We start from the raw sequence: 71,688 nt of genomic DNA on the forward strand, positions 1-71,688 counted from the left end.
TGTTGGTAGTTCTCTTCCTCTCTTATAAGATTCAGATTATAGGGATATCAGAATCAGGATAGATATCTAGTAAATTAGAGAGTAACCTGACGTTAGTTAAACATCTAGATCGCAGTCACTTTGCAATTTATCATAGAAAACTAATCCAAATTCTTAAGAAAAAAGTTGATCTATCATTAAAAATCTAGAAAAGAGATGTAACTTTTTTCTTTTTTCATATTAATGGTTAAAAGGTGTCGAAGCATTTAGAATCAAACTCATGGATGGACTAAAGGACTCAAGCAATGATCAATTCCTATCATGCATGTGTGTGAGTGTCATAATATGTGTGCACATCACCTGTCCATCAAGGTTGGCTATTGCTTCACTCATCTCAGCTTCACTTGACATCGTCACAAAACCAAAGCCTCGTGACCGTCCAGACTCTCTGTCATAAACCACCCGGGCACTTACTACTTTACCATGTTCACTGAAGACTTGCTCAAGGCGTGCATCATCAATGTCCCATGGGATGTTGCCAACATAGATTCTGTAAGTAGGCTGAAATGTTCGAGGTGGACGTTCTGGCTGTGATCCTCTTCGAGCAGCTTTGTTGACTGTCAAGAGCCTTCCATTGAGATCCTAGCCAAATAAAATAGAAAATTAGGAAGAGTTTCAGTAACATGCCAACGTATCCATGTGTCACACATCATAACTATGAAATATCTGAATCATGTGACAGGTCTTTTCTAAAGGGACAGCTCAAGGGAATAGCACATGGAAAACATCAGATTCTATTATTAACATTCACTCTGAAGTGACCAGCACATTCAGTCAAACACACACACTAAATAGTAAGTTGGTAAAAGGACAAACCAGCCCTTCCCTCTCTACTTCCTCTCTTGCTCATGCTCATCCATGGAGGGGCGACAACAGTGCAGAAGCCACTCCTATTCTCTTGCTTCAGAGCTACTATGGAAGCCCTTTACCTTCTCCCTAGTTTCCAGAGGGAACAGCCTCTTGATTGGGACAAGTTATTAATCAATCAACTATGCCTTCAGTAGTTGATAGATTGCTAATCAAGTGTGAATATTCTCTACACATGCTATCAACACAAGAAGCAAACCAAGAAAGTGGAAGGAAGCATTTCAGCCAACAAGCTCAGCTTCCTTCCTTCAGTAGTGAGCTCAGAATGCTTTTACTTCTGGTCATGTATTAGGTAACTATCATAAAAAAAATATTTTACTTGTGGAGATAATGTCATAAAATCATTCACAACAATTCTTCACAACCTTAATGGATGGATATCAAAATCATCCTTCCTTTCAAAAAACTCACCTTTAACTGCAAATACTTGTTTCATGAACCTTTACTCTAGATATTTAAGTTCCATTGAAATTTTATAAGCAAGTGGATAAAGAAAATTTCCTCACATTGTACATGATATTAGAGAATCAAAACAACTTAGAGGCAAAAGGACTCTTGAGCCTCGATTGAATCTACAAATATAGAGTTAACGTACATTGTTTCTTAGTAGCCAAAAATGGGGAGGGGTTCTTATTTGCAGCAACAAAAAGAATAAATGTCTTATATCTAATAGAAAGCATCTTCAAGTCCAACTTTTGATAGCAAAATCCAACAATTCAACATAACTGTTACAAACATCAAAGAAAAAGAACCATTGTAACTCACATAACGGTTGTACAGTACTACAGCTTTTTCAGCTTCTTCCACAGTGCTCATTGTCACAAACCCGAATCCACGACTCCTATCAGTCTCCCTATTGTAAATGACCTGCAAAACCAAAATTCAGTACAACCTGATACCTGAATCTCTAATTTTTCACTATTTTGAAAAAAAAGGTTCAAACTTGACAATGAAATTGGGGCATTGTTACCTCAGCAATCTCAACAACACCAGCCTGTTGAAAAAGTTGAGCCAACCCCTCACTATCTATATCATAGGGTAAATTCCCAACAAACAATTTCGCATCTTCCGGAGGTTCTTCGTACTCCTCCGCCTCGGCCTCAGCCTCATCACTCTCCCCTGCATCACCAACACTTGCAAAATCAAAGCTAAGCGATTCCCCACCTTGTTCTTTATCTTCAAGGCCAACACTGCTGTCATCATCTTGCTGAGCAGCCACTACAGAAACAATAGATGGGAATTGGGTAGTTGTCTTTTTAAGAGATAAAAAAGAAGATGAAGAGGAGAATGAGGAAGAAAGGGAGATGGGTTTTAATGGGGTTGAGATAAAAGACATGGATTTGGTGGTGGTGAAGAAGGAAGGAAGAGAGATAAGGCAAGAATTGGTCGCCATGGATAAATTCTTGATTAAGGGTTTGGTAAGAGAAGACATTGGTGGTATTATCTCTAGGGTAGAGTGAAGGAAGAAAAGGGGTTTATGAGGAGGAAAGAAGATAAGGTGGAGTAGAGAGAGCAGAGGTTTTGAAGCCGGCGGATGGTCCTAGTTACTTTGAGATTTTCTCCCTCAGGCCCCAAATATGTAGGCAGCACTTCTTTCTTCAATACATGAACTACTCCATTATCTTAGGATTTTAAATTTCACAATTTTTTTTTAAAAAAAAATAATAAAATTCAACATTGCCATTGTCTTGTAATATTTGAAAATTTCAAATTATGTTTATTTTTCCAAGATTGGTCGAAAGTGATTAGTGAACGTTATTTCATCGAGTATTTTTTCTCTCTCCCAATAATGACTAATGTGAACTATATTTGAAAAGGTAAAAGTTGAAACCAAAACAAGATTAGGGCACTCAAAAGATGTTCCAACATCAAAAATAGATATTTCATGCTATTAGTCAATTTTAGCAAATTAAAAGAGTTTATAATTGAAGATTATAATAATTAGTTTTATATGAAAATTCAGACGCGCTCAACTGTCTACTAATCTTATATCCTAATTCTCGATCTTCGTGTGCTTTCCCATGGAATCATGATCTCAGTAAAAAGAAGAGGTGTCATGTTATGTCTAATTACTTTTTTCTAATACTTTTTGGCCTATATTTTCTCTCCTTATCGCCATCATAGCCAACTCTCACACCTCGATATTGGGGCATATGCATTGCCTTCTCACATGCTCAAACCATCTCAGCCTCAATTCCATCATCTTATCCATAATGAAGGTCGCATCTCCTTGTAACAGATGTCTTTGTTTCTAACTTTATCCCGCCCCCACATTCATATCAACATTATCAACTTCTTTACCTCTGCGTCATACAATATATATAGTTGGTTGAGGAACAACTTTATAGAACTTACCGTTAAGTCTAAGTGACACATTCTTTTCACAAGAGACACTAGATGCGAGTCTCCATTTCATCCACCTCGCTCCAATGCAATGTGTAATATCAATTCATCAACCACTCCTCCCTTCCTTCTTTCTTCGGTGCTTTCCTTCTTCATTCCTCCTCCTTTCTTCTTCTTTCATGTTAAACCGTTAAAGCTGTTTCAAAGTTCAATTTTAAAATTCGATAAACGTGAACCATTTCAAGTGAATAATATATCAAAAGACTTGAAATATAGGAGTTCATATCTAAAATTTTGAGTTGATAAAGATTAATAGCTCAATTCGCTATTAAAGTTTCTTCAAAGCTCATTTAAAATTCGACATGCCACAAACGTGAATCGTTTTGCGTGAATAATATATGAAAAGACTTGAAACATCGAGAGAAACTCATATCTAATATTTAGGATTGCTTAGAAGAGATTTGAGTTGGTCGTGACTGAAAAAAATGTATAAACAACGTATATGGATGTATATACATCTCTGATACATACTTATACATCATATACACGATTATACACTATTTATATAATATTGATTCATTTTATATACATACGGCTGATTTTGTTTAATTGTTTTTTTTATTGCCTGTACAGCAAGTGATTAGTCCTTTTTCATAGTCATATATATCAAGTTTTGAGTCCGGCTCTAGTTCATGTACTAGATTATCGAGTAGTAATCTTTATCGAGTAGAAACTAGAGGTGTTAGATGGACGTAACTGCACAAAAGTCTAAGTTTATTTCCTTCGAAAAATAAAATAAAAAGCGAAGGTACAATAAAGAGAATAAATAATCTGATGTCCACTTCAAAGAGGCTTAATAGACAACATCAATTTCCCTAGCATCACAATCACCTTCAAGATGAATAATTAGCAGTCCATCTTCAGTGTTGTAGTTGAATTTTGTTTCCTCACCCTTCACTGTACAGTAGCTTGGTTTAGAGCTAGAATAGGCTCCAAATCGGCCACAGCCTCGTGTTTTAATTTGTATCTTGCATCCTGATGGAAGCTGGCTGCAAAGAAGACCCTCTATAGCTCCACCAGAGTTGTACATGTCAATCAATCCAATAGGAGCAAAATGATGACTGTTATAAACCTGTACACATGACATTTCATTTGATATTAAAGAGCTCCCCTTAGCAGAGAATGTTCCAAAACCTCAAATATATTGCAGACAGTTGACATACCTTCACTGGAGAGATGGTAAATACTTCACATTCAAGTGTACTTAACGAGACTTGGATTTTCCCTTCTTTTGGCAATCTAGAAAGAGAGCCTAACAACAACTCAACGAGATAAGCTAAATGGTCAGTTACAGGATTTTCGCTTTGCAAAACAGATTAAATTTTGTAGGGACGCAAAAGCTGTTATACTTTAAGTTATCATAAGACTACCTGAGTTAAATGCATAGATGGCACAATCCCCAGTCCAATCATCACCAGCAATATCCCCAATATAGTCAATGTCAAGAGGGCTGATATGGCCAGTGATGGTTAGAGGCTTCGAAGTCGAGGCAAGGATGTTCTCAGATCCTTCCTTCAGTGGCCAATTTCCAGCTCCTTGACAATTAAAAGCACCAATTACACCGGATAACTTATTTAAATTCCAAATTTTCAAGAAGCTGCAACAGGTCAAGGTTAATAGTGTCATTAAACATTGCAGTTTCAATATTTCAGCTGTAGGAGCTCCCTCTCTCCGAAGCCACTAAGAAGTCCCTGTGACCTTCTAGTGTGTGCGGGAAACATCCCTTAGAAATTACTGATAAAAGTACGGAAATGCATCTTACTTTTTCCCATCCATGACGGGGTCTATAAATAAGCAGTCTCGCGTTGGCCGCCCAGAACATCTAGCTCTTAGGATTGAGCCATCAGGCAAAACTAGCTTCTTAAGTAGTTCAAAATCGTGGTGACCTGGCTCATCACTGAAGAGATTGTCACAACATATCAAATTGCAATAAGATCTCATTTAAATAGTAATGCTGAAGTTCTGGTCATAGAAAAGAATGTTGTACTGCATAGTGTAATAGGACCTCTCACCTAACATACACTGTAGACCCACTTAATGCTCTTGCAGCACCGTGGAATTTAGCTGTGAAGTGCTTGCTCTACATAAACAGAACAGTTAGTTCTTCTAAGCTCAAGCCTTTTGTTTTGTGATCAAATGAGTACGTTTTCTAAGCTAAAGTTTTTTTCTATGATCAAACACGGAAGCAATAAGATCTGATCAAAGCAACCTAGTCATCAGCAATGCTTAAGCATAAATTGTTTCCACATTTTATAGACAAAGTTTAAGTCATTTAGCAGCATGACTGTACTCAACCAAAGATAGTATACGCCAAACCATCGTCACTTTTCACTCACATTATACTGATGATACCATACCTGGAACATGTCCCAATCTGGAACCACAATCTCCCCCATAAGAAGACTGTTAAATGCAACAGAAGCAATATGTAGTGTTTGACAAGTAGGATCCCTGGGCATGAAATCCTCCGACGCTCTTGCAACTGCACTCCTCTTTGAGCTGACAGTTCACTTCTCAATCAGAAACTATTATCAATACAATAACTTCATCCATACCTTGCATAGCAATTTCAACCGAAGATTACTCACCTGTAGAAGGAGTCAGAGTTGTGATTCATACAGCAAATTAGGTTGTCTGCTCCAAAGTTTCTCGCAATAGATTCCTCAAGAGCTTCTTGGTAACGCCCAGTAAGTGCAACACGACCCCCATGTCCAAACCCTAAGGTTTCTAAAAGAGTCTGCACATCTACTTTTACTCCATCTACACCACAGCTTGCAAGATAACTATGAAGATCATTGTAAAAATCAAAAATCCTCTGGGGATCGATTACACCAACTCCAAATTTTTCCAAGCTGTCCATAGCTATATCTCGAAGATTTCCTGTGTTACCAGGTGATTGAATTGGATACTCAATCTTTGGGTTGTATTTCCTCATAGTTTCAGATGACGGATGCAGCCCTCCCCAGTAACCAAGCAAAGCATGCCAGACATATACAAATCTACATAAAGGAAAGTGCTTCAAAATTGCAAACTGTATGAATTTACAGAGTTTCCCCAGTTTCCATCAAGAGAACAATAAACACTTGTTGGACCCTAGACTCACTTTAATCCATAACTTTCTTTTATGAAATTTGTGAACTCCTGGAGGTCATAGCATGGAATGTCCTGTTTCAATCCCCTAAATTTACCATTCTCCTTGATGTCAGTTAATCTAGATGCAAACCTGTGACCACATTGACAAAAAGGGAACTTAAAAATTGAATAAATAGCAACCATATTACGACCAAAAAAAACTATCTGATATATAGGAGAACACACTGTGATCCTTCAACAAATGGTTCTCCTTCCTTTTGGAAATCGTTATATGTCTCTTGCCAGCCATCATCAATAATCAAAAATCTCGGTGGACAGCCTCCTTCCATAAACCTGAGTGGAGAAGAGAATGATGGCATGTAAAAGAAGGGGCAGGCACAGAAAACATCATCTGATTCATTCACAAATTTGACTTCAATATTGTACCTTTCAAGACCTTCTTTAATCCCCTGTGGATTGACATCCGTGTAGAAAGCATCCCACGTACACCATCCAAACCAATCTAAATGTCCTGGCACCTGAGAAGAATAGCACGTCAACCCTGCAAAAGAGCTACTGGCCTATTGCAACTATCACAGCAAATGCTCATCTATAACTCCAGTACCTTTTTGTTGTCAATATGCTTAAATGTTCCCATATGATTCTCAAGTATCCTGCAAAATAATATAAAATAGAAGATATTCTACTTTAAGCTTCAAGCTACTATTGACTTGTAAGAGGCAATCATCAGTCTTTCTGAATATGACCTACTTGATAGAATCCTTTATCAGCTTAAATGGGTTGTCTCCTGAATTCATGAAAACTACCTCAGACACATTGGTGGTTTGCACATTTGCATCGCCTAAAACAAAAATAGTTATTTGATCAATAATTCATATTATATCATGAGGACATATGAAAAAGGTTGGCTCAGTTTACCACTTTCAACGCATATCTGAAGCTCATTTGAACGTGCCCCTTGCAATGTAGCTCTAAATGATCCTTCTAAGACAGGCAATAGCAAAACATAGAAGGTTTTCTCATTAGATAAAGGCAAAGAATCTCGGTCGCAGAGTGCACTCTTTTCCTTCACTTCCAAGAGAAGCATTTGCGTTTCCATTGGGATTTCACAGGCTAATTTCCCTACACGTGGTATCATCCACCAAATTTTATGTCTGAAGAGACACAAGAACTGGAATTTCCTGCAATTTCCACAAAGGAAAATATCAGGACCCTACTGACCTATGAGACTAGCCAAACATGAACTTAACCAATGAGATAGCACTCTCAAAAGTCAATAGTGAGATATTTATTAAGCACCATCCTTATTTTAATTGGAGTTTTTCAATCAAGTAGAAACATATTCTAGATCCAAGACAGAGTGAACTTTGCACCTGGAATCAACCATAATTCAAAACCTGCCTCGGCTTAAATTTTCTTCCACTAGAAAATAGGAAGGGAATTGGCGTAAAAAAAGCAGAGGACTTACTGAAGCACCCCAAGAGAAAAGACGTGTCTAGAGCTGGGTATGGATGAAGTTGCACCAAAGAAGAAAGCAGCCGAAGATTCCACCGGAGAAACTTTGACGTTAAAGGGGACTCCGGTCAACAGAGTCTTACCGTTTACCAAAAGCGAACCATCCTGGATGCATGTACTCGCTGCTGCCATCATTTTAGTGTGATCCCTCCAGTGCTCCTCTATGTTAATGGATTGAAGTTTCGAGAATTTTGGCAAAAAATTAGGACCTAACCTTTTGATATTCCGACGTCAATATTGCGAAAATCGAGGCTGGGTTTATAAGTCATTACCGACGAAATTTTTTATTATGCATAAGGCATATATATGACATGGCAGACAAAACTTGTATGAGGCTCCACTTATATTTTGACAAGTGGATAATTGAATCCCATTTCAGAAAATGACCCAAACTATCCTTTCTCTCTCTTTCCTTATAAAGTTTTTTTTCCCTCTCTCTTACTTTTTACTTTTTTTTTTCTTTGTTTCTTTTCCAACCATTGTTCTAAATTTTGCACTTCTATTCTTTAATAACTTTTCATTCTGCTTCTAACATGGTGATATTATTTTTCCATTTTGATATTAATAATTTAAACTGCTAAAAATAGTAATATAAAATTATTTGTTAATTTACGAATTAAGATATAATTAATTATAATTTTTAATTTTATTATAATAATTAATTCCTTTTGGAAGTGTAAATAAAATTTATAAAGTTAAAAAAATAAAGGTGCAAATTAGTAAAATTAATATTTTATTTATAATTTCTTAAGAATTTTGTAAAAAAAATGTAGACTATTAATATAAAAAAAGAGGTATAAAACTAATTTGTTCTTTTATTCTTCTCTCAACAATTTCATGTTTCCAAAAACACTTAAATCCATCAAATACTCTTCAGAAAATATAACGAAAAGAGGATCAATGATCTTGACAAACAATTACATAAGTTTTGATACTATTTTCTTGAAATTCAAAAATAAAAAGCATTCATAAACACCTACATAAATACATATTCTTTCCGTCAATTTATATGATATTTTTTATTCTTAAAATTCAAGCTAGGTGAAATTTAATAAATATTTTGTTTGTCTACTTTCCTGACACGTTTCTTAAGAAATCATAAATAAAAACTAGGGAAAAGAGTCTGAAATATATTCGAATTTTGACCGAAATTGCAGTAATGATACCAAACTTTGGAAATAACCTTTTACCCTCCTACACTATTTAATAGTGTATTTTAAAGGTATATATATGTGCACGTGGACATTATAAATATTGCATAATTATAAATACACTATTAAATAATGCAAGGGTATTAAAGGTCTTCCATAAAGTTTGATATCGTAACAACGATTTTGGTCAAAGTTGGAGTATTTTTCAGACTCTTTTCCCTAAAAACTATAGTTTTGACTACAAATTTTATATATACTTTTTTAAAAAATTAATTATTAGGATTAAAAAAATTACTTATATCTTAATTGAGGAAATACATAATTATCCCATGGAACTTGTACCCTTTTTTTTAAGTAGACATCTTAAGTTTGCGGGGGTCCTATTACCCCACGAAACCATCCAAAAGCACAATAAATACATCATTTTGACCCGTTTCAAACCCATCAGTGTTGTCACGCAGGTTGGGCGCGTCAAGGAATAAAAAAAAACATCCAACCAATGTTAAAATGCCATGTGGCATTCCCAATTTGAATTAGCTTCTTCATTAAATAGACCACCTTCCCAAAAATCTCCATTGTTAGCCATTGGAGATCTGCAATTTCTCATTTTAATTACTTTTTTTTTTTGTTTAAAATCTGTGAAATCAATTTCCTGTGATTAGGTTTTGAGGGAGAGATGTCAAATGCAAGACAAACGAAATACGCATCAAACAATGTAAAATAAACTAACGACTAATCACTACAAAATTCACTTACAATGTAAAATAAACTTTTTCTCAAAGATTTTTCAAATAACTAACCTATGAGCCTTCACTTCTTCGTTCCGACACCACTATTCAACAAATTTCAACCAGCAATGTTACCAACTAGCTTCGCCTCATGAAGTTTCTTAGGGTTTTGATCGGTCAAAGAGAGAGATGAGGGTAGGTGAAAGTGAAATGGGTTGGAAATTTCTTAGGGTTTGGGTTATGGGTTAAAAAATGAATGGGTTAGGATAAAACCCGGCCTTTGTTAAATGGGTTGGAGGTGTGGCACACGCTCTTGGATTGAGAGCACTAATGGTGAAAAAGTGATGTATTTGTTGTGCTTTTGGATGGTTTCGTGGGATAATAGGACCCCCATAAAGTTAATGTGTCTACTTAAAAAAAGGTATAAGTTCCATGGGGTAATTATGTATTTCCTCATCTTAATTTTATAGACCTTCCTACTTTATCATGCATGAGGTACGCCAAGTCATACTTGTATGAGACATCATTTGATTGACAAGTGGACATGGCTAGGACCCATCCGCTAGCTATCTTTAAGACCCCTCACCTTTTTTAATTTTTTTATTTTTATGTCTGCCACGTCATATATATGCCTCATACATAATAAAAATTTTCCACATCAAAAGCTATTACTAAAACTTTATTTTTAATATCTCTTTTCAATAAATATATGTACTTTAATTATTTATTTTTCTTATTTATTTTCTTTCTTCTCCATAACAATATAAATCAAATCTCTCCATTATTCACCACCTCTAAATCGGTGCTACCACCGCCATTTTTACCGAATTCATTATTGTTGATTCCAAACAAATTTTCGAACTCATATAGTACTCTTGCAAAATCAATCAACCCCAATAAACTGTAGATAAATTTACATATATTTATATCATTCTCAAAGATTTTGGATTAAATTTGAGAAAAAATGATTTGACTTTATTTCAAGCGTCAAGGGTACTCATTCACTATTTCCACTTAACCTGGGTTTATTTCAAGAGTCAAGGGTACTCTTTCACTATTTCCATCCCTAACCTACCGCTGCCATTATCATCGAATTTTCTCCAACAAATTAAAGAAATCATCAAATAGGACTATCAAAACAAAAGTGTTCAAATTAAGCATGCTTTTCAAGTGTTTATATTATTTAATTCTGATCTGCTATGATTGATTTATCAAGTAAATCGAAAGTGAAAAAATTGGAAGAAAAATCATTGAAGGAACAAAATCTGCAACAAGTTGTGAAGTTAGGGAGAAAAGATTTGAATCCCCTATTGATAGATTAGCTAGGTAATGAGTTTACAAAAAACCCCAGATAAAGATCTTAAATAGAAAGAATTAGAGGAGGAAAAAAAATTATGAGAATGGTGGAGATGATGAAACTAATGGGATTGGAAATCTTGAACAACTGAGAGATATTATAAATGAAGATGATAAAGATATGTTAGGGTGTTGAATTATTGCTGTTAAATTAGGGAGGTGATAAAGATGGAGGTGGAGGTGGTGACGACGATTTCTCAGACGACAATGGTGAAAAAGATGGAGGCCCAACGAATTAAGTTTGTGAGGAAGATAAAAAAAAAATAGAAGAAGATCCTCAATGTATTCCCTAATATTTTTCCCAAATCAAGCTTTCACACACAAAAAAAATTAGGGCTGCAAAAAGATTGAAGAAGAAGGAGAGAAAACTTTAAAAAAAAAGATTAATTGGTGAAACACACGTGCCAAGTGCATGTGTTTCACCACAAGGCAGATGGCCAATTATCACGTTTTAAGAGGTTATTTATTCCATTTTAAAGTAGTTTGGGGGTAATGTCTAAGTATGTAGTTGAAAAATCTAAATATAGATGGGGGGGGGGGGGGGGGGCGGGTATTTGACCACCATTTTTCTCTGAATCACTTTCAAAGTCACATAATCTATAACAATCAAGTATTCACAATCACTCTCCGGAAACAACAACACCCACATCAGTTTCTTTGAAGAAATGAGTCAATCAACTCAAAATCCAATTTCAAAAATAGGGTTTCAATCCGAAAATCAACACTTGAAAATGTTACTTAAGGCTTTAGGACCTCATTCGTGAGAACCAGTTTGAAAAAGGATTTAAAATCACTTCAAAATCCCCATTTTAGATTAAAACTCAAGTTCTTGCGAAATCTTGTCATTTTCCAAATAAAAGTCCCAAACTATGATGTTAGAATCCATAAATAATCAAAGGGAAATGAGATTTTAGGGTTACAAGAGCTTACCCAATGATTTAGCACAAAAAAAAACTCTTCAAAAATTGCCTCCAAGGATTTCCCAAGCTCAAAAATGAAAAATGAAGCTTAAACCTCAAAATTGTAGGTCAAAACCCCCTCTCTGATGTCGCAAAAGCGAAGTCCCCTTAGCTTTCGCGACGTTCGCTTAAGCGAAGAGGCTCTCACTTCTGCGAAGGTCGCTAAAGAGATTGACCTTCGCAAAAGCGAGGCCTGCAGACACCACCAAACATATCCAAGTCTAAAAACATTGACAAGACCCTTGGGATTCGTTGGAACCCCCGTAAACACAAACCATATATGCATATCAATTATACTCGACATTCCGGACTCAATGGAACCTTCAAAACACGACAAGAAACAACACAACGCCTAAAATCATCCTCCAAATCCAACAAAACCTCCGGAATTCCGATCCAAGCATCCGAACCTTGAATGACATCAAAAACCACTTTTTAAGCAACTTAGCCTTTCACACTCAAAACTAGCCAAAATATAAACTTTTTACTCAAGGCTTGAAACCAACTTTCAAAACTCAATCAAGAATAACTCTGGGTTAAAAGTCGGGAGGGACAAAACGGTAAATTTCATGAAAATTCTAAAAATGACCTAATGGGTCATTACATTTTGAGTATCCAAGTTGACCAAATTTATGAACTCCGGGAGGTCAAAGCATGGAGTGTCTTGTTTCAAGCTCCTAAATTTGCCGTCCTCAATTAATCTAGATACAAATCTGTGACCATGTTGACAAAAAGAGTGGTTAAAAATTGACAAAACAGCAACGATATTACGATAAACAACTATCTGATATACAGGAGAATATACTGTGATCCTTCAACAAACAGTGTGTTAATGAATATAATGAACTGGGAAATGTTGTGGGCAAGAAATTAGGAACAAGAATACTAGAAAATCAGCCATTTCAGAAGTAGAATACCAAAAAATATTTGTACCTTTCAAGACCTTCTTTATTCCCCTGTGGATTGACATTCTTGTAGAATGCATCCCATGTACACCATCCAAACCAATCTAAATGTGCTGCCACCTGAGAAGAATAGCACATCAGCCTTGCAAAAGAGGAGAGCTGTTGGCCTATTGCAACTGTATCACAGAAAATGCTCATATATAACTCCAGTAGGTTGGCACTGGCACAGTTTAGTGTGTTCTCTCCACTGCATTAGCGTATGTAAATGGATTTAATGAAGTTATTAAGTGAGTTTCGACAATGGAATTTTGGGAATTGTTGTAGGCAAGACATTAGGAACAGAGGAAGATGCCATTTCAGAAGAAGAAGAACAGAAAACAAAAACTTTTTGATATTCCGACGGAAAATACGACGGAAAGATTGCGAAAATCTAGGCTATATTTATAAGTCATTACCGACGCAGTCCGACGTAAAGTCGTCGAAAAACTTAAATATATATTGGGAGCAAACCTTCATTTATCAACTCTCTCTTCCTCGCCTCACTCTTTTTCTCTACTCATTCCTTGCCGATTCACCTCTTACGACAGCAAAAGTAAGCCGTCCAGTCGCGCCACCGTTCACGGCGGCACCACCGTGCAGTTGAGATAAGTGTATTTTTTCCTTGTTCTACGGTTTTTCTTTCACTTTTAAGGTTTACTATTTGTATGAGATTTTGAATAGATCTGGACAGATATCACCATTTTCTTCAAAGGTCCGCGTAGAATTTAGCTTTGATTTAGTTTTCTTCTTCTTTCTGCGTTTTGCTCATATGAAAATATTAATTTGAATCCTTAGAGTCTCTGCTTTGACTAATAACTTTGTTTATTGAAGTTAGTAATGATTTTGAAACTTTGTTAATTTCATCCAAACAAAAGATAGAACCATCTGTGTATACTTTTCGGTGATTGAGCAGAAGATGTTTGGAAGGGTAGCTGAGTGCATGTTCAAAATTCCCGGCTAATTTCTAATATAAAATGTATCTATGAAGAACTTATCCTCTAAATCAACAAGATTATGAGGAAGATACATCCATGCCACACAAGAATGGAGATTCAATCGATGAACTCAAAACAAGCGAGAAATAATTACTTGATGAAAATGAAACTAGCAATGTAAAAAATTTAATGATCAAATAAAAGCAAGGGATAAATTAATATGTTAGTTTTTTAATGTTCTTTAGTCATCATATAATAGATTGTAGAAGTAACAACTTTATTAATATTCTTAAATTATTATTATTTTACCATGCCTGTATTATACAGATGGCATCCCAGGAAAATGATCGTCCACAAAGTACTAATGCAGTGAAAGATAAATCTAAGGGAAAGAAAAAAGTTTCCGAGACTATAGGTTACACTACCTCTCCACTTGCAGGTCACGCTACACTCTACTTATATGCCTCTTAAATGTATTTGGAAGTCTTTTCGAAATACAATCATTTGAAATGGCTAAAATCATGCATGAACACAATCTTTAAATCAACACCTTTCTACCAATGAAAATGTTTTATTCATGCATGTCATATGAGAAATCATAAATCATAAATTACAACACAAAAAAGAAAAACTATTGTTTATGGAACTTCTGTAACGCTTAGTGAAATAGTCAACCAAGACAGGCTCTAGTACTCAAAAGAATGAAGTAAATGTCTCTCTCTAATTATTAGTGTGGAGTCACACTAAAAGTATTGAGGAGATGTGGAGTTGTCCTATTCGTGAGGCTCATGCTGCTCGAGCTTTGCCCTCAAAGATCCTGATATTTCTTTCTATCCACAAGCTTTTCCCTCAGAGCTTTTGCTATTTTGGTCTTCCCTTTGTGTGTTGCATAATCCAGAGTCTGCCATGGAATTACAAATTCGAAACCACTTTGTGAATTTTGTGTTGGATCTTGCATAATTCTGAAACATTAATCCTCTCCAATTCATTCTTGGGTTATCTGGCTAGTTACAAGTAAATCTGGTGGATTAGTTATGGGCTATGAATTATGAACTTGTCCCTTAGGCACATTGAACTATCCCAAGGTTTTCTAGTCCTTGGGTGGATGGACCCTTACATACTTTGAGGTGGGAATAAATTATACTCTTAAGCTCATAATTTTTCCCAAATTAATTATCAAAATTTATGGATCTTTACAGGTACACAGAGTCGAAATGTTGGAGAGATTGGAACGCTGGATGCTTCGTGGAGGCTGATTATCGCTCCTGTTGAATATATATTTTTACATATGTTAAATTTAATGCAGGTTTTCCCCCTTCAGCCAATCTTTAACTGCGATTATGGATTCCATTAAATCATTTTATCGTGACGCTTGGAGTTCCTGGGGAGAGATACCTGTCTTTGACAGAGAACAAATGTGGAATCACTTTAAGGTACAAATAAATTAGTTCGTTACATTATTTGTCAAATTACTTTTTTCATCTAATGTTATAAATTATTTGTAGACGAAGTGCGTATGGTATACCGAACATGATTATCAAATATTTTATAATTTTGAGATAGCCGCTGCTTTTATGCTTAACAATTTCTTGTGGAGTGCTTGGGAAAAGAACCAGAAGCCCGATTGGATTCTAGAAGGTTTATGGGCTAGACTTAATGAAAAGTGGACCACTGAGAAATTTCAAAAGAGGAGCATCCAACATGTTGTGAAAAATAAGAAGGATGGTCATAGTACTTTGTTTGAGCCACATGTTGAGAGGAAAAATGTAAGATCTTAGGGTGTGTTTGGTATGAAGGAAAACATTTTTCGGAAAATGTTTTCCAATTTTCTCATGTTTGGTTGGGTTAAATGTTTTGGAAAATGTTTTCCAAATCAATTCATTTTCCTCAAATCAATTCATTTTCCTCAAATTTAAGGAAAATGACTTCCCTTCAAAACTTAAGGAAAACATTTTTCAAACTTCTCTTCCAACTTCAAATTACAATTACTTTTTTGTTGAAAAAATCAATTTATTTTGTCCTTACCCTCAAACCAGCCCCCCAACCACCCCCCTCCCCAAAAAATAATAATTTTAAAGCTTGTTTTTAGATTCAATTTTTTTACCCCCACCTTCAGCCCTACCCCCACCCCCTCCCAAAAAATATTAAAAATTATTTTTAAAAGATATTTCTAATTTCAATTTTTTATTTTTTTACCCCCACCCACTACCCTCGCCCCCCATCTGTCCCCCTATCAGCCCCCAACCCCCTTCAAAAAATAATAATTTAAGTTTGTTTTTAAAAAATATTTTCAACTTCAAATTTTTATTTTTTCATCCCGATCATCGATCACCCACTCCCCTCCCCGGCCAGCACCCCCCCCCCCCCGAAAAAAAATTGAGTTTGTTTTTAAAAATTATTTTCAACTTCAAAATTTTATTTTTTCACCATACCCTCGACCCCCCCCCCCCCCCACACACACACACCCACCTCCTACCCAGCCCCCCACCCACCCCACCCCCACCCCCAAAAAAAAAATTAAGTTTGTTTTTAAAAAATATTTTCAACTTCAAAATTTCATTTTTTCACCCTACCCTTGAACCCCCCACCCACTTCCTACCCAGCCCCCCCACTCGCCCATCCCTACCAGCCCCCCCCCCCCCCCCCCCCCCAAAAAAAAATATTTAAGTTTGTTTTTAAAAAATATTTTCAATTTCAAAATTTCATTTTTTCACCCCTACCCTCGACCCCCACCCACCCCCCTACCAGCACCCCCCCACCCCCAAAAAAAATTTAAGTTCGTTTTTAAAAAATACTTTTAACTTCAAAAATTTATTTTTTCACCCCCTCGACCCCCCCACCCATCCCCTACCATCCCCCGACCCCACCCACCCCCTACCAGCCCCCACCCCTAAAAAAAATTTAAGTCTGTTTTTAAAAATATTTTTAATTTCAAAAATTATTTTCTACTCTAGTTAAAATAAAAGATACTTTTCAAAAATATTTTTCATTCATAAATCAAACACAAAATCTTTTCCAGAAAATATTTTCTACTCACCAACCAAACATGAGAAAATAAGTCAAAAATCAACTTGTTTTCTAGGAAAACATTTTCCATGAAAAACATTTTCCTTCATACCAAACACACCCTTAGTTTCAGAGCTAATATGTTTTCCTTAACATGATTGCTAGCTAATTCTTGTTTCAGACTGGATATAAAAAAGGCTTGGATGAATGGCATCAAAGTCAACCTACTTCTGAGAATGATAGCTCAAACCAATCGCCAGACGATGATGAAGCTTCAATATTGTCAAAGAAGATTGATGGAGTAAAGAAAGATAAAGCACGCGGCCTTGGATCAGAGCATTGTGTAGGCTATATCGTGTACGGATTGTCTGCTGCTTCTTTAAGTTCTCCATTGAAACAGAATGAGGAAGAGATAGATTCACTGCGGATACAAGTGCATGAGTTGTTGAAAAAGCAAAAAGCAGACCGTTTAAGACTTGCTGGACTGGAGAATCTAGTGCATCATCTCATAGACAATTTTTGATCTGATGATGATGACTCTGATGGGGAAAATTAGTTTGTTGTGGTTGTGATGTTGGAACATTTACTTGTTTGATTTCGTTGGGATATTACCTGGATGGTGTCTGAATGTCTAGACTTGCTTTTGGATGTCACTTGAATGGTGCTTGGATGTTTTGGACTTGCTTTTGGATGCTTTTTGAATGGTGTTTGGATGTTTTAGTTATAAACATGTTTAATTATTGGAATTTTAGGAGGTTTGATTGTTGAGCACAAAATTGTGGTAAAGAATCTCAAAAAGATCTCTTCGGAAAGGAACAGTAACAGAGCCAACTTGCTCCCTCTTAGCAGGAGATGTCTTTACCAAAAAGTTCAGTTATTCCTTTAGTAGGATCCTCCTGTTTTACAAGCGACTCGCCAACTAGCACCTACAGAGATGCAACAACAATATCACCATATATGAATTATGATGGACAAGGACAAGGGTAAGGGTATATATCAAACCACATTATTGATCAGAATGCACTTATCTTAGTAGTTGATGATAACATGATTGTCAAATGAAGACCAGGCAAAACCATATTAGCAGGAGTAAATAATTATACGCAGTTATCATTGTGAACTTCTAAATTAGAAAAGAAGCTTACCGGTTTGACATCAGCTTCTTGTACATAACCAGTATCAGCAGGAGTAAATAGTCCAGACTCCCCAACCACCTGAAGAACTAAAGTGGCACTGAAGTCACAACTTATTGAGAGAGCATAACTACTAAACATAAGTTCTTACCAAAAAAAAAAACTACTAAACAAAAGCTTCCATGACGTACAATTATGCCCTTTTGAGCATCAAAGTTGATGAAATTTATTAACTCTTGGAGGTCAGAGCATGGAGTGTCGTGTTTCAAGCCCCTAAATTTACCGTTCTCGTTGATGTCAATTAATCTAGATACAAACCTGTGACCACATTGACAAAAAGAGTAGTTAAAAATTGACAAAATAGCAACCATATTACGATAAGCAGAACAGTTAGCTCTTCTATGCTCAGGCCTTTTCTTTTGTGATCAAATAAGTTTTCTAAGCTCAAGTTTTTTCCCATAATAAAACACAGAAGCAATAAGATCTGATCAAACGCAGAGACGTATTTAAGGGGGGGTCACCGGGTTCACGTGAACCCATGGTCCCCTCTTGAGATCATATATAATAGTGTTATATTTTAAAAAAAATATTGAAATATAGATGTGTGAACCCACACTTGAAGTATCACATAATGCGATTATGATCAGGTGCACCTCTCTCCGCGAGGTTAGAAATTTGAATTTTATATTTATCTTGTTTTATTTTTCTTTCTAAAATTAGATAACATTTCTCTAAGTGGTAATTGGTAATATATATATTTTAGATCTATAATTTTAAAAATTTAACGGTTTTCAGTAGTAAAAACCTAAATGTCAAGATCAAATTTATATCATAGATCAACCTTTTTATAACAGTGCACCCATCATCTTAAAATCCTGGAAACGCCTCTACTCATCAAAGCAACCTTGTCATCAGCAATGCTTAAGCTTAAATTGTTCCCTCAGATTAAAGACAAAATTTGAAGTGATTTAGGAGCGTAATTGTACTCAACCAAATATAGTACACACCAAACCATCCATACCTTGCATAGCAATTTCAACTGAAGAGTAATAATCACCTGTAGAAGGAGTCAGAGTTGTGATTCATACAGCAAATGAGGTTGTTTGCTCCAAAGTTTCTCGCAACAGACTAGCTTCTTGGTATCGCCCTGTAAGTGCAACATGAGCTCCATGTCCAAACCTTAAGGTTTCTAAGAGAGTCTGCACATCAACTTTTACTCCATCTACACCACTGCTTGCAAGATAATTATGAAGATCATTGTAAAAAATCAAAAATCCTCCGCGGATAGATTACACCAACTCCAATTTTTTCCAAGCTGTATCTCGAAGATATCCTGTGTTACCAGGAGATTGAATTGGATACTCAATCTTTGGGTTGTATTTCCTCATAGTTTCAGATGACGGATGCAACCCTTCCTAGTAACCAAGCCAAGCGTGCCAGACATATACATACAACAATACATGCATGCATATAAATGTCAAGTGCTTCAAAAATGCAAACTTCAGCTTCTCCAATTTCCATCCTGAAGAATAATGAAATCTCGTTGGACCCTACACTCACTTAATCCATTGGTGGTTTGCACATTTTAATCACCTAAAACTAGTTATTTGATCCATAATTAATACTATTATAACATGAGGATATACGAAACAGGTTGGCACTGATGAATATAATGAAGTAAGGAAGTGAGTTTCGACAATGGAATTTTGGGAATTGTTGTAGCCAAGAAATTAGGAACAGAGGAAGAAGCCATTTCAGAAGAAGAACACCAAATTATAAACTTTTGGTATTCTGACGGAAAAAAGCGACGTAAAGATTGCGAAAATCGAGGTTGTATTTATAAGTGATTACCGACTACAATTTTTCGACTTCAAAAGGTCGAAAAACTTAGAGTATTTATATTGGGAGCAAACCCTCATTTCTCACCTCACTCTTTTTCTCTACTCCGATTCACCTCTTACGACAGCCAAAGAAAGCCGTCCAGTCGGGCCTCCGTTTACGGCGGCACCACTGCTCAATCGAGGTTAAGCGTATTTTTCTTCCACTTTTAAGGTTTATTTCTATGAGATTTTTTTGAATAGATCTGGATAGATATCACCATTTTATTCAATGTTTCATGAAAAATTTAGCTTTGATTTAGTTTTCTTCTTTCTTTCTGGGTTTTGCTGATATGAAAATATTAACTTGAATCTTTATAGTCTCTGCTTTGACTAATTAACTTCTGAACTTTGTTTATTGTATTTAGTAATGATTTTGAAACTTTGTTAATTTCATCTAACACAAAAGCTAGAACCATCTATGTATATTTTCCGGGTGACTGAGCGACAATTTTTCATTACCCGGAAAGATGTTTCGTTCATGAAGTGGCTATTGATTTCTAACAGAGAAATAGCAGACTAGTGAAGAAAAACAATAGTTGGTTTCTCAACTGATGTCTATACCCGCATTAGAGCCCAACTAATCAAATGAATCTATGAAGAACTTATCCGTCAGTCTTTACTCGTACCTCAAATCAACAAGATTTTGAGGAAGATACATCCATGCCAGCCAAGAATGGAGATTCAATGGATGAACATAAAACAAGCGAGAAATAATTACTCGATGAAAATGAAACTAGCAGTGAAAAATATTTAATGATCAATTTAAAGCAAACTGGGGAAAAATTATTACTGTTAGTTTTTTATGTTCTTTATTCATATAATAAGTTGAAGAAGTAACAACTATATTAATATTCTTAAATTATTGTATTTTTTTTTACTGTGCTTGTATTATACAGATGGCATCTCAGGAAAACAATCGTCCACAAAGTACTACTGCAGTGAGACGTAAATCTAAGGGAAAGAAAAAAGTTTCTGAGACTACAGGTTACACTACCTCTCTACTCAACTTATATGCCTCTTACATGTATTCATAAGTCTTTTCGAAATACAATCATTTGAAATGATTAAAATCATGCATGAACACAATCTTTAAATCAACACCTTTCGATAAATGAAATGTTTTATTCATGCATGTCATATGAGAAATCATAAATTACAATGTAAAAAGAAAAACTTGTCTATGGAACTTCTATAATGCTCCAGTACTCAAAAGAATAAAGTAAATGTCTCTCTCTAATTATAACTGCGGAGTCACACTTAAAGTATGGGAGGAGATGTGGAGTTGTCCTATTCGTGCGGCTCATGCTGCTCGAGCTTTTTCCTTAAAGATTCTGATATTTCTTTCTATCCACAAGATATGAATGAATTTTGTTTATACTGTTTTCAGAGCTTTTGCTATTTTGGTCTTCCTTTAATCTATTGAAAGCAGTTGGTCCAAGTAGTTGGTGTGACATAGTATAACTGCATCAGCTGCTGAGTAATTTGGCACACATTTAGTCACCAAACAATCAACTGTTGGCAGTCTGCCATGGCATTGCAAATTTGCAATCATATTGTAATTTTGCATTGGATCTTCCATAATTCTGAAACATGAATCCTCTCTGATTCTTGTTATCTGGCAGTAGTTACAAGTAAATCTGGTGGATTAGACTTTTATGGGATATGAATTGTAAACTTGTCCCTTAGGCACATTGAACTGTCCCAAGGTCTTCTTGTCCTTGTGTGGACCCTCACATACTTTGAGGCGAGAATACATTGTATTCTTAAGCTCATAATTTTTCCGAATTAATTATTAAAATGTATGAATCTTTACAGGCACACAGAGTCAAAAGTTTGTACAGGTTGGAGCGCTGGATGCTTTGGGGAGGCTGGTTATTGCTCCCGCTGGAACTATTGGGTAAACAACAGTACTTCTGTTAGGTTTTAGTTATTGAATATATGTTTTTACATACGTTAAATTCAATGCAGGTTTATTCCCGGCTTAGAATCTGCAGATGCGATTATGGGTTCCATTGTATCATTTTATCGAGATGCTTGCAGTTCCTGGGAAGAGGTACCTGTCTATGACAGAGAACAAATGTGGAATCACTTCAAGGTACAAATAGAAAAAAAATCTTTATATTATTTATCAAATTACTTATTTCATCTAATGTTATAAATTATTTGCAGACGCAGTGTGCATGGTATCCCCAACATGAATATCATATATTTTGTAATTTTGAGATAAACGCTGCTTTTTTGCTTAATAAAACCTTGGAGAGTGCTCGGGAAATGAATGAGAAGCCCGATTGGACGCTAGAAGGTTTATGGGCTAGACTTGTTGAAAAGTGGACCACTGAGAAATTTCAAAAGCCGAGCATCCAACCAAAGGCACCAAGGACTCATCAAAGGATATTGGTAAATTGTTTATTATATTTTCCTTGATTTTAACTAAATGCGATTGAACTTTTAACCAACTCATATTTTTTGTTTTGCAGGAAAAGAAAAAAGGAGAACTATGGGTTATGATGAAGCTTCAATATTGTCAAAGAAGATTGGTGAAGTAAAGAAACATAAAGCACGTGGTCTTGGATCCGACCATTGCACAGGTTGTATCATGTACGGGTTTATTGCTGCTTCTTTAGATTCTTCGCAGAATCAGGAAGAGATAGATTCAGAAATAGATTCATTGCGAATACAAGTGCAAGAGCTGTTGAAAAAGCAAAAAGCAGACCGTTCAAGACTTGATGGACTGGAGAATCTAGTGGTTCAGCTCATAGACAATTGCCGATCTGAAGAGTCTGACGATGATAAGTCTGATGGAGAGAATTAGTTTGTTGTGCTTGTGATGTTGGAACATTTACTCGTTTGATTTCGTTGGATATTACCTGAATGGTGTCTGAATGTCTAGACTTGCTTTTGGATGTTACTTGAATGGTGTTTGGATGTTTTAGACTTGCTTTTGGATGTTACTTGATTGATGTTGGAAATTTACTTGTTTATGCACATGCCTAACACGGGCATAAACTCACTTAGTAAAACATATATGTTACAACCCATTTGATATTTTGAACCGAGGCAGAAGCACCTGTTCAAATACTCCCAATTTTAAATTGTACCAAGTATCAAAGAGCAATATAAAATTTATGGAAACATGAATTCGCAAACATAAACATAAGCATTTCCATTCAAACCGCACTTATCTATACGTTATATTGTACATGAAGCAATCAGGTGACCAACAATACAAAATTATGGTGAAGAATGTCAAAAACATCACTCCAGAAAGGAACAGTAGCGGAGCCAACTTGCTGCATCTTAGCAGGGGGTGTTTTTACCAAAAAGTTGACTTATTCCTTTAGTAGGACCATCCTGTTTAACAAGCGACTCGTCTTGAGACCAGCTTCTTGTACATAACCAATATCAGCTGGAGTATATAGTCCAGACACCCCAACCACCTGAAGTACTAAAGTGGCAGTGAAGTCGCAACTTATTGAGAGAGCAAAACTACTAAAACAAAATCTTCCATTATATATATAAGTTCATACAGTTATGCCCTTTTGAGTATCAACGTTGAAGAAATTTATGAACTCCGGGAGGTCAGAGCATGGAGTGTTTTGTTTCAAGCCCCTAAATTTACCGTTCTCCTTGATGTCAATACAAACCTGTGACCACGTTGACAAAAAGAGTCGTTAAAAATTGACAAAATAGCAACCATATTATGATAAGCAACTATCTGATATATAAAGGAATGTACTGTGATCCTTTAACAAACAGTGTGTTAATGAATATAATGAACTGGGAAATGTTGTGAGCGAGAAATTAGGAACAAGAATACTAGAAAATCGGGCATTCAGAATAATACCCAAAAAAGTTGTATCTTTCAAAGCTTTCTTTATTCCCCTGTGGATTGGCATCCTTGTAGAATGCATCCGATGTACGCTATCCAAAACAATCTAAATGTGCTTCCACTTGAGAAGAATAGCACATCAGCCCTGCAAAAGAGCTGTTGGCCTATTGCAACTTAATCACAGAAAATGCTCTATGATTCTCAAGTATCCTGCAAAAGATATAAAATAGAGGATATACGAAACAGGAGTTTCGACAATGGAATTTTGGGAATTGTTGTAGGCAAAGACATTAGGAACGGAAGAAGAAGAATACTAGTACAAAATAAGCCATTTCAGAAAAAGAATAACAAAAAACAAAAACTTTCTGATATTCCGACGGAAAAAACGACGGACATCGACGCTGCATTTATAAGTCATTACCGACGCAAGCCGTCGCAAAACTTAAATATATATTGGAACAAATCCTCAATTCTCAACTCTCTCTTCCTCGCCTCACTTTCTTTCTCTACTCTTTCCTTGCCGGGACAGCGAAAGAAAGCCGTCTAGTAGCGCCACCGTTCACGGCGGCACCACCGCTCAGTTGAGGTAAGTGCATTTTTTCCTTTTTCCACAGTTCCCCTCCCATTTTTAAGGTTTATTAGTATTTGTATGAGATTTTGAATAGATCTGGATAGATATTACCATTTTCTTCAAAGGTCCGTGTAGAATTTAGCTTTGATTTAGTTTTCTTCTTCTTTCTGGGTTTCGCTCATATGAAAATATTAACTTGAATACTTATACTCTCTGCTTTGATTAATTAACTTCTGAACTTTGTTTATTGTATTTAGTAATGATTTTGAAGCTTTGATAATTTTATCTAACACAAAAGATAGAACCATCTACGTATACTTTTCGGGTGATTGAGCAGAAGATGTTTCGTTACCCGGAAGGGTAGCTGAGTGCATGTTCAAAATTTCCGGCTTATTTCTAATCAAATGTATCCTTCAGTCTTTAGTCTTTACTCATACCTCAAATCAACAAGATTATGAGGAAAGTACGTCAATTCCAGACAAGAATGGATATTCAATCATGAACATAAAACAAACGAGAAATAATTATTTGATGAAAATGAAAGAGTTTTGGGCTTAAAATTATCTATCTTTATTTTAGTCTTTAATTCAAATGTAACTTAAGCATGTTTAGTCTCTTAATTTTGCTAAACTAGAGCTCTTTTTGATCTTTTTAACAGAACCCGTATAAGAAGTAAGCATGTTAAACCCATATGACACCTACCTGAGTCCTGACTTGTAATATATAAAATCCATTGGACAAATTCATTCCCATAGCTGTTGAGAAGCCATATTCCTGATTTTTGATAGCTGCATTTCAAGGCTGATTTGTTGAGATTCTCACCTTTAACTGCTTCCATGAGTAATCACTACATGTACAGCAAGAGCGTGAGGGTTCTTTTGAGGCCAAATATTTTGGTCCATTATGGTTGCTTTTCTAAGGTTGTGTTGTCGCACCTTAAGGCCATTTTGTTACTTTCTTAAAGAAAAAATGATTATTTTTTTCGAGGGGCAGATTGTTGTGTTCTAAAGTATTGTCTTCTGATATTAATGACTACTACTATATTAATTCTAAGATATGTAGAAGGCAAAAAGAAATAAAATGTGCATCAATCAAGAAAGAGACCCTATCAGTTGAAATTACCATTAGAAAAATTATCTTTGCGGTTAGTTTTTAACATTGTTATGTTAGGGAGACCAAAATTGCTTCACTTTAGCAAAGTTAAGGGATTAAAAAGCTCACGTTATATCTGAAAGACCAAAATGAATCTACTCCCGGAGATAAGGGATAATTTTAGCCCAAAACACAAAATGAAACAAGCATGATAAAAATTAAATGATCAATTTAAAGCAAGGGTAAAAAATAATATGTTTTTCTTATGTTCTTTAGTCATATAATAGGTTGAAGAAGTAACCACCTTATAAGTATTCTTATTTTATTTTTTACTATGCTTGTATATACAGATGGCATCTCAGGAAAACGATCGTCCAGAAAGTACTAATGCAGTGAGACGTAAATCTAAGGGAAAGAAAAAAGTTTCCGAGACTACAGGTTACACTACCCCTCCACTCTACTTATATGCCTCTTATATGTATTTGGAAGTCTTTTCGAAATACAATGGTTTGAAATGATTAAAATCAAGCATGAACACAACCTTTAAATCAACACCCTTTGATAAATGAAATGGTTTATTCATGCATGTAATATCAGAAATCAAAAATTACGACGCAGAAAGAAAAACTATTGTCTATGGAACTTCTATAGCTTTTAGTGAAATAGTCAACTAAGACAAGCTCTAGTATTCAAAAAGGATGAAGTAACTGTCTCACTCTAATTATAAGTGTGGAGTCACACTAAAAGTATGGAGAGGAGATGTGAAATTGTCCTATTCGTGAGGCTCATGCTGCTCGAGCTTTGCCCTCAAAGATTCTTATATTTCTTTCTATCCACAAGGTATGAATGATTTTTTTATTTTTTTTTGAGAATGAGGTATGAATGAATTTTTCTTATACCATGTTCAGATGTTTTGCTATTTTGGTCTTCCCTTTTGTGTGTTGCATAATCCATTGAAAGCAGTTGGCATAACATAGTATAAATGCATCCAGTTGAGTAATTTGATCCACAAACACCTAGCATAATGACACTCAACAAATATATGATCCCTTGTTTATCTTTCAGCTGGCAAAATACACAGTTAGTCACCAATCGATCAACTGTTAGCAGTCTGCCATGGCATTGCGAATTTGCAACCACATTGTGAATTTTGCGTTGGATCTAGCATAATTCTGAAACATTAATCCTCTCCAATTCATTCTTGGGTTATCTGGCAGTAGATACAAATAAAATATGGTGGATTAGACTTTTATGGGCTATGAATTGTAAACTTGTCCCTTGGGCACATTGAACTATCCCAAGGTCTTCTTGTCCTTGTCTGGACCCTTACATACTTTGAGGCGAGAATACATTGTACGCTTGAGCTCATAATTTTTTCCGAATTAATTATCAAAATGTATGGATCTTTACAGGTACACAGAGTCAAAAGTTTATAGAGGTTGGAACGCTGGATGCTTTGGGGAGGCTGGTTATTGCTCCTGCTGACACTATAGGGTAAACAACAGTACTTCTGTTAATTTTTAGTTATTGAATATATGTTTTTACATACGTTAAATTTAATGCAGGTTTATTCCCGACTACCTATCTGCAAATGTGATTATGGATTCCATTATATCATGTTATCGAGATGCTTGGAGTTCCTGGGGAGAGGTACCTGTCTATGACAGAGAACAAATGTGGAATCATTTCAAGGTACAAATAGATTAATTCTTTAAATTATTTATCAAATTACTTATTTCATCTAATGTTATAAATTATTTGCAGACGCAGTGTGCATGGTATCCCCAACATGAATATCATATATTTTGTACTTTTGAGATAAACACTGCTTTTTTGCTTAACAAAACCTTGGAGAGTGCTCGGGAAATGAATGAGAAGCCCGATTGGATGCTAGAAGGTTTATGGGCTAGACTTATTGAAAAGAGGACCAGTGAGAAATTTCAAAAGCCAAGCATCCAAGCAAAGGCACCAGGGACTCATCAAAGGAAATTGGTAACTTGTTTATTAAATTTTCCTTGATTTTAACTAAATGCTGTTGAACTTTTAACTAACTTATATTTTTTGTTTGCAGGGGAAGAAAAAAAGGAGAACTATGACTTATGATGAGGTCTCAAGGGAGAAACATGTGAAAATTAAAAAGAATGGTCATAATACTTTGGTGGAGCCACATGTTGAGAGGAAAAATGTAAGATCTTAGCTTCAGAGCTATTATATTTTCCCTAACATTAATTTGTTTATATATTGCTTATCAGTCTTGTTTCAGGTTGGGTATAAAAAAGGCTTGGATGAATGGCGTCAAAGTCAACCTACTTCTGAGGATGATTGCTTAACCCAATCACCAGAAGATGATGAAGCTTCAATATTGTCGAAGAAGATTGGTGGATTAAAGAAAGGTAAAGCATGCGTCCTGGGATCAGAGCATTGCATAGGCTGTGTCACGTTCGGATTTGCTTCTGCTTCTTTAAGGTCTGGACAGAATCAGGAAGAGATAGATTCAGAGATAAAATCATTGCGGATACAAGTACAAGAGCTATTGAAAAAGCAAAAAGCAGACTGTTTAAAACTTGATGGACTGGAGAAGCTAGTGGTTCAGCTCATAGACAATTGCCGATCTGAAGAGTCTGACAATGATGAGTCTGATGGGGAAAAATAGTTTGTTGTGCTTTTGATGTTGAAACATTTACTTGTTTGATTTCGTTTGGATATTACCTGAATGGGTTCTGAATGTCTAGACTGGCTTTTGGATCTTACTTGAATGGTCTTTGGACTTGATTTTGTATGCTACTTGAATGGTGTTTGGATGTTTTAGTTATAAACCTTTATGTTTACTTGTTGGAATTTTAGGAGGTTTGATTGTTGGGCACAAACCAAAAAGAATGAAATATTTTTTGAAATTTGTAGTCGAAAATATATCGATACATATTTATGTGGCTAAAATATCATTGCATTAAGCATAAAACAGTAAGCAACAAAAAAAGAAAGTGTATCACGTAAGATAAAATAATGTGTTACGTGAACATTAATAGTTAATCATTTGTCAAATTTACTTCAATAAGCTCGAACTTTTTAGGTTTAAACCTGATTTACCAATAAGAAATATTCAAAACTTGTTGCAAAAATGGCAAAACAACATAGCGGAAAACTTATCCCCGCTCAATGTTTATATGAAATGTATCAAATAGCAAATTGTACTGAGGCCGAAACACCTGCTCAGTTTAGTGTGTTCTCTCCACTCCACTGCATCAATTAGGAACAGAGGAAGAAGAATAAGCCATTTCAGAAGAGCACCAAACAAAAAAATAAATAAAATCTTTTCGACATTCCGATGAAAAAAGTGCGCGAAAATCAACGCTGCATTTATAAGTCATTACCGACGCAGATTTCCGACCACAGCCGTCGCAAAACTTAAATATATATTGGGAACAAAACCCTCATTTTTTCTCAATTCTCACTTCCTCGCCTCACTTTTTTACTCTACTCTTTCCTTGGCGATTCACCTCTTAGGACTGCCAAAGAAAGCCGTCCATTAGCGCCACCGTTGACGGCAGCACCACCGTTCAGTTGAGGTATGTGGATTTTTTCCTTCTTCCACAGTTTTCCTCTAGGTTTTCTATTTGTATGAGATTTTGAATAGATCTGGATAGATATCTCCATTTTCTTCAAAGGTCCGTGTAGAATTTAGCTTTGATTTAGTTTTGTTCTTCTTTCTGGGTGTTGCTCATATGAAAATATTAACTTGAATCGTTATAGTCTCTCTGCTTTGACTAATTAACTTTCGGACTTTGTTTATTGTATTTAGCACTAATGATTTTGGAGCTTTGTTAATTTTATCTAACACAAAAGATCGAACCATCTATGTATACTTTTCGGGGGATTGAGCAGAAGATGTTTGATTACCCGGAGGGGTAGCTGAGAACTTGTTCAAAATTCCCAGCTTATTTCTGATCAAATGTATCTATGAAGAACTTACCCTTCAGTCTTTACTTGTAGCTCAAATCAACAAGATTATAAGGACGATACATCCATGCCAAACAAGAATGGAGATTCAATTGATGAACATAAACAAGCGAAAAATAATTACTTGATGAAAATGAAACGAGCAATATAAAAAATTTAATGATCAATTTAAAGCAAGGGAAAAATTAATATGTTAGTTTTTTTATGTTCTTTAGTCATTTAATAGGTTGAAGAAGTAAAAACTTTATTAGTATTCTTAAATTATTATTATTTTTAACTATGCTTGTATTATTCAGATGGCATCTCAGGAAAACGATCGTCCACAAAGTACTAGTGCGGTGAAACGTAAATCTAAGGGAAAGAAAAAAGTTTCTGAGACTACAGGTTACGCTACCTCTCTACTTATATGCCTCTTACATATATACTAGAAGTCTTTTTGAATAACAATCATTTGAAATGATCATTAAAATCATGCATGACCACAACCTTTAAATCAACATCTTTTCGATAAATGAAATGTTTTATTCATGCATGTCATATGAGAAATCATAAATTACAACACAAAATGAAAAACTATTGTCGATGGAACTTCTATAACACATAGTGAAATAGTCAACCAAGACAAGCTCTAGTACTCAAAAGAATGAAGTAAATGCCTCTCTAAGATGTGGAGATCCTGCTCGTGCCTGATGTACTAAAAGAATCTGATATTTATTTATGTCCACAAGGTATGAATGAATTTTGCTTATACCATTTCAAAGCTTTTGCTATTTTGGTCTTCCCCTTTGCGTGTTGCATAGTCCATTGAAAGAAATTGGTCCAACAATTGGCGTAACATAGCATAACTGCAATCAGTTGAGTAATTTGGTCAAGAAACATCTAACATAATGACACTTAACAAATATATGATCCCTTGTTTCATCTTCCAGCTGGCAAAACATACATTTAGGGGTAGTTTGGTAGAGTGTATAAGAATAATGTAAAATATAGTGTATTAGTAATGCTTGTATTAGTCATGTTGAGATTTTTCTTATGCAGTGTTTGGTTTGATATACTAAAAATATCTTGAATTGCATAATTTTTTTTAAAAAAATATTTGTTTATGAAAATACCCTCCACAAATATAGTGGAAAGGATGTGGAGAAGTTTTTGAGGGACAATTGTGTCTTTAATCAAGCCAATGCATGCATGAGAACCCATTGCATTACTAATGTATAAAAATCCATGGTATTACTAATACACTCATCAGTACACAATATGGTGTATTACTAATACAAGCATTAGTTATATATTGGTTGAAAAAGCGTACCAAACAAGGTACCTAAAGCTAATGCATGCATTATTTTTCTCTAATACACTATCAAACGACCCCTTTGTCATCAATCGATCAACTGTTAGCAGTCTTCCATGGCATTGCAAATTCGCAACCACATTGTGAATTTTGTGTTGGTTTTTGTATAATTTTGAAACATTAACCCTCTCCAATTCATTCTTGGGTTATCTGGCAGTAGTTACAAGTAGATCTAGTAGATTAGACTTTTATGGGCTATGAATTGTGAACTCGTCCTTTAGGCACATCCCAAGGTCTTCTTGTCCTGTGTGGACCCTTACATACTTTGAGGCGAGAATACATTGTACTCTTAAGCTCATAATATTTTCCGAATTGATTATCAAAATATATGGATCTTTACAGGTACACAGAGTCAAAAGTTTGTAGAGGTTGGAACGCTGGATGCTTTGGGGAGGCTGGTTATTGCTCCTGCTGGGACTATTGGGTAAACAACAGTACTTCTGTTAGTTTTAGTTATTTAATATATGTTTTTACATGCGTTAAATTTAATGCAGGTTTATTCCCGGCTTCCAATCTGCAAATGCGATTATGGATTCCATTGTATCATGTTATCGAGACGCTTGGAGTTCCTGGGAAGAGGTACCTGTCTATTACAGAGAACAAATGTGGAATCACTTCAAGGTACAAATAGATTAATTCTTTATATTATTTATCAAATTACTTATTTCATCTAATGTTATAAATTATTTGCAGACGCAGTGTGCATGGTATCCCCAACATGAATATCATATATTTTGTAATTTTGAGATAAACGCTGCTTTTTTGCTTAACAAAACCTTGGAGAGTGCTTGGGAATTGAATCAGAAGCCCGATTGGATGCTAGAAGGTTTATGGGCTAGACTTATTGAAAAGAGGACCACTGAGAAATTTCAAAAACCGAGTATCCAAGCAAAGACACCAGGGACTCATCAAAGGAAATTGGTAACTTGTTTATTAAATTTTCCTTGATTTTAACTAAATGCGATTGAACTTTTAATGAACTTATATATTTTGTTTTGCAGGAGAAGAAAAAAAGGAGAACTATGGGTTATGATGAGGTCTCAAAGGAGAGACATGTGAAAAATAAAAAGGATGGTCATAATACTTTGGTGGAGCCACATGTTGAGAGGACAAATGTAAGATCTTAGCTTCAGAGCAGTTATCTTTTCCTTGACATGAATTTGTGTATATATTGCTTATCAGTCTTGTTTCAGGCTGGGTATAAAAAAGGTTTGGATGAATGGCGTCAAAGTCAACCTACTTCTGAGGATGATAGCTTAACCCAATTACCAGACGATGATGAAGCTTCAATATTGTCGAAGAAGATTGGTGGATTAAAGAAAGGTAAAGCACGCGTCCTTGGATCAGAGCATTGCGTAGGCTGTGTCACGTTCGGATTTGCTTCTGCTTCTTTAAGGTCTGGGCAGAATCAGGAAGAGATAGATTCAGAGATAAAATCATTGCGGATACAAGTACAAGAGCTATTGAAAAAGCAAAAAGCAGACCGTTTAAGACTTGATGGACTGGAGAATCTAGTGGTTCAGCTCATAGACAATTGCCGATCTGAAGAGTCTGACAATGATGAGTCTGATGGAGAAAAATAGTTTGTTGTGCTTTTGATGTTGAAACATTACTTGTTTGATTTCGTTTGGATATTACCTGAATGGGTTCTGAATGTCTAGACTTGCTTTTGGATCTTACTTGAATGGTGTTTTGGACGTTTTAGTTATAAACGTTTATGTTTAATTGTTCGAATTTTAGGAGATTTGATTGTTGGGCACAAACCATTTATGTTATTAAGCATAAAAGAGAAAGTGGTGGAAAAAAAAGTGTATCACGGAAGATAAAACAGGATAAGTAACTATTATGTGAACATTAACAGTTAAATCATTTTTCAAATTTACTTCAATAAGCTCGATAAGATGGAATTTTCTTAAGTTTAAACCTGATTTACCAATAAGAAATACTTAAAAAAACTTATTGCACAAATGACAAAATACCATAGACAAAAACTTTTCGTACTCTATATTTGTATCAAATCACACTAGGTATCAAATAGCAAATTGTACTGAGACGGAAGCACCTGCCCTGTTTAGTGAGTTCTCCCCACTGCATTACTTGGGAAAAGAGAAAGAAGAATATTACCACCAAAATAAGCCATTTCAGAAGAACAACACCAAACAAAAAAAATCTTTTCGACATTCCAATGGAAAAAGTGCGCGAAAATCGACGCTGCATTTATAAGTCATTACCGACGCAGATTTCCGACCACAGCCGTCGCAAAACTTAAATATATATTGGGAACAAAACCCTCATTTTTTCTCAATTCTCACTTCCTCGCCTCACTTTTTTTCTCTGCTGTTTCCTTGGCGATTCACCTCTTAGGACAGCGAAAGAAAGCCGTCCAGTAGCGCCGCCGTTGACGGCAGCACCACCGCTCAGTCGAGGTAAGTGGATTTTTTCCTTCTTCCACAGTTCTTCTCCAGGTTTACTATTTGTATGAGATTTTGAATAGATCTGGATCGATATCACCATTTTTTTCAAAGGTCCGTGTAGAATTTAGCTTTGATTAAGTTTTGTTCTTCTTTCTGGGTGTTGCTCATATGAAAATAGTAACTTGAATCGTTATAGTCTCTCTGCTTTGACTACTTAACTTCCCAACTTTGTTTATTGTATTTAGCATTAATGATTTTGGAACGTTGTTAATTTTATCTAACACAAAAGATAGAACCATCTATGTATTCTTTTCGGGCTATTGAGCAGAAGATGTTGATTACCCGGAATTGTATCTGAGTTCTTGTTCAAAAACCCCGGCTTATTTATGATCAAATGTATCTATGAAGAACTTATCCGTCAGTCTTTACTTGTAGCTCAAATCAACGAGATTATGAGGAAGATACATCCATGCCACACAAGAATGGAGATTCAATTGATGAACATAAAACAAGCGAGAAATAATTACTTGATGAAAATGAAACGAGCAATATAAAAAATTTAATGATGAATTTAAAGCAAGGGAAAAATTAGTATGTTAGTTTTTTTTTTATCTTCTTTAGTCATATAATAGGTTGAAGAAGTAACAACTTTATTAGTATTCTTAAATTATTATTATTTTTAACTATGCTTGTATTATTCAGATGACATCTCAGGAGAACGATCGTCCACAAAGTGCTAGTGCAGTGAAACGTAAATCTAAGGGAAAGAAAAAAGTTTCTGAGACTACAGGTTACACTACCTCTCTACTTATATGCCTCTTACATGTATACAGGAAGTTTTTTTGAATAACAATCATTTGAAATGATCATTAAAATCATGCATGACCACAACCTTTAAATCAACATCTTTTCGATAAATGAAATGTTTTATACATGCATGTCATATGAAAAATCATAAATTACAACGCAAAAAGAAAAACTATTGTCTATGGAACTTCTATAACGCATAGTGAAATAGTCAACCAAGACAGGCTCTAGCAGGGGCGGATTTACGTTGAACGAAGGGGGTTCATTCGTCGAAAAATTACACTATATATATAAGATTAAAATTTTAATATATGTGTATATATATACTATTGAACCCCCTGAACATACACCAAAGGCGTAGCTCAGTGGCGTTGGGGGTTCAGGAATTCGCTCTACTGCACGCGAGGCTGATTGGGAATTTAGGATTTATTAGTTTAATCCCTAATTATAACGTCAAATATTAAAAAACCCTTTTCTTCTTGATTCGACCGTTTAATCCGACCCGTTTATTTGTGGATATTATTTACGTGATTAATTTTTTTTTGAACCCCCTTGATGAAAATCCTCCCTCCGCCACTGGGCTCTAGTACTCAAAAGAATGAAGTAAATGTCTCTCTAAGATGTGGAGATCCTGCTCGAGCCCGAGTAAAGAATGAAGTAAATGTACTTAAAGATTCTGATATTTCTTTATGTCCACAAGGTATGAATGAATTTTGCTTATACCATTTCAAAGCTTTTGCTATTTTGGTTTTCCCCTTTGCGTGTTGCATAGTCCATTGAAAGAAATTGGTCCAAGCAATTGGCGTAACATAGCATTACTGCCATCCGTTGAGTAATTTGGTCAAGAAACACTTAGCATAATGACACTTAACAAATATATGATCCCTTGTTTCGTCTTCCAGCTGGCAAAACATACATTTAGGAGTCGTTTGGTAAAGTATATAAGAATAATGCAAAATATAGTGTATTAGTAATGCTTGCATTAGTAATGCTTGTATTAGTTATGATTGCATTAGTTATGATTGCATTAGTTATGCTGAGATTTTTCTTATGTAGGTTTGGTTTGATGTACCAAAAATATCATGCATTGCATAACTTTTTTTTAAAAAATATTTGTTTATAAAAATACCCTCCACAAATATAGTGGAGAGGATGTTGAGAAGCTTTTAAGGGATAATTGTGCCTTTAATCTTGCCAATGCATGCATTAGAACCCATTGAATTACAATGCATAGAAATCCATGGTATTACTAATATACTCCTCAATACACAATAGAGTGTGTATTACTTATACAAACATTAGTTATACATAGGTTGAAAAAGTGTACCAAACAAGGTACTAGTAATACCTAAAGCTAATGCATGCATTATTTTCTCCAATACACTCTACCAAACGACCCCTTAGTCACCAATCGATCAATTGTTAGCAGTCTTCCATGGCATTGCAAATTCGCAACCACATTGTGAATTTTGCGATGGATTTTGCATAATTTTGAAACATTAACCCTCTCCAATTCATTCTTGGGTTATCTGGCAGTAGTTACAAGTAAATCTAGTGGATTAGACTTTTATGGGCTATGAACTGTGAACTTGTCCTTTAGGCACATTGAACTATCCCAAGGTCTTCTTGTCCTTGGGTGGACTCTTACATACTTCAAGGCGAGAATAATTATACTCATAATTTTTCTCACATTAATTATCAAAATTTATGGATCTTTACAGGTACACAGAGTCAAAAGTTTGTAGAGGTTGGAACGCTAGATGATTTTGGGAGGCTGGTTATCGCTCCTGCTGAGACTAATGGGTAAACAATACTTACGTTAGTTTTTAGTTATTGGATATATGCTTTTACATATGTTAAATTTAATGCAGGTTTTTTCCCTCCCTCGAATCTATGAATATGATTATGGATTCTATAAAGTCATTTTATCATGATGCTTGGAGTTCCTGGGGCGAGATACCTGTCTTTGACAGAGAGCAGATGTGGAATCACTTTAGGGTACAAATAAATCAATTCTTTATATTATTTATCAAATTACTTTTTTTCATCTAATGTTATTAATTATTTGCAGACGAAGTGTGCATGGTATCCCGAACATGATTATAAGATGTTTTGTAATTTTGAGCTAAACGCTATGTATATGTTTAACGATATCTTGGAGAGTGCTTGGGAAAAGAATCAGAAGCCTGATTGGATGCCAGAAGGTATTTGGGCTAGTCTTAATGAAAAGTGGACCACTGCAAAATTTCAAAAGACGAGCATCAAAGCAAAGGCACCACGAGCTTCCAACAAGGGTGACTCGTTGCACATCGGGGGTTCAGCTAGTATGGGAACTCATCAAAGGAAATCGGTAACTTTTTTATTGAATTTTCCTTGATTTTTACTAAATGTTGTTGAACTTTTAACCAACTCATATTTTTGTTTTGCAGGAAAAGAAAAAAGGGAGAACTATGACTTATGATAAGGTCTTAGAGGAGAAACAGGTGAAAAAGAAAAAGGATGGTCATGGTACTTTGGTGGAGCCACATGTTGAGAGGACAAATGTAAGATCTTAGCCTCAGAGCTGTTATCTTTTCCTTAACATGAATGTGTTTATATATATTGCTTATCATTCTTGTTTCAGGTTGGGTATAAAAGAAGCTTGGATGAATGGCGTCAAAGTCAACCTACTTCTGAGGATGATAGCTCAAAACAATCCTCAGACGAGGATGAAGCTTCAATATTGCCGAAGAAGATTGGTGGAGTAAAGAAACGTAAAGCAAGCGGCCTTGGATCAGAGCACTGTGTAGGCTGTATCACGTATGGATATACTGCTGCTTCTTTAAGTTCTCCGTTGAAACAGAATGAGGAAGAGATAGATTCATTGCGGATACAAGTACAAGAGTTGTTGAAAAAGCAAAAAGCAGACCGTTTAAGATTTGCTGGACTGGAGAATCTAGTGCGTCATCTCATAGACAAATGCTGATATGATGAGCGTGACAATGAGTCTGATAGGAGCATCAGTTTGTTGTGCTTGTGATGTTGAAACATTTACTTGTTTGGTTCCGTTGGGATATTACTTGAACGGTGTTTGGATGTTTTAGTCTTGCTTTTGGATGCTCTACTTGAATGGTGTTTGGATGTTTTAGTTATAAACGTTTATGTTTAATTGTTGGAATTTTAGGAGGTTTGATTTTTGGGCACAGAGCAGAAAGAATGAAATATTTTCTAAAACTTGCTTTCCATCCAAAATATATATTGGTAAATAATTGTGTGGTTAAAAAATCACGTCATTAAACATAAGATGGATAGCTTTTGGTTAAAAAAAAGTGTGTCATGCAAGATAAATAAAAAAGTAAGTAACTGTTATGTGAAAATTAATGGTTAATCATTTTTCAAATTTACTTCAATGAACTTTAAAGATCGAACTTGTTAGGTTTAAACTTGATTCACCAATAAGAAATATTTGAAATGTAAGTAACTGTTATGTGAAGATTAATGGTTAATCAATTTCCAAATTTACTTCAATGAACTTGAAAGATTGAACTTGCTAGGTTTAAACCTGATTCACCAATAAGAAATATTTGAAATTTATTACACAATTGACAAAAACATCTAAGGTAAAAATTTGCACTCGATATTTATATCAAATTATATTAATTAACTATGATTAAGTTATAAATTAAGGTAAAATATGTATTAATAAACTATGATGTAGTTATAAGAGTGGTATGTGAAGCTATGTGTCATATTCATTAGATTTGTGTAAACGTTTGTAATTTTCTTTAGAACAACTAATAAGCACCATTTATGTTTCGCATAAACTCTCCTCTCCCAATTCTAAATTGTAGCAAGTATCACAGAAAATGCTCATCATATATAACTCCAGTACCTTTTTGTTGTCAAGTATCCTGATTCTACTTGAGCTTCAAGCTAATATTGACAATCATCAGTCTTCTTCCTGAATATGACACACTTGATACAATTCTTTATCAGACATTGGTGGTTTGAACATTTGCATCGCCTAGAACCAAAAGATAGTTATTTGATCCATAATTAATACTATTATATACGACACAGGTTGGCACTGATGAATATATTGAAGTAATGAAGTGAGTTTCGACAAATTGTTGTAGCCAAGAAATTAGGAACAGAGGAAAAAAGAATACTACAAAATAAGCCATTTCAGAAGAACAAGACCAATTATAAACTGTTTGGTATTCCGACGGAAAAAAAGCGACGTAAACATTGCGAAAATCGAGGCCGTATTTATAAGCGATTACCGATCAATTTTCCGACTTGAAGTGGTCGAAAAACTTATATATACATTGGGAGCAAACCCTCATTTCTCAACTCTCTCTTCCCCATCTCTCACTTTTTCTCTACTATTTCCTTGCCGATTCACCTCTTTCGACAGCCAAAGAAAGCCGTCCAGCCGCGCCACCGTTCACGGCGGCACCACCGCTCAGTTGAGGTAAGTATAATTTTCCTTCTTCCACAGTTTTGCTCTCACTTTTTAAGGTTTACTATTTCTATGAGATTTTGAATAGATCTGGATAGATATCACCATTTTCTTCAATGTTCCGTGTAGAAATTAGCTTTGAATCCTTATAGTCTCTGTTTTTGACTAATTAACTTGTGAACTTTGTTTATTGTGGAGTATTCAGTAATGAGTGAGCAGAAGCTGAGTGCATGTTCAAAATTTCCAGCTTATTTCTAATCAATTGTATCTTTGAAGAATTTATCATTTAGTCATTACTTGTAGCCCAAATCAACAAGACTATGAGTAAGATACATCCATGCCACACAAGAATGGAGATTCAATCGATGAACATAAAACAAGGGAGAAATAATTACTTGATGAAAACGAAACTAGCTATATAAAAAATCGAATGATCAAAAGTTAGCAAGGGAGAAATTAAGATGTTAGTCTTTTTTATGTTCTTTAGTCATCATATAATAGATTGAAGAAATAACAACTTTATTAGTATTCTTAATTTTTTAATTTTTTTTAACCATTCCTGTATTATACAGATGGCATCTCAGGAAAACGATCGTCCACAAAGTGCTAATGTAGTGAAACGTAAATCTAAGGGAAAGAAAAAAGTTTCTGAGACTACGGGTTACACTACCTCTCCACTTGCAGGTCACACTACACTTTACTTATATGCCTCTTACATGTATTCAAAAGTCTTTTCGAAATACAATCATTTGAATCATGCATAACACAAATATTTAAATATACCTTTCGATAAATGAACTGTTTTATTCATGCATGTCATATGACAAATCATAAATTACAATGCAAAAAGAAAAACTGTTGTTTATGGATATAACTCTTAGTGAGATAGTCAACCAAGACAGGCTCTAGTACTCAAAAGAATGAAGTAAATGTCTCTCTCTAATTATTAGTGTGGAGTCACACTAAAAGTATTGAGGAGATGTGGAGTTGTCCTATTCGTGAGGCTCATGCTGCTCGAGCTTTGCCCTCAAAGATTCTGATATTTCTTTCTATCCACAAGCTTTGCCCTCAGAGCTTTTTCTATTTTGGTCTTCCCTTGTGTGTAACATAATCCATTGAAAGCAGTTGACATAACATAGTATAACTGCATCCAGCCAGTTGAGTAATTTGATCCATAAACACCTAGCATGATGGCACTCAAGAAATATATGATCCCTTGTTTCACCTTCCACCTGGCAAAACACAAAATTAGTCACCAATCGATTGACTATTAGCAGTCTGCCATGGCATTGCAAATTCGCAGCCACATTGTGAATTTTGTATTGAATCTTGCATAATTCTGAAACATTAATCCTCTCCAATTCATTCTTGGGTTATCTGGCTGTAGTTACAAGTAAATATGGTGGATTAGACTTTTATGGTCTATGAATTATGAACTTGTCTCTTAGGCACATTGAACTATACCAAGGTCATTTTGTCCTTGTGTGGACCCTTAGTTATCAAAATTTATGGATCTTTAATTTACAGGTACACAGAGTCGAAATATTGGAGAGGTTGGAACGCTGGATGCTTCGCGGAGGCTGATTATCGCTCCTGCTGAGACTATTGGGTAAACAGTAGTACTTTTGTTAGTTTTTAGTTATTGAATTATGTTTTTACCTATGTTAAATTTAATCCAGGTTTTTGCCCTCCACCCAATCTCTAACTGTGATTATGGATTCCATTAAATCATTTTATCGTGACACTTGGACTTCCTGGGGAGAGATACCTGTGTATGACAGAGAACAAATGTGGAATCACTTTAAGGTACAAATAAGTTAATTCTCTATATTGTCATCAAATTACTTTTTTACATCTATTGTTAGTAAATTTTTGCAGACTAATTGCGCATGGCATCCCCAACATGATTATGTAACATTTTATAATTATGGGAGAATCGCTTCTTTTATGCTTGATGATTGCTTGCGGTGTGCTCGGGAAATGAGTCAGAAGCCCGATTGGATGCTAGAAGGTATATGGGCTAGACTTAATGAAAAGTGGACCACTGAGAAATTTCAAAAGACGAGCATCCAACATGTTGTGAAAAATAAGAAGGATGGTCGTAGTACTTTGGTCGAGCCATATGTTGAGACAAATGTAAGATCTTAGCTTCAGAGCTATTATTGTTTCCTTTCATGAATTTGTTTGTGTATTGCTAGTTTATCATTCAAATTTTCAGGTTGGGTTAAATGAATGGCGTCAAAGTCAACCTACTTCTGAGGATGATAGCTCAAACCAATCGCCAGACGATGATGAAGCTTCAATATTGTCGAAGAAGATTGATGGAGTAAAGAAAAGTAAAGCAAGCGGCCTTGGATCAGAGCATTGCGTAGGCTGTATCACGTATGGATATACTGCTGCTTCTTTAAGTTCTCCGTTGAAACAGAATGAGGAAGAGATAGATTCATTGCGGATACAAGTACAAGAGTTGTTGAAAAAACAAAAAGCAGACCGTTTAAGACTTGCTGGATTGGAGAATCTAGTTCGTCATCTCTTTGACGAATGCTGATATGACGAGTCTGACGATGAGTCCTGATGGGGAGAATTAGTTTGTTGTGCTTGTGATGTTAAAACATTTACTTGTTTGATTTCGTTGGGATACTATCTCAATGGTGTCTGAATGTCTAGACTTGCTTTTAGATGTCACTTGAATTGTGTTTGGATGTTTTGGACTTGCTTTTGGATGCTATACCTGAATGCTGTTTGGATGTTTCAGTTATAAGCGTTTATGTTTAATGCTTTGATTGTTGAGCAGTAAGTCTTGAGAAAAAATGAAAGATTTTTTTAAACTTGTGATTTAAAATAGTAAATGCCACTTATGTGGCTAAAAATCATGCCATTAAGAGTTAAATGGTTAGCTTAAAGATAAATTTGTCATTGAATATATACAAAGGCATGTAATAAAAAAACTACTCGATGCTTATATTAAACCGTACTAATTTATTATAATTGTCATAAGTTAAAAGTTAAATGTATATTAATTAACTACTATAATTTAGTTATAAGAGTGGTATGTGAAGTCATGTGTCATATATCATTAGGTACGTGCGAGTAAAGTTCTATAAAACACCTAAAAAGCACCACATCTGATAGTTAGAACCAACGCAGCTGTTCAAATACGCCCAATTCTAAATGTATCATATATATATATATAAAAGAGAACCCTAGGCCCACCTACGTGGCGCCATCACAAACAAGAATTCCCTTTTAATTTATTTATTTACAAAACTAGTCTTCCCCTTTCATGAAAAGTTGTGACTTTTAAGAAAAGTTACGACTTTTTTGAAAAATTGTAACTTGTATGAAAAGTAGTGACTTTTATGAAGAGTTGCAACTTTTATGAAAAAAATTGATTTTTGTGAAACATTGTGACTTTTCCGAAGAGTTGTAACTTTTCCAATGAGTTGTGACCCTTTCGACAAGGCACAATAAGAATTTGTTAAACACTATCATTTGTTGTCTATCAATAGAGGGATTTCCTGTCACTATTATTTGTAGGTTTTTTTCCCCTTGCAATTTCTTTTTGCAAGGGAAATTGCAAAAAGAGATCTTTGGTTCTTTAGTAAACAAATCTTTTATTTCCGCCACTATTATTTGTAGGTTTTTTTGCAATAAGACAGTCAAATATATATACATTTATTAAGCTTCGTATGAAGTGTGTTCCATTTCTCAAAGCTTTCTTCCTCCTATTTTATGAATCTTAATCTTTTACCTTAAGTCATAGTGATTCATGTATCCCTTGCAATTTCTTTTTGCTATTTTTGTAACTTTTTTTTTAACTCTGTTAAAAATTTCAGTGAGGATGATTGAAAATTTATCTTCTCTTTTGTCCCTTTTTACAGGTTTCTTCATATACTTTTTGGGAAAATTGCTTGTGGATTGTGTTATATTTGATAGCATACAACGATAAATATGTGATTACTAATATGGAACCAATGATGATGTTTGTTAAAGAACCAAACAAATTGCTCTCTTGCTTGCCACATTTAGTATATTATTTTGATTGTTTTTTCTTAGATACAAACATTTTTTATGGATTGAGGTATACATATTATCGTCTCTATTGAAGAAAATTACTGAATTTTTTCGAGCAGATAATGAACAAAAAATCATATACAAAGGCCAGAAAAAAAGCTCATAAAAAAAACTTGGTTTATTATCAGTTCTTTCCAAGACTATCCAAGTAAAGGTTTTTTCCCTATTTCTTCACTTCTCAATCCTGGCAACAGTAATGACCATTCTGAGACAATGAGGAAAAACATTTATGATACTCACAATTTTATGGTCATTTTTAACATATACATAATACAACATACTATAATAAAAAAGAAATTGATGAAGGTTCATAAGAAAAGAGTCGAACGTCCTCCATTTAAATTTAGTTAATTATGTTCTTGTATGGACATGATGTTCCACTTTACTTGGGAGTGTTTTTGTTCGAGGCCTTTTGGTCTCTTCTTTAATGTCTGATGTTGTTCTTTATAACTTTTTGGAATTTAGAAAATTTCATTACTTCTAACCAACTATTTCCATGGAGATTTTCTTAGACTTCTTTCTTATACTAAAAATCTATCTATGACTCATAATTTTTGTTTAATAAAAATGAAGATTAAAAAAAATATTGCACTTTAAGATTTAAGAAGAATGCTTTACCTTAAGATAAAATGTTCTTGTGTATGTACGGAAAATACGAATATTACCGAATGACCATATGTAAGCTTAGTAAAATAGTTCAATCCCGTGCAAAGCACGGGTAGTTTACCTAGTTAAGTAATAAACCAATGCAGCTGTTCAAATACGCCCAATTCTAAATGTATTAAGTAATAAGTATCAAATTATCATTTCTATTCATAGCGCATATTATCCATACGTTATATCTTACACTGACGCAAGCAGGTGACGAACAATACAAATGGTGAGAGATGACAAAATTGTGGGGAAGAATCTCAACAAGATCTTAGCAGGAGATGTCTTTACCAAAAAGTCCGCTTATTCCTTTAGCAGGATCCTCCTGTTTGACAAGCGACTCACCAACTAGCACCTACGGAGATGCAACAACATTACCATCATATATAAATTATGATATGGACAAGGGTATAAATCAAACTACACCATTGATCAGAATGCATGTATCATGGTAGATGGTGATAAGATAATTGTCAAATGAAGACCAGAGATCTAGGCAAAACCATACTTAGAAAATAGCCACTAGCAATTATCGTCCTCTAGCATCTGTTTTGGAATGATTATACGCAGTCACTGTGAATTTCAAAATTAGAAAAGAAGCTTACTGCTTTGACACCAGCGTCTTGTACATAACCAATATCAGCTGGAGTAAATAGTCCAGACTCCCCAACAACCTGAAGAATTAAAGTGGCAGTGAAGTCACAACTTATTGAGAGAGCAAAACTACTAAAACAAAAGCTTCCATGATGTATAGAAGTCCATACAATAATGCCCTTCTCCCGAATTCTTTCCCCACGCTCTCCTTCCAGAAGTTTCTTGGTATTGCTAATGTCCACCTTGAAAGTTCCTGGTAACACAAGTTGATTTAGTTGACAAATCTTAAACAATTGAAGTTCAGTTGATTAAGCATGTTGCTCATAACTTCATTATTCTGTTTGTACATTTTCCCCTAACCCTATATGTAGCCAGAAATCATGACTTTCTATGGAAGTGAACAGGATTTAGAATCTCTGTCTTAATGAAGGAATCTTGATTAATTTATCCAATGCTTTGGAGTTCATTTTGTTTAATTTCCTTATATGCTAGGTTATCATCTTACATCCCCCTCTCCCTTGTACCACCCAAACCCAAGTGGGTCACGTACACCTTTGTTGTTCAATTTGTCTCCTTATAGCAGTTGGCAACATGTAGTCTATCAAGAAATGAGTAGATTGGCGGTGTAGAATTAATTATGCAAATTACCAAGGTCTCTATTATTGATGCCAATCAGCTCAACCCCGTCAATTCCGAGGACACGGTCCATTTCCATCTCATCATGCACCTAGAAACAAGAAGTTAAAATGGCTATGGAAGGATAAGAAACAGAACAGTTAAACAGTCAAAGAAACTTGTTTCTCTTGGAAAAGTGAGAATCCTTGCAATGACAAAACTATCATCAATAAGGGAATTATTAGTTTATAATGGGAATACAATAGAAATCCATATCAATATATGCGGATTGAAAAGAATCTTAGCTAGGACCATCATACAAAAGTTATAGCTGATAGCATTTTGCTCAATTTTATTTCTTAACCGAACACATTTAGCAAACACATGTTCGACCATGACTCAACCCCGGTAATTACCGACTCATCACTTGGGCTTGCCGTAGGTAGGATATTGGCATTACTCCACAATCCCCTCCCCCTAGGCAAACACCTACCCACACAACATGATCCAGGGAATCAAACCCATGACATTGACTCTGACACCACTAGTTAGAATCAAGTGTTCACCATCATGCCAAAAGTCATAGCTGATAATACGGGTGCAACTTTATTACTTAACTAATCCTATCAAGCAAGCACCATATTCGACCATGACTCTAACCACGGTCATACATGGTCCATCACCCAGGCCTAGACATAGGTAGGATGTTGAAATAACCCAACAATCTTTCATAAAGAGAACTACTTACACCAATATACTTCATTGTCTATGAAACATATTAACTACCTTGAACAAACGGACATTGACATTTTCACTTTTGCCAATGAAAATAAAGACGGTTTTTCTATTATATGATATAGATTTTGAAAAAAATTAATTCCCTTTCAGTTCTTGCAATGGTCAAAAAGTAGGGTGGAGAAAGTAACAATTTACCTCAACTAGTGCTGACAATCCAAGTAATTTGCAGATCTTAATCATATACTGGATGTCAAGATTTGGTAGGACAGCAGCAATTAACAGAATTGCATCAGCACCTTTGACCCGAGCATAGTAGATTTGCCAAGCCTCTATAACAAATTCTTTACATAACAAAGGGCACTGCAAAAGTTGGAGCTCAATGAAAAACTGTAAGGGACTCAATTATGATATATTATAGGTGATACACAACAAACTTTGAGGGAATCTGCATACCTCTACTCCAGCATTCCTTATGGCCTCTAGATTTTCAAAGCTTCCCTAATTGACAAAAATAAAGAGAATCATGATAGCAATTTTGGAAAATCATTTGACAATCTGCATCTAAGCACTTTCACAATACACAAAGAATCAGTATAGTTTATGCACTATTTCTCACAGTTGATGTCCCTTCCTAACAACTCCATTATACATCCCAATTCATGGGTGACTAATAAGAATGTACAGGCAGATTTAGTCATGCACTTAAATGGATGGTTTATCCTTTCCTTATCAAAAAGGTAATCTGTAACATAAACATATCCTGGTTACAGTTTTTCAACACTTCAATTACAATTTAAGGCCCTACTAGGAAAAGGATACAAATCATTATTACTATTATTGTTTGATTGGTGGAAAAGGATACAAATCTTTCAGCATTTCTGATTAGATTCCCTTTGCATCAAAAGGAAAAATAATGCTTGCAACTTTGTCAAACACTATAATTACAACTTAAGATTCCTGCTAGAAAAGCATAGGGGGGAAACTAACATCAATATTTTCATCTTAAGAATAACCATGAAAATTGCATCTACATTATGAAATTTAGTTACTGATAGTAACCGTCTCTGATTATTACTATTATTGTTTGATTGGTAGAAAAGGATACAAATCTTTCAGCATTTCTGATTAGATTCCCTTTGGATCAAAAGGAAAAATAATGCTTGCAACTTTGTCAAACACTATAATTACAACTTAAGATTCCTGCTAGAAAAGCATAGGGGGGAAACTAACATCAATATTTTCATCTTAAGAATGACCATGAAAATTGCATCTACATTATGAAATTTAGTTACTGATAGTAACCGTCTCTGATAGTGGTACCTAGATAGTCATGTTACTATCCCTAAAGCCGTTAATTACTTCTTTTTTTAAAACTAAAAGTCTGCTTCTGAATTTTCATGTAATGGGGTACTTAGTGTGTGAAATCCCCCACGCCCCCTCCCCAGGAGCTCCCACCTTTTTTGCTCCCTTGGTGACTCGAACTCACAACCTTAGACTTGAAAGTAAAAGCTCCCTCTTGTCCCCTAAAGCCATTAATTACTTAAAGAACTACAATCCTTATCAGCAATTTGAAGAATCCAAACTTTTACCTGAAAATATTTCTGATCTGTCAAAACACTAAGGCATGCTGCTCCACCTCTTTCATAAGCTTTGGCGATCTCAACCTGTGATGCAAAAACATTGAAAGGTTAGTCCCCCCATTTCAATAATTTCAACAAGGGTAAGTTGCAACTGAAACATTTGAACTCTCTTTAACGGGTTTGATTTAATGGATGTTTTTTTTTGGTACATTAGAAAGTGCATGATTAAGTCTAATAATTATTGTGGTATTAAATAACTCAGTGCAAAGGCAAACAACACAATGATGTTAAAATGGTAACAGATCTGATTATAACTTCTTTTTAACTTTCATTTCTTTTTCTAGATTTTCATACATAAAAAGAAATACCAATTAAATGTAGCTCTAGAATACATGCCTCACAACGTCACCTTCTTTTCATTTGCTTGGATGCTTGTAGGCAGACAAGAAGCATCAAAATTTTCCCTATATAGGACTATTACTTTTATTTGACAAGAATATTGAAGATTGTCTTTCCTCTTCATTTAATTTATAATCTTATCTCATTTCAAGTGCCTTCAAGAACTTAAACACATTTTTAGGAACTATATATAGTTCTGTTGACTACGATTATAAAACATAAGATTCCTAATATAATTCAATAGAAATAAAACCAGTCAAAAACTACTTCAGAGGAAAAGAAGAAACGATAACAAATCTGGACATGTCTCAACATAGTTTACTTAAAATCAGACCTTTACCTGACAGATATTCCTCAGCTCAATGTAGAAGGAATTAGAAACTAAATAATGTCAAACTAAAACAGTACAAGATCTTAAGCATTCAGTTGACATGGAAGGGAAATGACACACGTACTGGATTAAAATCTTCACGCAGAACACCTCTACTTGGAGAAGCCTTCTTCACTTCAGCAATAAGAGCAGGCAATCCAGTTCTTGAATATGATTTTTTCAGAGCTCCTAGAAAATCCCTAGTAGGTGGAACACCGCTAAGCAGTTTTTTCAGTAGAAGAAGCGGTTTCTTCTCTTTCATCTGGCAAACAAAAATCGCCTTTTAGTTCGTCCCGAATGTATTGAAACAGGAACATGATAGCATACCCTCAGGCAGCATTTGAGACTCTAGTCCAAGAGATACCTGTGAGACTTCCTTGTCCTTGTACCAGATAATTTCTTCTAGTATGTTAATAGGAGTATTGCCTTCATTCTGCATACGAAATTCAAAAGGGCCAACATAGTGCAAAGGAGGTCCTGTTGTCGGCCTCCTTCTAATTTTTATACCCTGACTTGCAGCAATTTCATCTTGGAATCTTTCCACTTCCCACTCCTTGATTTTGAGAGCATCTCCTTCAGGAACGGTGGATTCAGAAACCACCGCTGAACTATCCTTCAAGTCAAATCAATTATGATTTATCTTAGTGAAACGATCTCTATAAGAAAGGCTTTTCTCATCTATCTTGTGATGCTATCAAAAAATGCAAATAAAAGAGGCGTGTCTGAACCCAAGAGCTTGAGCTAAATCTACACTATATACATCATTCCGTAACGGAAATAGGACATCTTTTTTACAAATTTAAGAAGCCCAAAATTCGATATGCAAACCATATGAACATCAACTACTGAAATGAAATAATACCCACCAGTTGGATTTTCTTACAGAGCATGGAAGACAAATTACGAAAACCTTAAAATATGGTTATCCTTTAACAGATTAAAAACACAACTAACACAGCAAAAATCATTCCTTAATCAAGTATCCACCTTTTTGCAGCAAAAAGGAAGTAAACAATCTCGCGGCTTCTTAGAATGAATAAGCAGCGAGAAATAATTAAATTAATCACGCAACATATAGCAAATAAGAAAACCGTCATTTCAAATGCTGGAAAAAAAATGACACAGATCATTCGATCTTCAAGTCGCAACCAAAACCTAATAAAGAAAAATTAAATCAACAATTTCGGCTACCTCTTGAGCTCGAACCGGTGTAAATTGGGGTAAAATTCGAGCTCGGTGGGTCGTGAAAATAGTCGTTGGAACTGACAAGGAGAATGCCGGTTTCCTAGGTCTGGGATTGGCAAGGAGTTGAAATGAGAACCGGGGTCTTACCGTCGCCGCTGCAGTTGCCGCCGTTGGCGTGGCGGCGGTGGTGGTTCTCAATGGCATTACAGAATCCATTATTCAATTAGAGAAAAAAAAATGGGGAAGTAAATGGGTGTTCTTAAGGGGCAATGTTGAACCACCGAAGAACTATAGAATATCTTGCAAAATTAGATTTAGATCTTTTGGGGATTTAGCCGTAGCCGCCAACCCCCCGCGACGCATACGTCCAACGGTCTCACTCAAGCTCTTTTATTACTCTCTCTGTCCTATTTTACGTGACATCATTTCCCTTCGTCCTATTTTATGTGACATCATTTAATCTAAATGATGTTTAAAAATAAAAGGAAGACTTCAAAACTTATAGTATAAAACAATAGATATTTATGTGATTGAAAATTATTTCATTAGTGGTAAAAAGGAAAAAGATGTCACATAAAATGAGATAAATGAGGTATTATTTTATTGACAGCTAACGAAAAGTACATGATGGGAATGAAGTTCAACCAATCAACTGATTAAAAATTTAGAATTCCTTATAATTTGAGGAAAAGATGATCCTACAATTACTTATGGTATGTTATTAAAGAAATTTTGACATTGTGTACCATCTGAGACACCCAATTGGGTGTATTCTTTGCCTTCTTTTCTTTTATTTTCTTTCTTGTTTGGGCTATGGTAGGTGAATCATAACCTTTTTTTTTCTCAATGTTTGGACTAAAGTAGTTGAATCATGATCCAGACAAAGTTTGTTCATAAAATTTGGCACACCTGCGGAAGAATTTTCACGATCTTATAAGTTGTAACCATAGTATATTTCTATATTTGTTTCAACTATATAGCAAGTCTAAAAGACTAGAATTTCAAAATTTTATAGCAACAATTTGATTGTTCAATTGCCTTTTATAGTTCAATTTGATTGAAATAGTGGTTCAAGTAGAGCCAATAAAATGTCAAGTTCAATACTTCTCCTTAGTAAAAAAATGTGTATGTTGACTAAATGATATAATCATTTCAAACAAGTGTCTAACTCATTTAAATATTTCAAAAAGTAAGCGTATTTGGAGCCGTTGGACATCTCTTACCATTACAAGGGGAAAAAAAAATACTTGCACATACATAGTGGACAAATATATTTCATTGATAAATCATAAAACCACGATAAATAATGAGAAGTCAATCTAATCAATTAGCATGAAAAATCATTCATAACAAAAACGATAATGTATGGAACATTAGCAAGAATTCATAAATTAGTACAAGATAATTAATTCAAGTTGAAGCAAGCTGAATGAACTTAATCCACTCAGAAATGCTAGGAATTCCCTCATTAACAACACTAAGCAAATAAAATCCACTGGGTGCAACATTTGCTGATGGAGGAGCTTCAACAGTAGCATTCCACCAACCTTTTGCATCACTTATTATCCGTGTGCTCCTGAGTTTCAACAGCCTTTGATTCATCGAAAGGGAATGTGTCGTAAATGGCGGAGCATAGGCACTAAAAGACAGATATTTACTAGGCTTACTCTCTAGCAAAAAACGAACCAAAAATTCGTTACCATATGCAACTCCTTCCGTGCCATTGATGTCAATCGACACGTTATGAGGCCTTTGATGATTGTATTCCTTGCCCATATAGTCCGGGATGAATGACTGTAGCCGGAGTTCAGTAGGGTGACTTGCATTTCTGAAAGTGTATTGGTTATTTGGATTGCTTCCTGCTACTAGTACGCTTCCATCAGGTACAAGAATTGCTGACGAATGAAACATTCTTGCGATTTTAGTGGATTTCAGAACAGTGAACCTTCTGCCAAGAGTTTTCTTGGGGTTGTATAGGTAAGGTTCAAGAGCAGGGCCGGCAGCATTCCTCCATCCAGCACAACCCCTCTTCGCGCCATTTATGATTAGCACGTGCCCAGTTGGAAGAAGCACCATATCGTTCATCAGGCGTGGCCCTGGCATGTTTTCCATCTTCCATTTATGGTTATTTCCAGTGATCGCCATTCTCCCGCAACTGTTTAGACCTGTCAAAAATGTGCCCTGTTGAGCAGCTGCATTCGCCCCTGAAGCTGCCCCTCCACATATCATGACCTCCACTTTACGGAAGCCATCTTTTTGATCCAGTGGAAGAATAACAGATGATCCTGTGCTTGGATAACTCCTTGACCCTATTCCGGGGATTCTTGGGAATTTCTTTACAACCCTGTTTTGCTTGTAGTTAAAAAGAATGGAATCCCTGTTTGCAAAAATGAACAATTTGCCATCAACAGAAAGGTGAACAATAGGATAAAGATTGTTTCCATCTTCATTTCCATCGTTAGTTTGCTGCAAGAAACTAAGATGAAAAACATTTCCATTGGTTGACATTTTCGGTATAAATTCATATGTGAAGGACCCTCGTCCTCCAACAACGATGATCCTGTCATCTGGGAGAATTTGACTAGAAGCATACCAACGTTTTGCAGATAAGTGTTTCTTGCCCAGGCTCCAATCACAACTATCACCACTTTTACAAGGCTCAAAGTAGTGAATCCTTGTTGAAGCGTCTCCAAAGCCACCTGATTCAATGATCCTTCCATCACTCAAGATGGAACCAGAAGACGAGAAAGTGTCAGACATGATGTTCAAGCGCCTGATAGTGTTGTTGGAAATGCTATACTCAACAGAATGAACATAGCAAGTTGGGTCTGACAAATCGCCACGAGTGCCCTTGCATCTTGTTCCATTTAACCGATGACGTAGCTGGTATCCTGATCGACCAGACCCGCTCCGATCAAGCAGTATCACAGTGTTCCAATGGGTTAAAACCATCTGCACACCCACCACTCCAGTGTTGTTCAGCAGTAGCTTCCATGTCCCTTTTCTTTCTGCAGAATGGTGCAACACAGCTTTTGCTCTGCATGAAATAAGACAGTGCAGTAAAAGAGCTGCACTGATGATGATGCAGTTGATTCTTGTCTGCCAGAGCTTCTCCATGAGAGAATAAAAAGAAGTGCAGGAGAAATTTTCATCGAATACCTTCTGGATTGAAAGGATATATAGGGACTTATACAGTAAGTCATGCAAATGAGCAATCAATTTTTCAATTAATCTTGGTCATTCTTTGGTCTAACTAATAAATGGTTAGGTAGTTCCTGCCACATGAACCTTTTGTGTGACTAAGAGAGGGAGCACCAAACATTCTTTTTACACACTAAAAGACTCATCCATTCAGCCAGAAAGGTTGCAACTCAATTAAAAATTGTGACCACAGAAACTTGATGAATATTGAATATCACAGAGAAAATGCCAAACAAAATAATATTTGTTGAAGCATCTTAAGGTATCAAACTAATTTTTATTTAGAAGCATTTAGATAGAGTATAAAGCTGCTCGGACATTGTTCCATTTCTTCTCCATTTTTGTGAAACTATTAAGGGTTTATCGATGAACACAAGCTGGAAAGCAGAAATTTACTTGCACAATGAACACCAGATTCAATGAACAATGAGTTCCTTGAAAAAAATCTATGTACAGAGCAAAATACTGAAATGTAGCACCTCTAAATTAAAAAGATATTTGATACGGGTGACATTGATATCCATCAGAAAATACTAATTTATGAAACCCCTCCCCAGTAATATAAGAATCAGAGGCTTTCTTAAAAAGCAGCAAATTATTCTTCCGCCAAGAGAAGTCACTCAGTAAAGTCTTATCCTAGTTTGAATACTGTCCCGACAGATGGGGCACAACTGCAGATCTTGACCACATTCACAACATGTCTGCAAATAAACGAGATCCAGTCAATATATGTAGTTTTGGTACCTCTACCTAAGAAGGAAATTGAAAACCTGTACAACTATACCTGATGTCCACAACCAAATGCCATGTCCTTTGGATTGGTTATGCAGATGGGGCAAAGCTGACAAAGCATGAAATGTGAAACTAATTAGTTAAATAAAGATTCTGAAGGTACCATCAAGATATGGAACCAAATATCAGAAAAGGAAAAAGTAAATGGAGATGAATAAGTAAGAACAGAATCGAAATCATGCGACAAAATCGGTTCAGAATGAGCCCTTTATGGTTTATGAGCAGTTATCGCGAGTTGAAATAAATACAAAAAGAAACAAGTACCTAACCAGCTAACCTTAATCATACAGAAAAATTAATGCTTACCTGATTATCTGCAGAACTTGCTGGATGACTTGACCCAACAGCAGAATTGTGTCCACTTCCAAAAGCTGAATTGTGTCCACTAGAAGAAGGTGCACTTGGACGGTAACTACTGTTTTGTGAAGGTTTTGATGTGCCGAAAGAAGCTGCACCATATTGAGGAGGATGGAGAGGAATCCTATCAATTTCATTCCCTCTACGAGCACTGCTCAAAAAGTACAAACCAGTTGAGAAAACAAAATGAGCACCGACTGAAGAGTGAAGTAGAAAATAAACTGAAGATAAATCTCAGTATCTACTAGTAACAGATTAACGATGAGAGTTAAGTTTGTACCCCAGAATGTTCAGCTCCAGAGTTGCTTTGTACTGAGATGGTATCTCCATCAATGCTGACAAGGCAAACTCTGCTTCTTTCCTGGAAAGATCCATATTTTTTGACATGATATCTGTAAAATTAACAAACTAAAGAAAAAACAAGTAACAGTTGGAAATCAAATCTTAAGGCAATAAGAGATAACAAATCAATACCATCAAGAACAGGAAAAGAAACAGCAGTAGTTACTTGCCTGGAAATTGTCAAAGGCTCGAGCAGGGATGTTGTCATCAAATTCCCTCATCATGTCCCATGGCCCATCTCCAACACCAACTAAAACAATTGACAAGGGGTATTGACTGCAAACAAAGATTAAGAGATTTCAAGAATTATTTGGAAATAACACCAGCAAAGAATATTTTTTTTGTACAGCGAAAAAGTTACCTAGCTTTAACAATTGCTTCAACTGTTCTCTTCTCTTGAGGGCTTAATTGGCCATTCACAGTATCTACACTTCTTGTAACCTGTAATAGTATCTCATTTTAGATAATGAGTATCTAAGCACTAGGAATTATCTAAAAAAGAACATCAAATGCATCAGGTGACAAAATAGAATATTCAATATTGTTATTATAGCAACAACATATCTACCTGTCCATCTGCTATTATCAATAAAACATGGTACTGACCACCACTCTGCTCAACAATAGTGATTGCCATTTCAATAACAGGAGCAAATGATGTTGGGCCTGTAAAGATAATAAGTGTCATGAACAGAAGAAATGCAGGACCATACCCACTGCAGACCATCAGAAATAGGCAAATACGAGAGAGAAGACTCAAGTTGGACCTGCAAGCCGTAATTGGGGAACTAATTCTCTATATCTACCCAGTACTTCCTCGAATCCATTACAAAATTTCTCATCAGGATAGAAGCTGAAGACTTCTTGATCATGTGTTGAGGCTGCAAATACACAATCAAATAAGACCTCTGTGATTAAAACAAATCCAATTAGAAGTTAGGTGTTAAGAGAAGTACCATCTCCAAATCCATAACAAGGAATTAGGTTGTCCTCATCAAATTTTGACAGTGTTCTTCCAATGATCGATATTGCTTGTTCATATGGATTTTGCCCATCCCCAATGTGATGCAAACTTTTCCGGTGGAATGACCTTGCACCTAGTTCAAGAGTGGATTAGGTGGACAGTGTGTTGTAACTCAAATATAGGTATTCTACAACTAATTTAAGTATTACCAGTCCACTCATTGCTCTTGGTAAAATCAATGCCAACAATTAAGTTAGATGACTCCAAACCAGCACGTGCAAGGGCATCAGTAACCTAGAAAAGAAGTAAGTTACATTATTAACAAAAAAGAATGCTTCTAAAAGATTCTGATAAAGAGATTTTCTTTAAAAAAAACAATTCACACTTCCTAACTCCAGCATTCAATACATCATGACTAAAAGATTTGGTTCAAAAGCATGCTAGTACGCTCAGGTTTAGTGACAAAGTTAGTTTCCCTTTTTTCTTTTGACATAGTTTCATTGATGGCATCAAGCAGATGCAATTAGTACAAAAGGTAATAACAAAATAGAGTATGTAGCTCCAATACATAACAATCTATGCTAAGATCGGGAAGCTTCCAAAAAATTATCAGGGGAATTTACAGGGGATAGATTGTACCAACTAAATAGACACAAGACGTCCGGCCTTGAGGGAGTAATTTCACATTTACTTGCCAATAAACTTAAATGTGGCTCCACATCACATGTTGGATTGACAAACTCTTCACCAACCCTCCCAGAAAATTTGGTGCTTTACCAGCAGCTTATAGTTTACAACAGACAATTGGCATGCTCAAAAAGATACTTTTAGGTGCAAAATTAAATGAATATACACACAAAATTAGTCAGAACCAGTTGCTTCACCAAATATAGAAAAGTAGGATGCAGGGGAACATTTAGACCTCATTTGTTTGGGAGGTTTGAATCTGTATGGTTCAAAACTTCAGATTTTAGGTCATTAAGTGAATTTTTTTACATTAAGACTTAAGCACTTATTTGAACTAAAATAGGTCAAAATCATTAAGATCTTGAACGAAGTCTTAATATCATTAAGAGTATTTATGCATGGATAATTTGCACAACCACTACCACTTCTGTTGCCAGACACTGCACCTACCACCTCTTTCATCACAACCATCAACCACCACCATTGTCAACCACTACTATCAATTGCTACATACCACACCTAGCACCTCCATCATTACTAGCTAATAGCGCTAACCATTACCACCACCACCACTACAAACCATCTCCACCATCACTACGGAACACAAATGTTTTAATTTTTTTTATCAAATAATTATTTTAGTTTATTTTTTTAAATATAATATTTAATTACTTTTTTATTTGAATAACGTTCAAATCTAGAACAACATCTTAAACATTCATGCTCAGATGTACATTCAAACTCAAACATCTTAATCTTAGTGAAAACAAATGAGGCCTTAAGACTCTTTGGGCAATAACCATGAGGTATGAACATATTGACATAGAAAATCACTCTATTCAACGAGTCAAATCTGACATTCCTCAAATCTAAACCCTGAATGAAGAATACGCAAACATGCAAAACATATCACAGATGTTGATTCTGAGAAATTGTGAGGGAATGACTATTCATCTATCAAGAAAAGGCCTATGGAAAGATGTTGTACAGCCAAAATATTGTGTCGGCTTATCTTTTTTTTTTTTTCTAATCTTACAAAGCAGGTTCAACAGAATTTAATATGGCAAGTGGCAGAAAAACACAAGTATAGTATTTCAAACAATGGCATATTTCAGCATGAATTTAAGATATTACTGATGCCATACTCATTCTTGCATTTGCAACTTCCACATGTGACAATATGAATATGTTGATAACATGAAGAATAAATGCTTGCTTTCAGCATGACAGAAATCATGAAGGACAATTATGGTCAATATTCCCTAGTATCATAAACTTGCTGAAGTTTTATCCTTTTACCCACTCGTAGATTGAAAGTGTTTCACTTTACGTCTTTACCTGTTCTAAGCTGCTGTAGTCATCATCTATCTTTGAAAATTTCCTCTCAAGCCTTTTCCTTGATTCAGGAGGTGGACCACCATATGTTTGATAAGAAGGTGGCGGTGGGCAATTGTAGGTTGGTTGAGTATACGGTGATTGTGCATAGCCTGGATACCCTGAATTTGAACTGGAGCCATATGATGCATATCGACCAGTTGTTGACCTCTTTGAACTCTTGCCGCCCATGAAATCTATAGACCAAATCAATTCTAACAACAAACTTTCATTAGATTTTTTTTCAACAAGAAATTAAACATGAAAGATGCCAACTTACATGTTAAAACAGACACAGTTACACACCAACACACAGGGTGCTTGTACACAAACACACTCCCAACAGGTTGTAGTTCACATAAACCATTGATCAGATTGGTAAAATCTTAGCCAACACTAGTAAGTTAAAAAGATCACCAAATCCTTATATGGGTTCAACCTGGATGATGAGAGGTAACATCTACTAAAATGATCAACAAAAGAATGTGCTGATGTTTGCAAGTGAAGAAGTAGGAAGAGGATCAGCTGAAATCAAATAAAGGAGCAAAGGATTATACTAAGATTAAATAGTGCAAAACTAGACTGTTGAACGCATCAAAGCTCGTCTGCCAAGCCGCCTGACTCATTATTGTGTGATTGCATCAGTTTACGTTTCTAGCTTGGCCAAGCCAGACATGTTCACCAACCAATCAATCTCGTAAATATGACTTTGCAGTTACTATCATAGGACTAGCCATGTGTGAATATAAGTTTAATAAAACATACTACTTATGTGTATATCTTCCAAAAGTTGATCAGTAAGTCCATTTTGACATCAAGTTTCTTTTGGTCAGTCAAATCTTGAACAATCAAATGTGGGTTAATTCTACCGAGTTTCTTCCTATATTACCCACCCCACAACACTCTACCCATCGAAAAAGAAGAAAAAACAGAAGAGAAAATAGAGAACCCAAGAAAAATTGTAATAACGCCAAAAAGGGAAGGAAAGACTGATTAATTGCAGATTATAAGATCAAACAAAGTTCAACAATACAAGAAAATCAAAATTGCCAAAGCATTCAATATGAATCCAAGATTATCAAAATTAAGCCAAGAGATACTTAAATTTCAAGTCACAATTATCTGTCAAAGACTTCAATTTGAATCCAACGTAATCAAAAACACCTTTTTGCCAACACCCAGAAAGTCAAAAACAGTGTACAATCAGAACAACTACACAAACCCAATAACAAACTATTCCGAGGGATATTAGAATTTGCATATACTCCTCCCTCACCCCACAATTAAAGACCCAAATGTACATTAAAACTTGAAATACTCAAATCTAAATACAAATCATATTAAGGGGTCGTCCCAATTTCATCAAGAAATCAAACTCCGAAAAAGAAATGAATTAAAAGAAAGTGTCCAGCACCTGTTCAAGCGCCGCCCAGGTTTTGCTGCATTACTTGAGATTCTCTCAGTTTCTGTGTGCGCGATTCAGGAGTGGGGTAGTGGAGAGGGGATAGAACAGAAAATGAAAAAAAGTAGGTTGGGACAATGAAGCTTTTTGCTTGTTTATGCTTTAGGAAGTGGACCAACCGATTGTTTTTCTCTTGTTCTGTAGCGTACGTTTCTTGATTGTTTATTTCTGTGGAGTCTCCTTATTGTTGCCAAATTCCCACTCATGATTTTCCTCTATTTATATTTCGTCCAAGTCATTTTTAAACACTATGTATTTTTATTTTTTTAACCCTCCTTCCGTATGAGCTTCCACCTTTGAACTCACAATTAAAAGTGATCGTGTTAACTATCCAAGCAACTATGTCTTGTCAAATTGATTATGTATTATCTTTACAATTAAAAAACTTCATTCTAAAATGTGCAATTAAGTAATTAACCAATAATCTATTGAAAAAATAAGTACCTCCTTGAGATAAAAGAAAGTGTAAGATCTATGTATATATTTTATTCTCCTATTTGTGGGGTTATTGACTAATTGTAGTATAGTGTATAATGTTACTCAATTACACAAAGGAAATAACTCGACAAATATCTCAATTTCATATTGTAAAGTGTAAACATGGCCATTTTGGTATTTATATATTAAAAGAATGGTGTTTAGACATTTTAAGCAACATTTACCACATTATTTGACTTTTTCAATTATCAAACTTTTGTAGATCTCTCCTCAACACTTTAACTAATTTCACCTGATATCAATCATATTTCACCAACATTAAATATCAACTTCACTTTAATAATTTGACCTTTTCATTTATCAAATTTTTCTAAAATCTCCTTTGACGCCTCAAATTGATATCAACCACATTTTCCATGAACAAAAAATACCATCTCCACCTCAATATTTTGACCTTTTCATTTATCAAACTTTCCTAGATCTCTTCGATTTTGAAAAGAATGATAAGATCTACTACTATTAAAAAAAACGATAACTAAACGTCATTCCATGACGACAACAAATTGTAACCATAAGGATTCTTATCCTAATTAATTAGAATAGTTATCCAAAGCAATACAATAAGAAGATCCTAATTTGAAAGAAGGAAGCTTAATCTTTTGCAAAACTTTTTGAAGGAGGAGCTCGTTTGTTAAACTTTAAGTTAAACAAATCTAGAAAAAGTAAGATTAATGAAGAGTTAATTTATTTCCTTTATGGAAGACTTCTTAAACTATGTGCATAATGTCAATTTGATAGTAAAATTAAAACAACGTAACATTGGACCAAGAACAATATAATTTGGATTGAAATTCGTCTTGAAAGGCTAACAAATAATTACTGATACACTGAGATTTCTCAAGAATAATAATAAAGTGAAAATAAAAAAGTATATAATATTAATCAAAAGAAACATGAATACCTTGGTAGAAGTTTGCTTAATTTTGCTATCTTTTGTAACAGTATGAAAGCTTAAAAAATTAATAAGTACTCCTTAAAAAGTTTAAGATAAAAAAATTGTGCAATAATGACATCTTTTATAGAAGTGTTGTTTGGCTCCTCGTTTTCTAAATGGTGAATTGATGCAATAAGTTAATATTGGTCTAATCTTCTTGATTTATATTGAGGTATGATGGGGAATTAGGATATTATAATTAATAAATGGAGATATTTTATGTTTTAAATTTCATGCTTTAATTTTATAGTAATCAAATAAAAAATATTTTAATAAGTTATCAAATAAAGTTCAAAGAAAAAAATTACAAGTTCCTTAAAATGTTAATCAAGAAAAAAAATTATATCGTCATTGTACATATTATTTATAGGAGTATTGTAGAATGACTCAAGCCAATGATGCAAATTATTTGAGTGAAATTTTCTCCTCATATGATATTAGTGAATAACTTACTACGTGTTCTTATGGAATTGATAATCCATCATCAATTTTACTGTATAATTATGCATGTGTATGAATTCAAAGAGTTAATTTAAAAAATTGTGAAAGTTATAGATACATGAATAAGATATTATACATTTATATCTTTGAAAGTTCCCATGTAAACATTAAAATCCCAAAAATCATTTGTCGTTTGACTTTTCCTTTGTACTCACAAGTCACAACTAGCTTTTTTTTTCCTTCATATTATTTACATTTTGCCCCCTATACTATGTGATGATCTTATCTCACACATGAATGGTAAACTTTTTTTATTTAATTTTATATTATTATCCCATTCGCTATGATAAGAAAACAAATTAAAACATATTACGTACGTAACATTTTTATTAAGGAGGTTTAAATATGAAGAAGTAAATACAAGAAGAGAAGGGGTTCAATATTATATAAATAAAAAATATTTTTAAGCGTGTATAAATAAAGTAATTTTTTATTAAAGGTGATTCTAATTAACCCCCTCGATTCTATCTGACTCTGCCTCTGATAAGGCTATTTCTAAGAAGTTTACAGTGGTACTAGTCAACTAAATAGTGAAAACATGATAAGTCCGTTTACTAATAGAAAAAATGTTGATTTGTTCTATTTATACTTTTCCTACTTTCCATATAATTTAAAGGGACAAATTGTATGATCAATCAAATGTCAATCATATAAACACAAAGAAATTAAATTCACCAAAATATTATAGTACGTGATAATGACTTTGAACTTATTGTATAAGAATATGAATTCTGTTTCAATACGCCAAAGAATTCCCAATCATACTAGAGTTTAGGGGTCTTTTTTTTTTGAGCTGGCAATTTATTATCGGAGAATAAATTAACATTTCAAAAGTGTCATTTTCTTTAAGTTTTTTAATTAGTCAATTATTGACTTTTCCTTTCAATTGACAATATTGAACCATATCAGATTATGCACTTGTCACTTTGATATTCATCACCTTGAAAACATTTTGACAAATGCGTTTTTATTTTTGTGATATCTGATTAAATATCGAACTGTCAAATACTCGACTTCAATTTATTAAAATACTAGTGACGAAGAGCCCGTGCATATCTATTATTTTTTGTCCTAATGTATGTGGCACAGATAAAATATAGTTAGTTATTTAAATTCACCTGCATTACTGGTCACTTTGTCCTAATTTATGTGATATGGATAAAATTACAAAATTAACCCTTTTAAAATGTCATTCAGATATTTTAAGTTGTTAATTATTATTATTATTTATAATACTTTTTTGGTAATTTTAAAATGATATATGTTATTTTTTCTGTCCCAATATATGTGACTCTGATAGAATTCTGAGAGTCAACCTATTTTATTATATATCTTTTAAATATTTGAAGTCATTTGTAAATGATTTATCTTTTTAAGTCATTTCTAAATAGATCAGTCAATTTATTTTTTTTGTGTTTTTTTAATAAATATTTTAAGTTGTCAATTATCACGATTTATTGTATTTTATACATAATTTTTAACGATAGATTAATTTCAAGAATCAATCAATTTTTTTTATATGTATTTATTTTTGAAATATTTTATGTTGTCAATTATCATGATTTATAATATTTTTATGATAGATTAACTTCAAGAATCAGTGGAATTTTTTGTATCTTTTTCAAAACATATTTTATGTTGTCAATTATCATGATTTATGACACATAAATTAAAATGGACCCAATATATACTATTTTTGTTGTCTGAATTTATGTGACACAAATGAAATTTGGAGAGTCATCCAAATTTTCATTTAAAAAAAAATGTTTTAAGTTATTAATTATTGTGATTTATAATATTTTTATATAACTTTCAAATAACCTACATTACTGGTCACTCTGTCCTAATTTATGTGATATGGATAAAATTACAAAATTAACTCTTTTAAAATGTCTTTCAAATATTTTAAGTTGTTAATTATTATTATTTATAATACTTTTTTGGTAATTTTAAAATCATATATGTTATTTTTTCTGTCCCAATTTATGTGACCCTGATAGAATTCTGAGAGTCAACCTATTTTATTATATATCTTTTAAATATTTTAAGTAATTTGTAAATGATTTATTAAGATAATTTTTAAGTCATTTGTAAATAGTAGAATGTCCATCATAAACTCCTTTTTATTAAATAGTAGAATAGAAAACGATAGATTAATTTCAAGAATCAATCAAATTTTTTTATATGTATTTATTTTTGAAATATTTTATGTTGTCAATTATCATGATTTATAATATTTTTACGATAGATTAACTTGAAGAATCAGTGAAACTTTTTGTATCTTTTTCAAAACATATTTTATGTTGTCAATTATCATGATTTATGACAATAAATTAAAATGGACCCAATATATGTTATTTTTGTTGTCTGAATTTATGTGACAAATGAAATTTGGAGAGTCATCCAAATTTTCATTTTTAAAAAAAAAATGTTTTAAGTTATTAATTATTGTGATTTATAATATTTTTATGTAACTTTCAAATAACCTACATTATTGGTCACTTTGTCACAATTTATGTGATATGAATAAAATTACAAAATTAACCCTTTTAAAATGTCTTTCAGATATTTTAAGTTGTTAATTATTATTATTTATAATACTTTTTTGGTAATTTTAAAATGGTATATGTTATTTTTTCTGTTCCGATATATGTGATCCTGATAGAATTCTGAGAGTCAACCTATTTTATTATATATCTTTTAAATATTTTAAGTAATTTGTAAATGATTTATTAAGATAATTTTTAAGTCATTTGTAAATAGTAGAATTTCCCATCATAAACTCCCTTTTATTATATAGTATAAAGTATAATAATAAAGTAGAAAGTAGAAAGTAAAAAGATAGAAAATAATAAGAGAAATTAAAAATCTAGTAATTCCACATGTCAAGTTAATGGGTAGCCTCAACTCCCACTTATATAATAAGAGAATGCATTTAAAATATTTTTCCTTGTAATATTTATGATTTTAACAAATTATTAATTGCTAAATTAATTAATTAATTACTCATATATCATGTTAAATTTATGTGTCAAGTCTATATTTGAGGATAAGAAGTATACTAGTGCATTTTAATTTGATGATCTACGGAAAAATTATTTGTAAAATCTTCTTCTTTTATTTGTTTAGTATTTGACTCGACATATTTCTTAAAAAAATAAAATAGAAAGATAATTTTATTATATTATTCTTTGAATATGATAAATTCAATTCCTGGGAAATGCATTAGAAAATAACTAAAATTATTAAATAATATGGATAAATTAAAACTAAGTAATAAATCATTTGTTGATTTTGTTTAACATAAATAATTATAGACATTTATTTTAGTACAGTAAATAGATAAAAAATAAACGGAGAGGATAAAAAGTAATCCAATTAGTGACAACTTTTTGGCAAAACAAAAGGGCTAGGGAATCTTGCTCTAAAATAACGTTCCGTGACTCATTCACCTCAATAATCTTTTATTCAACACTTTATATATTAACAAAGCTATAAAATATTTTAAAGTAAATTTAATTATTACCTTATTATAATATTAATTTGAAATTGATGTTGAAACTTATAAATTTTAAATCTTAGTTTTATCTTTGCCTATTCAATTTTTGGATTTTTGAAGACGTTAAGTAATAATACTAAGTTTTCTTAGTTGCTTAGTCCGATCAACCACTAGTATCTTTTTCTTACTTTACTCCCTAATCATTCACCATCCACTAACTTTTGAACTACAGGAACTTTGTCCCCATTGTTAACTATTAAAAGAAATTATTTGGCAACTTACCAATTGTTAAAGTGTGTGATCATCTCATCTAAAAGCTTAAGCTATTAGAGAGTGTACATTTTTTTTTATTTAATTATATTCTCAACACGCCCCCTCACGTGCAGGCCTGATTTTTTTTTTTATGGTCCAAATACGTGAAAATTCTTTTTAATTTGGATGGCGGTGAAATTCGATCTCAGAACCTCTGTTTGCTCTGATACCATGTTGAAGTGTGTGATCATCTCATCTAAAAGCTCACACACTTCAACAACAATATATATAAATGTTATGGGAATCCTTTTTTTTCTCCTGTTTAACAATTTAGAAGATCAAATACTTTAAGGGATTATTTAGTTGGAGAGATGAGATCTATCTTCTGAATTGAGACATTTTATGAGATTAGTTATTCTATTATATATATATAGGAAATAACATACCCTATCATTATAATATAAATCCCAAAATAAATAATAGTGGAACTAATTAATATTTCTAATTAAATAAAAAATAAAATAATTCTATATTTTATCTCAAGATTATTATCCCCTATATTCCATACCAAACGACCCCTATGAGAATAGGGCTTCTCCAAAATCTATAAATACATAAGAAATACAGTTATAATTTTTAAAGTATTTATAAAGTCAATGCACATAAATATCCCTAGGTTTTTATTTGCAAACATGATAACAAGTTCTTAAATATGACCTATTATTTTATCGAACAAATTTAAATCGAAATGTGAACTTATTTCCCCCCTAGATCTTCTCAACCATCTTATAGGAATACACTCTAAGGAGGTAAAATTCATTCAAAAAGAGAGTGGAAGGTATAAATGGTATAGGTGCTTGTGATTAAGAGCGGGGCATGATAAAGTATGGTACAGTAATAAAATTTCGATTCAATAATTTTGATTTTTTGATTTAAAAAAAAATACTATATATGTATTTGTCCTTCTAATATCAAATTAATTTGGTATGGTTTGATATTTTAAAGTTTACTAGAAAACTATTAGGCTTTTCAAAAAACGTCTTCATAATATCATACTAACCGTAGCTACACATATAAATTTGTTGAAGAGAAAGTTTCCCTTGGTTAAATTCAAATCCACAAGTCTGAAGTTCACTGTTAGTAGTTGTGCTAGGAATTTTTGTCCAAATTTCATTTACTTATTATAAAGTTATTAAACTTCAATAGTTAGGCTTTAAACTGTGTCCTTAAAAGCAGATATTTGTGGGAAAATCTAATAAGCCTTATATTTAATCCTTAAAACTCTACTTTAGAAGAATTGCCTAATAAAGCTACATTATTATTTTAAATTAATAGCAAATTTATACTGTTAAACTCAATGACCTATTTTATGCATAATTAGAAATTTTCTCATATTTGTGCCATCCACAATGTGCCGAGCCCAGAAAACTCTCTTTTCTCAAAGCCCAATTTATATTAAAACGTTAGATAAAAGTGTTACTTGATGTCAACTGTCAAGCTCATTGCTTCTGGCCCAGAAAAATGCCAAGAAAGGAATAGCTGGAGTCGTTTGGTTTGAATTCAAATTATGATGAGATTAGTTATGATGTGATAAGTTATGATGGTATTAGTTATGATGGGATAAGTTATGCTAAAATTATTTTTTATTGAGTGTTTGGTTTGTTGTATTCAAAATAATAAATCTTAAGAACAACATATAAGTTTACAAACATACCCTTCATGGATGTGAAAAGTAATGTATAAAAAGTGTTTAAAGGGATATTTTTGTCATTTAGTCATTTTATCCCGGGATTACTATACCACCCATGGGAAGGGATAACTTATCCCGGTACTAATTATTAATCCTGGGATAACTTATCCCGGACTTGCCAACCAAACAACAAATTAAGTGGCACTATAATTTAATCCCAGGACTATTTTAAGTTATCCTTCACACCAAACGACCATAATTTACACAAATATCAGTGTTAAGAGTTATTACATTGTTTCCCTATTTTTTTCCAAATTACAAAAATCCTTTAAAATTTATGAATTTCGGATACATCACTGGACTTATGGATACATTAGCAGACATCTGGATACATAGATGAAAGATGTATCAGAGAGGGGATAGGACTTCCAAATACATCAACAGACATTCAAATATATATGTGAGAGATGTATCCGAAAGGGGGACAAGGATGTATCAACGAGAGGAAAGTGATGTATTCGAGGGGGATTTTTGAAAAAAAATAAATTAAATGGTAGGGAATTTTAGAGATTATGGTAAACTAAGATGTGTATTTAGGTAATTTTTTCTAATTAAAACCTTCTCTCTTTTTTTTTAACTTTAAGAAATGGAAAACTTACATGAATGTACTCTTTGATTATCTAGTTTATCAACATGATCGAATTATATACTCTCTATATACTTTGATGGTATATGTTGTTATATATATGCATATTATATGTATAGTACATGTATATTATATGTATATTTAGTATAAAATATACACTACATTATGCACATATTATATCGTATTGTTTTGTAATATACTATATTTTTTTGATGAATATAACATTTTTAGATAGATTGTGTCATTTTCCATCGTTATATAATGTCATACATCATCAATTTGAAGGATAAACCTATATGAAAAGTAGAGTATGATGTAGAACTATTGTAAGAATGTACCATATATGATAAGTAAAAACAAAATAATGAAAAATATAAGATAACGACGCGATCACACCAAATCTGTCATTAGACAAAACACGACTTTTCGTCATTACCTAACAATGGATTTAACCATACGATACAATATAATATAAGTATTAATCAAAACAAACATCATATTTAAACTAACAACACAACACAATACAGTACCTACAATAGGTAACAACCATCCAAACAAGGTGTGAGTGACAAACCAATAACTAGGAGGTGTTTGAAGTTGCAACAGCAAACAGAGGAACTTTCCTATGAATAGTTAAGCCAGTGCATTCTGTCATATCTAAATCATCCCCCTTTGCTCCATTTGGCAATTTCCAATCAAATTCCCTCACAACATTTGCTAGTACAAGCTCATTAGTAGCCATTGCAAATGAAATTCCAGGACATCCTCTTCTTCCTGCACCAAAAGGTATCAATCCAAAATCATGTCCTTTAAAATCAATAGAAGAATTCAAGAATCTCTCCGGCTTAAACTCCTCTGCATCATCCCAAATTTCAGGATCCCTTCCAATCGCCCATCCATTCGTTATAACCATTGTACCAGCAGCAACATCGTACCCCATCACCTTAACATCTTGTCTAGCTTGTCGAGGAACTAACAGAGGAATTGGAGGATGTAATCGCAATGTTTCCTTAATTACTGCTTTTAAATAATGCATTTTGTCCAAGTCATCCTCAGATAAAGTTTCATTTTTCGCTTTAGTTATTTCCCTGGCTTCGTTTTGGAGTTTGTTCATTGCTCCAGGATGCCTTAGAAGCTCTGTCATGGCCCATTCTAACACAGTGTAAGTTGTATCTGTTCCACCCGCAAATATGTCCTAGCAGATATATATTTATATAAGTATCATGAAAGTCACTAAATTATTTGTCGTAAACAAAAAGTCCTGAACTTTACCTAAGTATCAAATCGAGCTATAAGTGATGTGATTTATCACCAAAAATACCACCTTGGTGATAAATGACATCATTTCTATCATGATCATGGGAAATCTTCTCAGATCATATGAAAACAAGTATTATTATACTATATATTGTTGAAAAAATCGTGTGGGTGTGAAGGAGTATAGAATTAAAATATAGGAGTAGTGGATACCATAGGAATATTCATTGAAAAATATGCTACCATGTGTTTCGTCAAAAATATTTATAATAGTTAGAGAGGGTCAGAATTGAAGAAGTTTCTTTCCTCATTCTATTATAAAATGGTGATATTTGCTGTCATCGTATCTCTATTACTAATATATTAATCTTCCTACCCCTAATCATTCCTTAGTACGTTGAAGGAGTTAAAACTAATGTTATTCGTACAACATATCTGTGCAATCTCACTAGTAGGGTCTGGATTTGATGCTATTCGTATGAGAAAAGAACTAAAGCAAAATGCTAACTAGCTGATGCAACCATGAAATATATATCTCATGTGCAACTTCTTTAATTATGTTCCTACTTTGCACTCTATTTTAGCTATGATATTGGTACATAATTTAACTAGCTACAAAGCAAATTATAAGGCTATATCTTTGTAAAGCATTAATCCATCTTTCATTTAGTCTAGTATGTTAGTGACATAATTTAAGTAAATAGAAAGTGCACTCTATAACAACCATTCAAATCAATTTCCACGTAATACATGTTGATGATATAATTTAGGCATAATACATAAGCATGACTCTTATCTTGACTTCAATGGACAACTATGTCCTCCAACTTTGAGTGTGTACAAGTAGACACTTAAACTTGTATAAAATTGAACAAGTAGACACACTTGTCCTACATGGCATAATACACATAGGACGCCACGTAGGACACAAAATTATCGTGTAGGGTGCCATGTAGGACGAATGCGTCCAATTGCTCAATTTTATACAAGTTTAAAAGCCTACGTGTGCACATCCAAAGTTAAAGCTCATAGTTGTCAGCTGATGTCGATCAAGTTAAGAGTCATGTTTATGTATTATGCCTATAATTTAAGTAGAGAAAAGTGTATTTCTAACCGTTTGATTAGTTTTAGGGTTTTAAGATGTGTTGATTACACAATTCAACAGAGTCAATATCAGCCATGAATCATCATAGAATGCGCGCACAAAGAGAGGAGGAGAGAGAGAACCTACCAAAATGAGAGCTTTGATGCCATCTCTGTCAATAGAAAAGCCATCCACCATGTTTTGTTTGTAAATCCCAAGCAAAACATCAACAAAGTCCTCTCTATTATCATTTTCCACTTTGTCCCCCAACAATTCCTTCACTCTTTTATGACTATCTAAATGTTCTTCCACTACACCTTCAAGAAATTCATCCATCTCCTTAGCAACTCTATCCACTTTTGCTTCTAAACCACTCACTCTATCAATCCATGCAAGTGAGGGTAAAAAAGTCCCAAAATCAAATCCACCTAATATTCCCACAAATTCCTTCATCAATTTCCTAAACTTCTCTCCACTCTCCCCTCCACTATATTTCCTCCCAAAAGCTGCTCTACTCACAATATCATTTGTAAGTGTCATAAAAAATTCACTCAAATCCACTGCCTCTGGTGACTTCTCCTTAATTTTCTTGACTAACAAGGCAGTCTCTTCTTCCCTCACAACGCGAAAACCTTGAACCCTTTTTGTACTAAGCAATTGTAGTACACATATACTTCGCATTTGTCTCCAGTACTCACCATAAGGCGCGACAGACACATCCTTAAAGTCGTACAAAAGTTTTTTGTTGACATTGGATTTAGGCCTGTCGCAAAAAACAAGGTCATGTGTTTTCATGATCTCGGAAGCTGCTTCAGCTGAGGAAACAACAAGAGTATTTACGCTCCCGAGTTTAAGGAACATCAAAGGTCCATATTGTTGAGCTAATTTGTGTAAAGAGTGGTGAGGATACACACCTAGTTTGTGCATATGACCAATTAATGGTAGTTTTAGAGGGGAAGGGGGGAGATTTTTTTTGGTTTTAGATTTAGTCATGAGGAGACTCATAACAACAAAGGAAATAAGTAGTGAAAGGGCTAAAACATAAGACAAATAGGTACAATTTTCTAGCCATTGTAAAGAGGTGAGCATATTCTCTATGTGTTTGGTTTCAAAATGGAGAACAAAAGGATGTTAGGGGAATTGAGATTGAAGTTTTAACACAAATTTGAATTTCTGAAGAAGAATATATATAGTGTATATTAAATTGGAAATTTTAACTTTTTGTAGACACAGTCAAGTGCATGATTTTGTGTTTTTTCATTTTAAAACAACATCCTATGTTTCATTTTTCAATTTATTTTTTCCCGGTTTGCACCTTCCTCCTCTCTTTCCACCTTAATCGTGGGTTGGTTAGCTTAATTTCTTTAATTAAAAACATATACAAACAAATTTATATGACATAGCACATCTTCAGTGCACATGATAGGTTTATTTTGGTGGCCTTAAGTCAAAAATAAATTGAAGTTCTTAAATTTTTTAATAATAATTAATATTTTTTTATTTAAACTTTAAAGTATATTCTTCTAAATGGTTTTAAGATGCAAAGTTGAAACTGTAATATAGTTCTTAAAAGATTATTTTGAGATGCAAAGTTGAATCTTTGTTTTTATATGAAAAAAATGGACTTTCCCCGTTTCAATTTGTTAATTTACTTTGACTTGACACAAAGTTTAAAATTTAATTAAAAAAAAAGATTTTAAATTGTAGTATTAAACTAAACGGTCAATATAATTTTTATTTTATTTTTATAAATATTTATAATATTTTAATATTACTAAAAAAATTAAGCCTCTCAAATTTTGAGGCACAAAACAAGTGCTTACTTTTACATGAATAGAGCCTCCCCTGGGATTTACGTATAGGTAGGCTTTTGAAATGTTATTTGTGAATAATGAAATAATATTTGCAAATCAATGTTTGTTTTAACTTTCGTGGGTCCAACAATAATGATTAAACTTCTATTATCCTAGTTGATACGTAACTAAAAACGTCAGATATTTTAAGGAGAAAATGATCTATTCTTGTTTTTCAATGATATATAGACATTATTCAAGTATTCTATAGTTTTCAAGAAGATTTTTCTTGTCATATTACGTATTACATAACAACTTTGAAATAAATTAATATCTGAAAGAAGGAACCAGACTAATTCAAATTGATAATACGCATATCGATAAGGGTGGTTAGCACTTGGCAGTGAGAGACTTTAATAATATGGACATGAATTACATAATAATTGAGAAACTTTGTTTGCAAGGTTAAACAACTAATTAAAGCTTCTTCAGAAAATTTCTTTTGTTGAGATCGTCTACCAAGTCAAGTCGATGATTTATCAAAAATAGATCAAAAGAGAAATTAAACATTATATGTACAAGCTGGTCCTTGAAATTAGGCGGTAAACTACAAGTTTTACGAAAGTGAAACTCATTTTAGATTGTTTGCTGCCTTTTGCCTTTTTTGCGTTGAGCTTTACGTTAATTAAGAGGAGTGAAAATGTTTCTCAATCATATTATAATTAATTAAGGGTTAGTTTGGCAGGTATACTTTGGAGGGCATGATGACTGACGAGTTTAACTAAGTAAATCAAAATCTTCCACATAGTACTCCATTCAAAAGAGATTAGTGGTCGTTTGGTGGCTAATTAGAGTCGTGCAACTAAATCAATTGAATGTTTTTTCCATTTAATTTTGCTGATATGAAAATTTTATTTCAAGCCAGTTATAAGAAATAAATAGCTGCCCATTTTAATCATTTTATTAATCCGAGCTAAAACTATACGTACCAAATATATATTCTTTTGTTTTACCCTCCACCTCTCTTAAAAAAAATTCGTTTTAATATTCATCCCTTGTTTGTATGCGTAATTTTATAAAGACTTCTTAGTAGAGGCCAAAAGGTTGGTTTCTAATAATAATAAACAAATATACAATCGTCAATTTTATAAGCAGTATTTTTTTTGATGAGACAGAACGTGGGTTATTGGTCAAGAAATTATAAAGATTTATTGACGATTGTATATTTGTTTATTATTATTAGAAACCAACCTTTTGGCCTCTACTAAGAAGTCTTTGTGACTATGTTGTCGTCTTAAACTCTTGGACAAAAAATTTATATACAGAAACAGAGAAATTTCATGTCAGTACATACATGTCAAGACAAAATAACCTAGTAGACAAACTAATAAATTAATATCAATGGTAGCAGTTAGGAAATGTAGGGTATTCCTCGACCATTTCTTCAGATAATTCTGAAGTTAATTAACACAATTAGCTATTTAATATTTTTTGTAATCTTGTGTTTCTTTTGTTTTGAAGTGCACTCTTACAAAGATGTATACAGTATACTAGGGTGTACATGAACAAGTTGGTTCAAGTTTTTAAATATCAAAACAAACTATTTGTGGCAAATTTTTAAATTTATTAAACAAACTAATGAAACTCGGGTTTTTAAAATGCACTCTTACGTGGACGC

At 34.0% G+C, this 71,688-nt stretch overlaps 7 protein-coding genes across 8 annotated transcripts in view; 1 reads left to right on the forward strand and 6 right to left on the reverse strand.

Annotated features, from left to right (window-relative positions):
• LOC125824060 (28 kDa ribonucleoprotein, chloroplastic-like) overlaps positions 1-2,497 on the reverse strand; it is a 3,959-nt gene extending 1,462 nt beyond the window's left edge. The window contains exons 1-3 of the mRNA XM_049503412.1: positions 1,877-2,497; positions 1,672-1,773; positions 340-621 (exon numbers count right to left, since the gene is read on the reverse strand). Of these exons, the coding sequence (XP_049359369.1) occupies positions 340-621; positions 1,672-1,773; positions 1,877-2,338 (846 nt within the window). The 5' untranslated portion in view covers positions 2,339-2,497. The remainder of the gene's footprint in view (positions 1-339; positions 622-1,671; positions 1,774-1,876) is intronic.
• Positions 2,498-4,002: 1,505 nt separating this feature from the next.
• Positions 4,003-8,049, reverse strand: LOC125824040 (probable galactinol--sucrose galactosyltransferase 2). The gene is made up of 14 exons (XM_049503392.1): positions 7,871-8,049; positions 7,321-7,583; positions 7,153-7,243; positions 7,007-7,055; positions 6,829-6,920; positions 6,628-6,735; positions 6,413-6,532; positions 5,898-6,308; positions 5,667-5,808; positions 5,322-5,389; positions 5,072-5,206; positions 4,680-4,906; positions 4,473-4,561; positions 4,003-4,381 (listed from the first exon to the last, which is right to left on the reverse strand). The coding sequence occupies exons 1-14, from the start codon at positions 8,047-8,049 to the stop codon at positions 4,103-4,105; spliced, it is 2,253 nt and encodes a 750-aa protein (XP_049359349.1). The 3' UTR covers positions 4,003-4,102.
• A 26,536-nt stretch (positions 8,050-34,585) lies between these two features.
• On the forward strand, positions 34,586-37,237 carry LOC125824041 (uncharacterized). The gene is made up of 6 exons (XM_049503393.1): positions 34,586-34,730; positions 35,752-35,833; positions 35,902-36,028; positions 36,102-36,380; positions 36,460-36,573; positions 36,654-37,237. Exons 1-6 carry the CDS (start codon positions 34,586-34,588, stop codon positions 36,993-36,995), a joined length of 1,089 nt encoding a protein of 362 aa, XP_049359350.1. The 3' UTR covers positions 36,996-37,237.
• Positions 37,238-43,144: 5,907 nt separating this feature from the next.
• LOC125824065 (indole-3-glycerol phosphate synthase, chloroplastic-like) lies at positions 43,145-49,040 on the reverse strand. The gene is made up of 10 exons (XM_049503418.1): positions 48,684-49,040; positions 47,857-48,105; positions 47,578-47,754; positions 46,733-46,807; positions 45,597-45,641; positions 45,339-45,503; positions 44,439-44,517; positions 43,961-44,043; positions 43,802-43,870; positions 43,145-43,551 (listed from the first exon to the last, which is right to left on the reverse strand). Exons 1-10 carry the CDS (start codon positions 48,891-48,893, stop codon positions 43,468-43,470), a joined length of 1,236 nt encoding a protein of 411 aa, XP_049359375.1. The 5' UTR covers positions 48,894-49,040; the 3' UTR covers positions 43,145-43,467.
• Positions 49,041-50,073: 1,033 nt separating this feature from the next.
• Positions 50,074-51,845, reverse strand: LOC125824067 (aldehyde oxidase GLOX-like). The gene has a single exon (XM_049503420.1). The coding sequence runs from the start codon at positions 51,792-51,794 to the stop codon at positions 50,088-50,090; it is 1,707 nt and encodes a 568-aa protein (XP_049359377.1). The 5' UTR covers positions 51,795-51,845; the 3' UTR covers positions 50,074-50,087.
• Positions 51,846-52,246: 401 nt separating this feature from the next.
• Positions 52,247-58,054, reverse strand: LOC125824083 (E3 ubiquitin-protein ligase RGLG2-like). Of its 2 annotated transcripts, none has more exons than XM_049503434.1 (12): positions 57,809-58,054; positions 56,359-56,591; positions 54,543-54,627; positions 54,326-54,466; positions 54,137-54,250; positions 53,938-54,035; positions 53,731-53,810; positions 53,540-53,645; positions 53,308-53,435; positions 52,977-53,178; positions 52,663-52,719; positions 52,247-52,579 (listed from the first exon to the last, which is right to left on the reverse strand). In XM_049503434.1, exons 2-12 carry the CDS (start codon positions 56,584-56,586, stop codon positions 52,499-52,501), a joined length of 1,320 nt encoding a protein of 439 aa, XP_049359391.1. In that variant the 5' UTR covers positions 56,587-56,591; positions 57,809-58,054; the 3' UTR covers positions 52,247-52,498. The 2 variants fall into 2 exon arrangements, with proteins under 2 accessions (XP_049359391.1, XP_049359390.1); XM_049503433.1 differs by having other exon boundaries at positions 56,359-56,609; positions 57,809-58,038.
• An 8,402-nt stretch (positions 58,055-66,456) lies between these two features.
• LOC125824042 (cytochrome P450 736A117-like) lies at positions 66,457-69,306 on the reverse strand. Its single transcript, XM_049503394.1, has 2 exons — positions 68,365-69,306; positions 66,457-67,071 (listed from the first exon to the last, which is right to left on the reverse strand). Exons 1-2 carry the CDS (start codon positions 69,304-69,306, stop codon positions 66,457-66,459), a joined length of 1,557 nt encoding a protein of 518 aa, XP_049359351.1.
• Between the last annotated feature and the right edge of the window lie 2,382 nt (positions 69,307-71,688).

This window comes from Solanum verrucosum, unplaced genomic scaffold (genome assembly GCF_900185275.1).
Source record: "Solanum verrucosum unplaced genomic scaffold, falcon-dt-bn FXZP01000088.1, whole genome shotgun sequence".
In the NCBI taxonomy this organism is placed as follows: Eukaryota; Viridiplantae; Streptophyta; class Magnoliopsida; order Solanales; family Solanaceae; genus Solanum; species Solanum verrucosum.

Coding starts and splice junctions, on each gene's coding strand:
- LOC125824042 (XM_049503394.1), bottom strand. CDS start 69,306: ATGCTCACCTCTTTACAATGGCTAGAAAATTGTACCTATTTGTCTTAT. Junction 67,072..68,364: donor GCATCAAAGCTCTCATTTTG/GTAGGTTCTCTC, acceptor TATATCTGCTAG/GACATATTTGCGGGTGGAAC.
- LOC125824041 (XM_049503393.1), top strand. CDS start 34,586: ATGAAAATCCTCCCTCCGCCACTGGGCTCTAGTACTCAAAAGAATGAA. Junction 34,731..35,751: donor TATTTCTTTATGTCCACAAG/GTATGAATGAAT, acceptor GGATCTTTACAG/GTACACAGAGTCAAAAGTTT. Junction 36,574..36,653: donor CACATGTTGAGAGGACAAAT/GTAAGATCTTAG, acceptor TTCTTGTTTCAG/GTTGGGTATAAAAGAAGCTT.
- LOC125824067 (XM_049503420.1), bottom strand. CDS start 51,794: ATGGAGAAGCTCTGGCAGACAAGAATCAACTGCATCATCATCAGTGCA.
- LOC125824083 (XM_049503434.1), bottom strand. CDS start 56,586: ATGGGCGGCAAGAGTTCAAAGAGGTCAACAACTGGTCGATATGCATCA. Junction 53,646..53,730: donor GAAGCAATTGTTAAAGCTAG/GTAACTTTTTCG, acceptor CTTTGTTTGCAG/TCAATACCCCTTGTCAATTG. Junction 52,720..52,976: donor CAAGTTCTGCAGATAATCAG/GTAAGCATTAAT, acceptor ATGCTTTGTCAG/CTTTGCCCCATCTGCATAAC.
- LOC125824065 (XM_049503418.1), bottom strand. CDS start 48,893: ATGGATTCTGTAATGCCATTGAGAACCACCACCGCCGCCACGCCAACG. Junction 45,504..45,596: donor TAAGGAATGCTGGAGTAGAG/GTATGCAGATTC, acceptor CAACTTTTGCAG/TGCCCTTTGTTATGTAAAGA. Junction 43,871..43,960: donor TTCGGGAGAAGGGCATTATT/GTATGGACTTCT, acceptor TTAATTCTTCAG/GTTGTTGGGGAGTCTGGACT.
- LOC125824040 (XM_049503392.1), bottom strand. CDS start 8,049: ATGGCAGCAGCGAGTACATGCATCCAGGATGGTTCGCTTTTGGTAAAC. Junction 6,533..6,627: donor CCATTTGTTGAAGGATCACA/GTGTGTTCTCCT, acceptor ATGTGGTCACAG/GTTTGCATCTAGATTAACTG. Junction 6,309..6,412: donor AAAGAAAGTTATGGATTAAA/GTGAGTCTAGGG, acceptor TCCTTTATGTAG/ATTTGTATATGTCTGGCATG.